This window comes from Castor canadensis, chromosome 5 (genome assembly GCF_047511655.1).
Source record: "Castor canadensis chromosome 5, mCasCan1.hap1v2, whole genome shotgun sequence".
NCBI lineage: Eukaryota > Metazoa > Chordata > Mammalia > Rodentia > Castoridae > Castor > Castor canadensis.
The window spans coordinates 108,730,914-108,803,002 of NC_133390.1; the positions used below are offsets into that span (position 1 = coordinate 108,730,914).

The 72,089-nt window shown below is 41.4% G+C and overlaps 1 protein-coding gene and 1 non-coding gene across 2 annotated transcripts; both read right to left on the reverse strand.

Annotated features, from left to right (window-relative positions):
• Positions 1-14,335: 14,335 nt before the first annotated feature.
• On the reverse strand, positions 14,336-22,655 carry Il12a (interleukin 12A). Its single transcript, XM_020172683.2, has 7 exons — positions 22,328-22,655; positions 21,431-21,576; positions 17,519-17,632; positions 17,026-17,067; positions 16,719-16,760; positions 16,474-16,617; positions 14,336-14,934 (listed from the first exon to the last, which is right to left on the reverse strand). The coding sequence occupies exons 1-7, from the start codon at positions 22,341-22,343 to the stop codon at positions 14,779-14,781; spliced, it is 660 nt and encodes a 219-aa protein (XP_020028272.2). The 5' UTR covers positions 22,344-22,655; the 3' UTR covers positions 14,336-14,778.
• On the reverse strand, positions 17,319-17,450 carry LOC141423730 (small nucleolar RNA SNORA51). Its single transcript, XR_012448549.1, has one exon. It is a non-coding gene; the product is annotated as a small nucleolar RNA SNORA51 (small nucleolar RNA).
• Positions 22,656-72,089: the final 49,434 nt, after the last annotated feature.

Below are 72,089 nucleotides of genomic sequence, written 5' to 3' on the forward strand. Positions count from 1 at the left end.
GAGACAGGAGGATACTGAGTTTGGGTAAGATGGTGAGAACTCATCTAAACAAATAAATAAATAAATGACCTAGACTCAGGTTATTTTCTTATTCCACAAACATGTAAGACAAAGGCTTAGTACCACTGTGGGACAGAAAGCTCCCATCACCTTGGTTGGGGTTGTATACACATACATCTGGGAATTTTTGCCTGGAACCTGACTCCAAGCATTGCTTTTTGGGATCTGAAAATCCTCTGAAATTCTACCCCAGGCTTTGCATCTAAATAAAAGTGCTCAGAATGAGAGACTACATCAATTCAACAGCTGTATGAGTCTCCTGACCCTCAACTCATAAGAATGATAAACCAGTGGTTCCCAACTGGCAGTAGATCAAATCACCCAGAGAGTCTTCTGGAACCCTTGATTATTCGACACACTGGGATGGGCTCCCAGGATTGATTTTTGTTTTTTTAAAGATCCACAGGTGCTTCAATTGCACAGGAAAGTCTAGGAACCACTACCATAGACAATAAAATAATGAGAAAAGGATTTTCTGGGGAAGGCAGTATTCACTGGGGGAAGGCAGCCAAACTGCTAACCTAGTTGAATCAGTTCTAGACTGGAGAATGAATCCATCAAAAGATGGTGAGGACATTGCAAAGCACTATGGGTAAGTACTTGCTCCAGTTTGAGAACATGAAGCTTTGAAACAGTGAGAAGGTGGAAAAAAAAAAAAAACAGACTTCAGAAAAACAGGGCTGAGAGGCTGGAGTCTTGATAAAGAAGAATAGCAAGCAAAGGTTAGTCACCGTTCAAGCAAGCAGCAGCTCTCTAACTTGTCATTATTCTGTACATCAACATTTCAGGTTATGAACTAATGCAAACTTTTAATTAAAAAAAATTCCTTTCCAAAAAAGAATTTCTTTTTCCAGGGGTATTGGTGTTTGAACTCAGGGTCTCATACTTGCTAGGCAGGTGCTCTACCACTTGAGCCACTCCCCCAGCCCTTTTTGTGTGATGGGTTTTTTTGAGATAGGATCATGGAATTCCACATGGATAACCAGAGGAGTTTAAGTTACTTTTGGTAGAAGTGGCTTCTGAGGAATTTGTATGGAGTGCCACACTTGGAGAATGTGTTTTGTGTCTTGAATAAAAACTGGTTAGGGGTGGGGTAGAGAGTAAATACAGCAACCTCACTGTAACAATGTGTTGAACGAACAGAAACAAATGCTAGTTCCTGAAAAAGTGTGGGCTCTGCTTCCATAGACACTTGCAGTCCAAGTCCCTGAGGTTGGCATGTGTGTGTGAGGGCGAAGCAGGGTAGGGATGCTTCATGCAGGCAAGTGGATTCAACCAACAGCAGAATGAGTTTGGTTTTGTTGTGATGTGATAGAGTTTGAGTCTTAGATATTTTAATATGAGTGAGGGGTTTTGCTTCAAGATCTCACATGAGCTGGGAGTAGCTCTGCTCTCTGGCTGGTGACCAGTCTGTCTACCTTACCTGAACTTGTCTGCTTGCTTTTCACCAGGAAAGCCCTAGTATGGAACCATAGCCCTGTTTCATACGGTGCTGGGGACAGCCCTGTGGCAAGTGCTGCTGTGACATCCTGCTCTACTGTGGAGAGGTTGGAGGGGGCTGCAGCCTGTGGACACTCCTGGGGGGAGGAAATGGGGGAAATACCAGGTGCTCCATCTCCTCCACGAGATTTGAGCTGGATCTCAGCTTCTGTTTGAAGCAGGTTTCAAAAGAGCAGACGTGAGTAGTGACTCACTATGTGAGTAATAAGATTTTGGTCCCAAAGGGGCAGAAGCTGTGGGTTGGGTTGGGGGGTGAGGTCATATGGGTTCTGGTTTCTGCCCTGGAATTAATGGGCTCCAGGTGGGAGCCTGGTCCAGTCTTTCAAAGACAGTGGGTCTGTGCTGTCCTCATCTGCAAATGGCACCAAGGTCCCTCCTGCCATCCTCACAAAGTTTGGAATAGAGATAATTTTTCCATTTTGGTTATGATACTTTAACTCTTTCCTACTCTTACACATCACCTAGTGCCGATGACAATATCAGCAACTCTGCAAGCAGCACTGCCATTAAAGGGGTGGAATCCATTCTCCTCCTTTTGCCTTCCACAATGTTTATTTTGCTGCACAGGTGTGATGACAGCTCTGTTTCTGCCTTGTTTCTCTTGCATCCATTAGGTGATTATGGACAGATGAGTCAGTAACCCTTGAGCCATGTGTATCCATGTCTGTCTGTCCCAGCTACATATCCTGCTCATTGGAGCCTGTGTTTCCCATCATGCCTTTACCTGAAAAAATGAAGCCCAATTGAGCCATGTGGGGTTCTCAGGCCTTGTATGAGCACAGGCCTTTTCTGTGGATGGATCAATTTCCATTCTCCATCTTCTACGCTTGTATGAGCCACTTTGAAACAGGCCTGTTTATCCATGCTAGCATTACCAAGTGTCCTAGCTGGGATTCTGTAACAGGAATTGTGTTGTTTTCCTCCACATTCATTGCTTTGTTTAAAAAAAAAAAAGAACTCGAAAGATGCTACTTTTTGTCACAAAAAATGCCAGAGTATTAGACGTATTTACCCAATGGCAGTCAGAATAACAGGTGTTCTTTATAAATTCTCTGATTTATTACTTATTTATTTATGTTTTTAGACAGAATCTTACTATGTGGTCCAGGCTGCCTGGAACATGGGATCCTCCTGCCTCAGCTTCTTCCCAAGTGCCAGATTACAGTTGTGGGCCACCATGCCTGACTTATGATTTAATTTTTGAGAAAATTTTTAAATTATACTGTGCGTTGCAAGATGTTGTAGCTCTCCTCCTCACCACCACCACCAAGGGGCCTATGCCAGGGGCTAATTAAGATAATTCATCATGATTAAGTTGTCTTCCCTAAAGGGACCCATGAAGCCTTGCGTTGGAAGGGAGGCTAAATTTCAAACGGAGGAAACGGTGTCAAATCACAAGCAAATGTAAAAGGTAGTCAAACTACTTTTGTTGAAAACACTGATTCCTCAAGTGAGCCCACGAATGAGCTAAACACAGGAGAAAAGCTTGGCATCCCTGCTTCCATTGTGTACCTGTTGTCCTTGGCTCTGACCTGTTCTCAGACCACTCCCTAAATGAGGACAATTACCTATATTGATGAGGTTGCATTCTGGAGCAGGAGTAATCATCTCACGGGAACCAGAGTGCCCCCTTCAAGTGATGACAGTGATAACTTCCTTAAGAACAAGGACTGAGATAATGGTCAGCCAGGCCCCATCTGACCAATCCTGAGACAAAGAGCTGCCCGACCACCTGGTGCCTGGCACCACCTCTGGACACTGGAACACACTGTGACTGGGTCTGTTTTAGCTATGCATACCTTTTGTCCCTTGCCCCAATTCTTTGTCTTTGTAAAGCTAAAGGTCATGTCTGTACCCCACGATGGCTGAAAATGGGCTGAGTGTGTCCTCTGCCTCTTCCCACAGCTGCCTGTGTCATGTAATTAAATCTTTCTCTGCCTTCTCCATTACTGTCTCTTCATTTGGATACACAGCGTGTACTCAGAACTGACGTGGAATTCCAGGATTTTGGGTCTGGGGTCTGGTTTCAGAAACATTCAGAAAGAACTCTCCAAGTATTTCTTCCAAAATGCAGAATACAGAACAATACTACAGGAGATTGTTTTAAATGTAATTTTCAAACCACATTTAAAATACAGAGTTTATTTTGATGGGTTCCTTCTCACTTGGCAAGTGATACCACTGTTTCACTGGTAGTAGTATCAAGTTTGAAGAAATGTCAAGGAAATCACATTTCAGCTGGCCATGGGTGTGGCGAAAATCATGACAGTGGCTTACATTCAGGAAACGCTTTCCTTCGGAGGCACAATGCAAGGCAAGTTCAAACTGAGGCAGGATAGACAGATGAGGAGACAGGGAAATCATATTTATTATTTTAAGAATTATTAAAAGGACTAGACTTGAAGTTAGAAATAGGAAGTGAAAACTGGAAAAACAAAAAACAAAAAACAGTGTAGTTTGCCCACTTCCATCCCCTCCTAACCTTAGATGTAAGGTTAGAAGACTAGGGAGACATTAAAGGGCTATCCTCACTCACGCCTGTAATCTTAGCTACTCAGGAAGCAGAGATCAGGAGGATCACCTGGGTTAATAGTTCATGAGACCCTGTTTCAAAAAGAGTTGGCGGAATGGCTCAAGGTGTAGGTCCCACGTTCAAAACCCAGTGTTAAATTAAAAAAAGAGCTATCTGTATCTGCTTTCCTTTTTGAGCTGTTAAGCTGCAAGTCTTCTTGAAAGGGTAGAGAAATAGAAGAATGAAGGCATGGCTTGCCTAAAACTCACCTACTGTTCCAGTGCTTTGGGTGGGCCTCCATCGCATCTGCATGTTTTAGAATAATAACAACCATCTTGGCCACCCAAAATTATTGTCTAATAATCACAGGTTGCTAGACTCAAGCTTGATGGTGTGTATTTTTCCCAGCTCAGACAACACAGAAGCCACAAAATGGCTGCCATTTCTAAGCTTGCCTCCTCAACCCTGCACTTCCAGCAGGACATGCCATTTCACCTCCTTTAAAAATTTCTCCTACTTTTATCCTGTTATACGAAAATAAATTCTGCTAAAACTCCCACTTTTTGAGACTCTCTCTCTCTCTCTCTCTCTCTTTCTTTTATTTTCAGACACCTTGAAATTCTTTTCATATGTGTAGCTTTCAAGTTCCTGGGAATCTGAGGGGACCCCCTTACCCCCTCATCTGATGACAAAGCCTCAAACTGATACTTGCACTCTAGAGAGATTTCTCAGACCTTAGAGCTTAGCACATCTACACAAACAGATTTCCCTCTCTCCCTTCCTCCCTCCCTCACTTCCTCTCTCCCTCTCATCCTTCCTGCCTAAATCTTTCAGATGCTAGGATTACAGAGTATGCCACCATGCCTGGATCTCATACTCTGACTTTTCTATTTCAGAGTTCTTATCAGTTTTTCTAATTGATGCTTATTTTGCTGAAAGTGACTGGGATCAAGATGACCAGATGGAAACTTTTCGAAAAGCAGCACCAGCAGACACTGGAGGACTTTGGCTCTGTTCCTTTGGGGAAAGGTCCAAGTACAATATAAGATGCTTGTTAATCCATCTGCTGGAGTGGTTACTCCCTCATTGTACCCCACAAACATTCATCTGACATACATTCTAAAGCCATGTCTGCCTCAGAGTATTATGGAGTTCAAGCTTTTTGGAGTTGACAATATGGTATGTAAATCAACAAATTCATAAAGAATTAATTTGGGGGGACATTTTTCATTTTTAATTTCCACTGACACTTAATATTTATGAAGTATAATGTGATGTATATCACATATATATATATATATATATATAGAGAGAGAGAGAGAGAGAGAGAGAGAGAGAATGTGTAATGACCAAATCGAGGCAAGTAACATTTCTATCTCATATCTCTCTCTTTCTCTGCCTTCTTGCAGTGCTGGGCATCGAACCCATGGTCTTGTGCATGTTAGGTGAGTGTCCTACTTTTAAGCCATGGCCCCAGTCCTCTTTATTTCTTTATATCAGGGGCCTTTGAACTCTTCTTTTCTAGTTCTTCATGAAAAATATAATAGGGTGTTGTAAATTATAGTCATCCTACTTTGCTATACTACACTAGAACTTACTCCTCCTAGTTAACTCTCTTTTGGAAGATGAGTCTAATCTCTTTGCACCTGTTCTTCCTATCCTCCCAGTCTCTGTTCAGATTGTTTGTTCAAGTATTTTAGTTTTCTTTAACATATCCAGTCACTTTTCTGGAAGTTTCATAGTCTGACTATCACTGTGGTGATTTTTAAGGTATAGTCAGGACTCTAGAGTAACAGAGCCGGTAGGTTTGAAATGGTTCTGAGAATGTGGAGCAACTTTCAGGAGGCAGGTTTTGAGAAGGAAGAATAATCGGTCATGCATCAAGAAACCACTAGGTGGCGTCGTCACTCCTTATCACTCAATTTTCAATCTAGAAAGTTTTGAAGGAGGAAACCTGTGAGTTGGGGAAGGGTCTGAGTACAATATAAGATGTTTGTTAGTTAGTCAGTTATTGGTGAAGACAAAATGAAGTGTTGGGTTCCTGGGAAAAGGGTGTAAAGTATTCTTAATTCTCACTCCCTTCTAATACCACCATCAGCATTTGCAGTGCTCTGAGGTTGCTTAATGTGAACTCTGCAGCCAGGGAGCCTTGCCGCATCACAGCACAACCAGCTGATGAAAGTGAAGGTAGAAAAATTAGCTTATTGAGAGGGTAATGTTTTCTATGCAACGGTTTGCATCGGGAGACATCTGCTCTTCCAAGTCTATGACGTTATTTCTATTGAAATCAACAAATATTACAAATTAGATATGAAACAGTTTCTGTGGAATGTGCTCTTTCCCATATTCTAGGAAAAGACACAATGAGACTAGAATCCAGATGTCTTGCTGTTCTCATTACTACCCACGAAGGTGGTGTCTGTGTGTTGTGCTAACGTTTAGGTAAAGAGGTATAGACAGGAAAGGCAAAGCTGAATACTTTTCTTTTTGAACCACATAAATTATTTTTGGCGTCTGATATTTTAACATTCCAACTTAATTTGTCTTGCAAAATAGTAGCAACCTGACTTACTACTGTGAACATTATACCCTAACAATTTAATGTCTTATGAATAAATACTTTTTAGTCTTTAAAATAGTTGCGATACAAACATACTTTAAAAGTGGTTTGACACGCAGACATATTTTAAAAGTGGTAAAGTAGCCAGGTGCTGGTGGCTCACACTTGAAATCCTAGCTATTCAGGAGGCAGAGATCAGGAGGATCATGGTTTGAAGCCAGCCTGAGCAAATAGTTCCGCGAGACCCTATCTCAAAAAAACCTATTACAAAAATAGGGCTGGTGGAGTGGCTCAAGGTGAAAGCTCAGAGTTCAAACTCTAGTACCAAAAAAAAAAAAAGTAGTTAAAATAACAATTCATAGTGTCATTTTTCAATAAAGAGAGTTTAGAGCTGGAGGTGTGACTCAAGAGGTACGGCACTTGCCTAAAAAGTGCAAGACCATGGGTTCAAACCCCAGTGCCACCAAAAATAAGTAAAAATAAAGAGTTATTTTCATTGTAAGTGGCTATAAGTGATCAAAATATTGAGAGGAACTACTGAATATCCTCATTTGCTTCAGAAAACTTATTCATTTATTGACTGTACTGGGGTTTGAATTGAGGGCCTCATACTGCTAAGCAGGTGCTCTACTTTTTAAACCATGCCCCCAGCCTCGCATCTGCTTTTAGGTGGAGCAAAGACTAAAACCCCTTAACAGATATTCAGTTGATTACCCTGGCAGTGAAGTTAGGGAGAGTGAATAAACACGGCCTCCCTCAACCTGGAGCTGAAGGTGATGACACCGATGACACCGGGGAAAGGACAGATATAATGTGGATATTTAGAACATGGAAAAAGAGGTAACGAGTAGAGTTATGTCACTGCCCAGAACTCATGGTGGAAAACCTCATCTTTGTTGAAGCCCAAGATGTGCCAGAAGGTGAGCAGGAAATTATCTTAAGTAGTCATTACTGGGAATGACACTGTTTCTTAGGGCCCAGCCAGTTTCTACTGTGGAAAGTGTTGTTGCTTATTTGTAAGCTTGGGTTCAGAAATGATGTAAATGCAGCAGTAAGCACCAGGGCTGCCACCTTAGTAAAGATGACTTGTACAGTAGTGGCAGAGGTCCAGCTTAAGGGCCAGTAGTGTGGTGACCATCAGCAAACTCTTACCTAGCTCAAGTCTCTGTTCCCATCTGCCTCATGGATGCAAAGTCCCCCTGTTCTGGGCCTGTAATGGGAATGAAAGGGCAGGATGTGTGTGACGCTCCAGGCATGCAGAAAGGCTCAGGGAGGAGTGGATAATGTCAGTCTGATAGCCTTGAGCCTTCTGGGCCTTCTCTGGCACTGAAGCAGTGCCGGGGAAGGCCACTGGGTGACTCCAGTGAACCCCAGGTTTCCCTTCCTTTGCGGAAGGGAGAAAGCAGAGCCCAGAGAGGGTAAAGGGAGTTGTTTCTGATCTCCATCCAAAAACCACAGGGTTCCTTCCTTTGTTTCTAAGCACTTCTTTTTTTGTGGCTGGACTTAGCACGTTGTTATACCCAAGTTCTAACCAATTCAGACCTTTAGTTAGCTATTGCCACTATGATTAACAAATGTGTTGCTTTTCAAAATCTGAGTCAGAGAGAAGTTTTTATTTGAAATTCTAAGTAGAATTTCTCCTCCCCTACAAAATGTACAAGTGTATAAATGCACCAGCAAGTTACACCGAAAGTCAAAGCAGGCCGGGGGTGCGGCTCAGTGATAGAGAACTTGCTTAGCTTGTGCTGTGCCCCAGGTCCCATCTTCGGCATCATCCAACAAAACCAAAAAAAGTCAAGCTTGATGCTTTAAACGCCGGGCTCGTGCACACCACCCCCCACCCCGACGTGTGCTGCTCTCTAGTGTTTGCATGCAGAAGTCTCCAGCAACGAGAGATGTCATCCTTGCGCTCCTGCAGGGTTCCCGGTGCTGGTTTCACTGGAGATATTCACTGGCTTTTTCAGAGACCTTCAAATTTCATCCATCCTTTGAAGCCACCAGGCCAAACACTGCCTATGGCCACATCCCCCTTCCCTCCTTACCAACCCCCCACTTCCCTTCCTTTCCAGTTCCAGGGCTGTGCTACTGAGCTATATCCTCAGCCAAAGCTAGATGCTTGACTTTCCTCCTGGGATCATTACTTTGGGGAGGGGAAAAGAATGCTTTCTAGAAATAGCTTTGCAGAAACAAGGGGAAAGCTGCCCTGCCACACAGCCTGGACTAAGGAGCTTTGCTGATGACTGCTAGCTGCTCATGACCAGAGGCCCGGGGTGAATTCCGGGGTGCTGACATCTGAGGCTCCTGTTGCTTGTTAGCTGGGCCCTGCAGCTGCAGCCTGGGGCACTCAGGTGGATTTCAGTCCAATTCATTCCATTCCTGATGGACTCCCCAGCTAGGACCCCTCATATTATGTCAGGCCATCTCTATCCTGTAGGGGTCCACTGGTCCTGTTTGCTCCATCTTCTGGCACAAACTTGATTTTCAGGGAAGAGGCTGCTCTTGGCATTTATAGCAGCATTTTCTTCTCAGGCAAACTTAGAAATCTGAAAGAAGGTACGGTTACTTATGAAAAGAGCTACAGTAAGAATTTCAGGGTGGTGGGGGTGGGGTGTGTGTGTTCTTCATATGTATATTATAATGTAACCCACCAAAAACTGTAAGAAAGGGGGGGAATGGATGAAGAAAACATAGTAATATAATATAGGGGGTGAACTTGTTCTTAGTATTCTGGATACATCTATGAAATCATCACAATGAAACCTCCTTATACTATTAATGTATGCCTAAAAAAAAAAAGGGACAGCTTTATCTAGTTCAGTTTTTGCCTTTTCCTCAGCCTGGACACCATTTCTGCAATGAGTCCTATGTGGAACCTGCATTGGGAAAGGACTCAGTCCTGGAGCTGCTCTGATAGGGGGCATCAGGGGAAGGGGTTTTGAGGGGTTACCAGGAGCCCTGCTGGTCAGGACCTGCTCCTGTCAGGGGCAGTGTGGAAATCAGCATATGGGAGGATTGCTTGGTACTATAATTTAGATCTGAAATGTCCCCCACAGCCATCTGGTAAAGGCTTAGTCGTCAGGTGACAGCATTACTGGGAGGTGGCAGGAAATTCAGGAAGTGGGGTCTATGAGGTAGTAGTTAGCCATGAGAGATGGGGTGAGGCAAGATAGACAGATGAGGAGACAGGGAAATTATATTACTTTAATAATACTGAAAGGGCCAGACTCAGACATTGAAATGAAAAGGTAAAAACTGAAAAGCCAGAGCAGCTAGCCACCCCCTCTCACCTCCTTTTAGATGCTAAGTTACAAGAGCAGGGAGACACATGGAGCTGTCTGCTCCCGGCTTCCTCTTTGAGTTGTTAACAAGCTGCAAGGCTCTTTGAATGGGTAGAGGGAAAGGCATGTCTGGCAAAGGAAGTCCTAAAACTGAACCTAAATGATATCTGCCTGTTTCAACACCCATCTTAGCTACCCACATCCATTATTTTAGTGATTTGGGTGCTAGATATGACCATGTGTATCCACCCATCTTGGAAAGCATAAGACCAGAGCTGAGGACTGCTATTTTGAGTCTTTACTCCCATTTCCTGAATGGGGAGCACAAATGTTTCTTCCCATTTCTCCCTACTTTTACCCTGTTATTCTAAATTTCATTCCTAATAAACTTTGCTGTCATTTTTACTTCTTATCTGAATTCTGATTCTTGCTGGATGCAAGAACCCAGGTAAACCAGCACTAAACTTTTTGGTAACAGGGCCTAGATAGATAGAGGAAGTAGGTCTCAGAGGTGCCCTTCAGTAGTCCATTGGGACCCCTGCCCCGTCTCTTATTCTCCTCCCTGCCATGAGGTGAGCTGCTTTGCTCCACTACACTCCCACATGGTGCCCTGCCTCACCATGGGCTCAGACGCACAAAACCAAGTGACAATTACTGAAACTGTAAGCCAAAACAAATCTTTCCTCCTTTAAGTTGTTTGTCTCAGGCATTTTGACACAGCAATAAAATCTGACTCACACACTTGGGTTGCTTAAAGCTGTTGTGTAGGAATCTATCTATCTATATTTATATATATATTTATATATATTTGGCAGTGGTAGGGATTGAATCCAGAGCCTCATGCACGCTAGACAAATGTTCTACCAACTGAGTTACATCCCCAACCCAGGGGTACCTCTGCAACTGCACAGGAAGGAAACCACTTTCCAGTTTCTGGGTGTGGTATGCTCTGTTAACAAAATGTTTCTTAGGGCAGTAACCACAGAACCCCAAACCACAGATATTTACATTATTTTAACTTAATCAATAGGGTTAAGCATTTGGGGTCTTCCTTGATTACAAATATGCAATTATTTTGAATCAATCAAGCATTTTTATTTTTAACCTTTTTTTGATAATTGGAAATAATTTTCTCTTCAAAGGCTAAAGACCTTGTTGCTTCTACTTTGCTTAGAAAAAGAAATGAGAAACACGTGTACTCCATGCAAACTTCCTTTCTCGCTCCCATTTTGGGGGGCCAGGTGCTGGAGACACAAATCCTTATGGAAAATGACACTGCCATACTTGAGGGTCTCACAGTGTCGTGAGGCGGAGGGGAGGGACCTCAATCACCATGATGACTGGATGGCTTTAGGCAGTGTCCCCTGACTTACCATGACTTGAATATGAGAGGCAAGAGGCTGCAGCGGGGCATGCCAGGCTGACATCAGGCCACCTGAGTTCACGGGTGCAAATTAGGCTTCTTCCACCCAGTCACTGCATGAGTTTACATGGCCTTCCACTCAGGCACCTTTGTATCATGAGTGTTCCTGGGGAACTGTATCCATCTGTGGTAACCACTTAGAAACAGGCCTGGCATTTAGCAAGCCCACAGATCATTAACTATTTTTTCTGAAAAGACTCCACGAATAAAGTCTCTGCTATTATACTGATGTTATAATTCACATTTGCATTTTGTTGTTTGTTTTGGGGAGCTGAAGGCCAAACCCAGGGCCTCATGCATGCTAGGCAGGCCTTCTACCACTAAGCCACATCTTATTTCAATTTCAATTTAATTTGATTATATATTTTTTGAGAGCTCGGCTGGCCTTGAACTCCAGTCATCCCAAGTGCTGGGATTACAGGTGTACCACACCATATGTGGTCCCTACATGCAAATTTTTAATGTCAAACTTGAAGATACATAAATATAACTGAATTTTTTGTGTTTATTGCTGTGAAATACATTTCAACCAAAAAGTTGGTACAAATCCAATTTTTTAAAAAAGGTAGTTTTCAGACAGGGTCTCATGTTGCTCAGAATGGACTCCAATTCCTGGGTTCAAGTGGTCCTCCTGCCTCTGGTCCTGAGTAGCTGATACCACCACATCTAGACTCGAAAATTTTTATTGTAAAATATAGGTACCTACAATTTGGTTTTTGGAAAATGTAGCTGGAGTATTTTAATTTAAATATTATTTGCACTTTGTCTTACATGAAGTCAAAATGTTACTAGCTAGAAACAAATGTTACTCCAACAAGGACAACAGAATGACTCTGGTGACACAGCCAAAGGGACTCCTAATAGCTGTTGGTGCTGGCTCCAGTTAAGCTTTCTGTCTTTTTTTTTAGGTTGTAATTTTTTTTTTCTTTATTCATATGTTCATAGAGAGTCTAGGGTCTTTTTGCCTCTCTTGAGTTTTCCAATACTACCTTTGCATGTGCAGCCAAGCACCTCCCCAGCATTATCTTCTGTTCCCAAACCTCTGGTCCCTGAGTTGGGGGGGGAGGGGGGGGAGGCAGGGAGGAGCAACTGCCAGCTAAATGTTTCCCATGATGAAGTCATTCTCAGGTATAGGAAACACTTTTAAGACTCGTTTCCTTTTTGATGAAGTAGATTGTTAGTAAAGTGATTCTCTAATGAGCTGTGATGGCCCGAGTATTTCTAGGAGGCCTTGGACCTACTAAGGTATTCTCCCACCCTTTTTTCTTGCAAGGTAGGGATCTTGCTTTTGCACTATATCTTGCCCCAAGCAGCCTCCTGTGTGACTCTTGTGCTCACTATGCAGGGTGCTCTGGAAGGACAGGAATGTGGTAAAGTCTTTAAGCAAAGGACCTCAGAGCTTTAACAAGTGGACCTGGAGTAGCCACTGGGCTCCAGTGCTGCACTGTGACCTTTAATTCTCACAATGACACCAGGAAGGGGGCTGTACAGTCTGCAGGGCTTCACCAATTTGGCTAGGTGATCAGCCCAAAGACTAATAATAAATTTCATATTTTGCTAACTTTTATTGTGCCCTGAGCGTCTGGCAGGCACTATGCTAGTGCTTTGCTTGGGTTTTTCCAGTTTACTCTCATACATCCTTCTGACAAGAGGATGCAGGGAGGGAGCCATTAAACCTCTTGGTCATGCTACTCAACTGGTAAGTTGCAGAGGCAGTCCTCAAAGGAAGAAGTGGAAAGCAAAGCATGCAATAAGGAATGGAATTAGTCCTGAAGACATCTCTTGGGCCAGTCATGCTTCTTTTTTAAGACAGGGTGTTGCTATGGAGCCCAGGCTGGCCTTCATCTCTGGATTCCCAGACTTCATCCTCTTTCATACTAGGTTTCCAGGAATGTACGCTCTGCTCTAGTCATGCTTCTGAGGCCTATCTCATGGTAATTTCTAGATGCTGTGTGTTCCTCTACATGGGCCCAGACCATGAATGAGACTGTCCTTTGTTTCTGGGCCCAGATAATAAGCAGATGCCATTTTCAGTGAGAAGTGGCAGCAACTGCACAGCCTGAGTGAGAATCTTCCCAGATCAAAGTGCTTGGCCAATTCCTGAAAGGAGAGGACCCTGTCCTTGAAGCTCCCAATGCCCATCGGACTTGTATGGGAAGAAGACGTATGATGACCCTGGCTTCCCATGAACATGCAGTGGGTGAATTTGCACAGTGAGAAAGTTTGTCACAAAAGTGGCTGCTCACATTCACCTTGGGTACAGGTGCTGAGGATGGGGAGCAACTGAGGAAAGGCAGTCTTTTGAAATATTTTGTGTGTGATGGCCTTCTTCCAATAAAGGAAGTAGGATCATCAAAGCACTAAAATGATGTGGATTCCGTGGCAGAATCTTTTTAAATTTTTAAAATGGAATTTAATATTTAGCTCACGAAGAAGACATCTTTTAGGACAAAGGAAGGCAATTATACATGTGGCTCCAGAAAATTCTGTACAATTTCAGGCAAATGGAGAGCTTTTCTGTTTGTAATTTAAAAAGACCTTCCCCTGGAGAGCCCAAAGGGTAACAAAAATTAGAATAATTTAACGAGAAAGTCTCTAAGTGATATTTTCCCAGTTGAAGAGTATTATGATGTATTTGTTGAGTGTTCAGTGGTTTGAAAGGACCTGTGGTTAACAGAGAGGACATTTTTATGTATGTTTTGCTTTTAGGCTCAGAGGTTGATTAAAATAATACAGCGAATTTTTACACACCAAACTCACTGTCTCCTTGGTACTGAAGCCTAGCTAGCCTTGCTAGGTTCCCTGTAAAAATGAGACTAGGGGATCTGGGAAATTAATAAGGATATTGTAGCCATCTTTGTAAGGTCATTTTGTTCAAATTTCATCAGTTTTCAGTTTTCCTGCAATGTTTATTTCAACCCTGAAATGTTCCAATTAGAAACACAGGAGAATTGTTAACATTTTATTACTTTATTATTCTAACAACATTTTATAAGGCATGCTTCAAATCCATTTTATAAGAAATATTATAATAAATATAAAATAAATAAATATAAATTAGTTCACATGCTTTCATGAATAAAAATATATCAATAAATATTGTTAAATAAATGTGACCGAGTGTTTCTAGAAGCACTCTGGTACAGAAATAGCTTATCAATTATTGCTCTTCTATTAAAAGGAAAGAGAAACATTTTCTCCCCTTAGGAATCTGCTCATGAAAACCTAAAAACAAATTATCCATAGAAAATGTGAAAGACCTGATTAAAGGGATCACACAGAGGCAAGTGGGATGCCTTCCAAGGTAGCCACACCAAGGTACCAGAAGTATGAGGGTTCCCACAGGAGCCTATGTACGACCAGGCCAAGCTTCCCCCTCCCCAGTTCTTAACCCATATCTTATTAAAACTTCTTTGGTTGGAAGATTGGGACGGACTCCAGCTTTTTAAGAAAAATTCAGATAATTCATCACTCTGTCGATGGTCACTGCACGAATTCTGAAAGCATGAAGAAGTATGCAGAGCTTGATTTTGGTTTTATAAAAATCTGGCTCTTCAAAGGAAGGTTTTTGTGGCACCATCTCACTGTTGGAATTCAGGGCCTAAAAGAATAATTATTGAGCGTATAACACATATAGCATTTCATGAAAACATTCTTTGGTAAAAATGGAGAAAGACGATACACAGCTCAGAGCCTGCAACTTAGAACCTCTTTCTATCCCTAAACCAAAACTGGATCTACTCCCTCCCAGGTGTCCAGGCAGAACTTCAGAGAAGGAATATTCACTTACTTTTGTAAAGTTAAATTTAATTTTTGAATCATCATGCATTGATAATATGAGGGAATTTATTGTGATAATTCTACATGTGCATACAGTGTATTTTGAACAAGCTGGCTCCCTCCATTATGGGAATATTCATTTTCTAAGCACACACATCTTCAGGGAGCTGCTTAGGAAATGATCAGGGTAGCTGTGTTTTAGAAGGGCACAGTTCTGTTAAGATGACACCTACCACAGTATCTAATTAATTTTTTATAGGTTACATTAAGAGAAGCCCAGTCTTTTTTAGAACAGGGAGATAATGGATGGTTATTGATCAGAACTCACAACGAGCAATGGACCTGCTTACTGTAGAAACACTATCTGTATAAGATAAATCTAGCAATGGATTTCCCAACATTGCCCCTTGATTTGATTTTAAGACAAGATCTTATGTTTGCGTGATGATCTATAATCTCACTTGCTTCTCCCAAAAAGTCCCTGAGAAAGGTAGGATGTCATGGGGTCCCATTTCTCAGAGGAGCGACCTGAAGTAGAGAGGAGTGAACAGAGAGAGCATAGTGATCTGGATAATGGTAGAATCGATCCTACTGCACAGATCACTTGATTCCTGGTCCTATGAATGAAGTATCACTTATAGTTCTCTGCATGATAACATTCTTTGATCCCTGTATGAAGTTCATTGCCTTTCAAACAAGTACCTTGGCACACACACATGAAATGAAATCAAAGAATGAAATAAAAAACCAGTTACTTCAGTGATTTCTGCCACCATATTTTCATCCCATGCCCTAGTCACCAAGGTATGTCTCCTGTCTTTCTTCTGTGCCTATTTGTATGTTTTATATTAGCCATGGTGGCCCAGTAAATTACAAGTGGGGCATGACCAACACAGCCCTGCCAGCAGTATCTGCAGATATGCATGCTGCCCCTTGCATGTCCATTTGGGATCCTTCAGAGGTGAAAGAAGGTTAAGTACAGCAGAATCCTTCTGAAGGGGACCCTGGCTGTGCCTCTTAGAGACTTTGTGACCTTGGACAAGTGCCTTCACTCTCTTGAAGTTTCCTCCTTTGCACAGACCTCATTTTTTGGTGTGAATGACATTTAAGATTGCATGAAAACATTTGCACACCATGTGGTCAGAAAATGGAGGGCTGTGCTTCTGCATGTGTCTGTTCCTGCCAATGGCACCCTCTAGGTTGTCTCCCTGCAGATGCGGCTCTGCAGGGGCTTTTGAAGGAGGGATTTCAGGTCTCATCCAATCGAGCAAGGGCTGACTTTCCACAGCCTCAGCCAGGACCCTGGCTGACCATCATCAGCATGGAAAAGGCACTCGCATAGAGAGAAAGGAGGCCTCACCTGCATCAGCTCATCAATAGTTGCCAGCATGTTTTCATCTAGAAAGATCTGCCTCTTAGGATCCATCAGCAGCTTTGCATTCATGGCCTTGAACTCCATTTGGTACATCTTCAAGTCCTCATAGATACTACTAAGACACAAGGTCTAGGTGACATGACAAAATGGGGAGGAAACCATTGAGACAGGCTCCAAACATTCCCCACCACACACACCCAGAGCATTTGAGAGGAAGAGAGGTATCTTACCATCATAAAAGAGGTCTTTCCAGGGGCCAGGCAGTTCTCATTCTAGAGGAAAGAATAATCAGTCATCAATAATACGGATTCAAGCTGCCTGTAAACTTTGACTTGGGAGATCGAGACTAGGAGGATCATGATTTGAGGCCAGCCTGGGCAAATAGTTCAAGAAATCCCATCTCCAACCTCAGCAAATGGCTTAAGCAGTAGAACACCTAATTTGCAAGCATGAAACTCTGAGTTTAAACCCCAATCCCACAAAAAAAAAAATCCCCAAATTCGTCATATAGGAGAAAACCTATAGTTTTTCACTTACAGTGATGAAAGCAGTCTCCCTGGAAGCCAGGCAACTCTCATTCTAGACAAAAGAAATATACATTGACGATATTAATTCTTAACATAAATCTGATGTTTTACCTCAAACTTTTTGTTACGGCAAAAACTGTAACATAAATTTCATCATCTTAGCTGCTTTTCAATGTAGACGTTAGAGGAGTTCACTGTATTCATACTGCTCTGACACTTTTTTCCCCCAAACTTAACTTCTGATGGGCACCAGAAACATGCAAATGTTTGGAAGGAGGCAAATGAAGTTTTTTTCTTCCCACCCCATATCTCCCTATTCACAATACAGACCAGGCACAGAGCCTGGGCTGAGGTGTATATGGGCTTGGCTTACTTTGCCTTCTCTTTCTAGACAGTCAGAGTAAGAACACAGCCTGTGATAAGTACCAGAAGGCTGAGTCAACTGAATTTTGATTCAGTACTTTTAATTGTGTGTCATGCTTGGGGAGGAAAGTCATCTATACCTTGGCTAGTTCCAGTGGTAAACAGGCCATCACTGTGCTGGTTTTGTCTTTCGTGATATCTTCATGATCGATCTCTTCAGCAGTACAAGAGTAAAATTCTAGGGTTTGTCTGGCCTGTAAAAAGCATGAAGAGAAACTCAGTTGATGCAACTAATAAGACACTGGCTCCCTGTGAGGTGGCATCCCAGTGTGTCAGCAAAACTGGAGCTGCCTGCCCTTGACCTCCATCTCTTGGGCCTGTAAGAAATTCACCCTCTTCATAACATAAAAGGAAACAGGCCACCTACATTTTCTCTGTCCCCATCCTCTCCCTTTGCTCAGGACATGTTTCTCAGGGTATCTTTTTCCATGATGTAACTAATGTCATCCCAACAGGCTGTACATCTATGCCACAATGTCACACTTGCTTCTAGTGAAACTGCTTCTCTTTTTTACCAAAGCACCTGTGTTTTGTGAATACCTTTTGCAAGTATAGCTTCTAAAGGAGAACTGGTGTGGTCACAGTTTGAAGCTATAACAGACCTGCAAAACAACCCTAAAGATGAGCTGAGACTGAATTTGCAGTACATGTGCATGCAGCATGCGTACAGGAATGTCCCCTTACAGGCACACCAGAAGAATTACACAAGGTATCTGAAGAAGTCAGTAGCTTTCTGATTGACAGCTAAGATCATTTTTCTATTCAATAAGTCTGATGAGTGCCAGGCACTAGGACATGACAAAGCAGAGGACTGTGATATGCCCAAGGTTAGCTGTGGAGGCGGGCAGGTGTCCCAAAGACCAGAGATGTGCCAGCAGGTGAGAGATGCTGAGGATGGCCTTCATGCCATCCTCAGCATCCAGAGAGGGAAGCTCTGGAGATTTAGCACCTGCTGCAAGAGGACTGGAAGGATTCCCCAGCCCTAGAACCTGGAAATGTGTTGTGTGCTATGGCAAGGGGGATGTGACATACAGACCACCCTCAGATTGTTAATTAGCTGGCCTTGCAAGAGAGCGATTACCTTGGATTATCTGAGTGGGCGCAATGTAACGACAGGGTCCTCACTGGTAGAGAGGAGGGGGCAGAAGAGTCAATCAGAGTGATACAGCATGAGGAAGACTACAGCAGCCATTGGTGGCCTTTTTATTTATTTAATTAATTTATTTCCTATGCTGGGGATTGAACTGTGGTCCTCATACATGCTAGGCAAAAGCCCTCCTGAGCTACACCCTCAACCTGGCTTTGAGAGAGGAAGTGAGGTGGAGCCCAGGAATGCAATAGCTTCTAGAAGCTGCAAAAGGCTGGGTAGCACCTTCTGCCCTCTGGCCTTCAGAAACAGAAGCAGCCCAGTGAGACTCACATTGGACTTCTGACATCCTGAGCTGAACAATAATAATTTTTTGTCATTTAAAGCCACTATGTTTGTGATGGCTGGTGACAACACCAACAGAAAGTGCATATACTACTCCTGGAAGCAGCAGGCAGCACTGGACACCCTCTGCTTGGGCTGGCTGTACAGAGACATGGAGATGCAGCCTGTGCAGTCTTCAGACTTTTTTTTAGGGTAACTGGAAGTTTAGATTCTTACATGAAAAGTCCAATATTTCAATGGTATCAAATTTAAAAATTGAAAATAAAATGAAAAAATATGGGGCACACTCTATAAATCTGCGTGCTAGGTATGGCCTGTGTGTCTTAAGCGCTTACCACCTCTGTTTTCCATAGTGGCTGCTTGGTTTGTTGTGGCAATTTTGACAAAGGCTTGGTATAAAAACCATCAAACTGAATTCTGTGATGTTTTGACCTTCAGTTCTACACCCGGGAGAAGAAGAGTTAGTGTTTTCACACAAAGCATCTATTTAAATTGGAGCTCCTAGATCTTGACCAGATCGATCCCTTCTTCAGGAAACAAAGCATTTATCTCTGCAGGTTTCCCTTGTTGGACTCACTTTTAATTAAGATTGATTGAACTGCAAGGAGCAATCAGTGGTGCAATATGAAAGATTAGATAGGAAGAAAAGAATTCTTCGAGACTACCTAGTGGCATTAAGCTTATTTTAAGACATGTAAAAGGCAACAAGCTAGAAAATTCTCAAGAAAGATTTACTAGAGAGCAGGAAGGCAAAGGGTCTATGTGTGGCACTGGGGATCAGAACCAGGCTCTCATGCATAGTTAGGCAAATGCTCTACCACTGAGCTATATGCCTACCCCCAGGATACCTTTTAACACTTCAGTCTTTCCTATAGCTTTTCAGCAAAAGCAAGAGCTACTTGGAGCAGTTTAAAAGATTTGTTTTGCATTAAAACATGAAAATTACAGCTATGCAGGAGGCAGAGATGGGAGGATTATGGTCGTTCAAGGTCAGGCAAAAGTTAACAAGATCTCCATCTCAACCAAAAGGTTGGCTGTGGTGGCTCATATCCATAATCCTAGCTAGGTGGGAGGTAGAAGTAAGAGGATTGAGGCATGAGGCTGGCCCTTTGCAAAGAAGAATGAACTTAAGCAAAAAGGACTAGAAGCATGGGTTGCTTAGTAAGTGCAAGACTTGGGGTTCAAACTCAGTACTGACAAAAAAAAAACAACAAAATTTTAAAAGTGAATGAAGCTGTAAATAAAATTAGACAAGTCTTCCTCTAGAAAATGAAAGCTGGACACTCACTGTCACAGTCCACCCTGAGACATGCAACTCTGATAGGGAATGGCATCACTCATACCACCTTGCTAGACACCTGCTGCCATCAGCAGGAGGGATACTCTAATCCAGCTTTGCAGCCTGCACAGAACAGATAACACATATACTAACTCCTTCCAGGATCAACATGTGGTGTCAGGCATGAAGAATTGCTCAGCTCCCTTTAAAACTAATACAAATCAAAAGTACACTAAGATTTCGTCTCACCCCAGTTAGAATGGCTAGCTTTAAGAATGAAAGAAACCAACAAATGTTGGTGAGGATGCAGCAAAACAGGAACCCTTATACACTGTTGGTAGGCATATAAATTAGCACAACTATTATCGAAAGCAGTATGGAGATTCCTCAAAAAACTAAAAATAGAACTGCCATATGATCCCAGTATAGCACTTCTAGGCACGTACCCAGAGAAATGTAAGTTGAGTTACAACAAAGGCACCTGCACACCCATGTTTACTGCAGCACTATTCACAATAGTCAAGCTGTGGAAACAGCCAAGATGCTCCACTACTGATGAATGGATCAAAAAAATGTGATATCTATTTATAGAGAGATATACATAGATATATACGTAACACATAATAAAGAATGAAAACTATGGGGTTTGAAGGTAAACGGACGTAATTGGAGGACATCATGTTAGTGAAGTAAGCCAGGCTCAGAAACACAAAGGCTGCATGTTTTCTCTCATACACGGAAGATAAACACACACACAGTAACAAACATGACAATAATCTATAGGTAGAATATGTTTGTGATAGTGGAACTACACTATGGATCTTGGGGGTGGGAGAGGGAAAGGAAAAGAGAATGACAGTCAACAATATGGAAATACTTCACATCTGCACAGGTTCAGGACATAACGACAGGTACTAAAAGCTGCTGGATAATGGAAGCTGCCTTCCATTATTCAGGCAAGGGAGAGTAACAGAGGGGATTGAACTGACCAAAGTAAAGCATATTAAAAACAAAGAAACGTGGTGTCAGAGAAACTGAGGGTCTGACACAGTTCCATTCATGTTGGCAAGCCATAGGTAACACAGCCTGAGTGACTGACATAATTTATTACCACCCTGGTTTTATCTGGGGACAGAATTTCATTGAGACTCTTTAGCAAAAGTCGGACCATTTGGAAATCTCCCTTTGTGTGTCCTGTCAGCTGTGGATGAACTAGCATTTCCCTGCAGTACCAGTGTGGGTTTAGAGAAGCCCCTTCTAAGCTGGAAGAAGAGCACTCACCTTCTGAAGAGCATCACTGACGGCTCTTAGCAGGTTTTGGGAATGGTTGAGGCACTGGAAGCTTCCTGCAACTGGTGTGGCCTTGGAGAGGTGCCTTGCCAAACTGATGTGGCCCAGGAAGACAAGGGTGGCCACAAGGAGGAGGCCTGGAAGGAAATGAGAGTCAGGCGGGGCCTGTCATCCTGGCTTGGCCTGCCTCTACCTTCTAGCACTCTGGTCATCTTTGCCCATCCATTCTTCTTGGTACCAAACTCCCCCACCCACTTGAAAACCTCTCTCCACACTTGAGAGATCAACTGGAGAGCACCACTTTGTTCTAGAGTAGAAGCCAGCTCCCAAGGAGGGCCAGGGATGAGCTAGGGAAAGGGTATGGGCCTCAGCCCTCCCCGAGAGGAAGCCTCCATTTTTTGAATAGGGAAACTGAGGCCAAGTAGTGAAGAGACTGGTTCAGACTCAGAATCATGTGTTGTGGAAACAGTAGGGTGACAATGTCTCCATTTGGAGCAGCTAGGAGCTGCCTTCTTAGAGTTGTAGCCTAAGAAACCTAGACAAGAAAGCTTCCAAAGACGGGCCAGGTGGTTCACCCATATAATGCCAGCTGCAAGGGATGCGTAAATAGTAGGCAAGACCCTACACATAAATGGGCTGGGCGCGAGGCCCAGAGCTCAAACCCAAGTACCGCCACAACCCGGGTCGGGCCTCAGTTTCTCATCTGTGAAGTGGGCATCATGATCACTCACCCGCTGTTAAAAAATGAGAAGAGTAAGCCTAGGGTGAGCGCGGGGTCCTCCTTTCCCGCTTGTCCCCGGTGGCCCGGAGGCCGAGCGATTGCCCCCCAGGTCGCCTTGGCCACCCTCCCCGAGGAGCCACCCCTGCCCTGGCGCCCATGTCACTCACTGCGCGCTGGACGCATGCTGGGCAGGCGCTGCGGACGCTGAGTGCGCGCTGGACGCGGGCGGTGGGCGCAGCAGGTGAGGTTGGGAGACTGACTCAGGGGGCCACATTTTTATAATTGTCTCGTGGCGCGGCAGGACTTTCCCAGGACTATGGTGTCTTGCTTTCTCTCTCTCTCTCTACATCAGCTTCTCGGTGACACGTGCGGTCCGTCCGGCCCGGGGCTTGCGGCGCTTTCGGATTAACTCTCGGAGTGCCCGGCCGCAGGGGCTCGGGGGCCGCCCCGCCGCCTACAAACTGCACAAAGCGAAAGCGAAATGAGCCCAAGGGAGCCCGGGGCCCCCGGCAGCCCGCCCCGCCCCCACTGCCATCCTCGCCGCGTCCCCATGCCCCCGCCCCCGCCACCAAGTTGGCCTCGCCCGCGGGTGAGCAGCGCCCTCTTCCGAAGGACGCAGGAGTAGTGCCACCTCCTCTATCAGGGACGCGCCTCATGGTGGCCTCCTGCCTGCTTCTGGGTAGAGTGGACAAGACATTCAGTCATCCATCCCCTGAGACGGTCCACTGTGCGCCAGGCGCAGGACACTCGCGGAGAGCAAGCCCCTTGGGAGCACCCGAACACCAAGTCTCACTCCGTGTGTCTTGTGCATGGCTCCTCTCTGAAACACCAAAACGAATGGAACCAGGATCGCTGTACAATAACTGCTCTCTTAGAGAACCATGTGTGACAGGGTCAGGACAGAACAGTTGGGATATTATGGCACAGATGCCCCCGGTTCTGGGAGGACAGGCCCAATGAGAGAGCACCTTGCTCAGCAGGAGCAGAACCTCCATCTGATGGGATGCAGGGCTTGATGGGGAAGCAGGGGTCAAGAGCACAGTCAGGGAAGTAAGGACTGGGGGTCCCACAGGGTGTGAGCCTAGGGAGCCATAAGAGGCATGCCTGAGGGCAGCACAGGTCAGATAAGTAGGAAGGGGAGCCTTTTAGAGGAGAATCCTCCAGGAGCAGGGAGATACACTTGGATGTGCATGACAGAAATATCCCTTCGGCCCTGTGGAGGGTGGATCCCAGGGGCTGCGGTAGAACAGAGGGAACAATTAGCAGGGTGTGGCTACGTCTTCATTCAGGATGGGCACAAAAATTCTCTGGCCAAAGCTTGGTGATGCTCCAGGTGGATGGTGAGAAGGTGCTGAGACCAAGGCAATTGTTCCAGTTCCTGCAGCAGGGATTTCTGTAAGGTATGAGCTTGCAGCCCACAGAGAGAAGTGTTTTGGACATACTGAGGTTCCTGCGGGACTTTTCAGATCACTCATTTTCTACCTCAAGTCTTAGACACCCTGGATATGTGTGTGTGGCCTGGTGGTCACCGACTTGGAGCTTCAGATGGGTCTGGCTGCACTCAGGTCCCAGGACCTCACATCTGCAGTTGCCAGGATACACCTCTGCACAGAAGCACCAATCTCAATAATGACAATAATAATAAGCCTTTGAGGACACAGGAAAGAAGAGTGGGTGCTTCTTTCTTGTCTCTGTGGGTCTCCACTGATGTCTGGATGGAGGAGGTCAGTGTGAGCTTTACAAATACGTTTTCTAAAAAAAAATAATAAACCTATTATACAATATATATGTAAGATTAAAGTCTACGAGTATCTAAGCCAAAATTGTAAAGGAACAATGGACGGGAAGACTCCCCTACTAGATAAGGTCGTGGTTGAAAAAGACTTATTTCAAAGCAACAGTAATAAAAATAGAGGTATTGATAAAAGCCATTGAAACACAATAGAAAAATTAGAGACAGTGCCACCTACATGGCCATTTAGTATAAGACAGAGGTGATGCCCAGGTCAACAAGGAAAGCATCGAGTGTTAGTACAAAATGCTCAGTAGCTTTTCTCTTTCATGGCCATCATTGAACCAGCAGTGGCCAAGATGGCATTCAATCTCTTTGTGATTTCTGACTGAAGCAATAACTGTAAAAGGCATTTCAACACACCTTCCCACATTTGCAGGAAGATCATGTCTCTTCTACTTGTCAAAGAGCTAAGGCGCATGTGCAGTGTTCATCGTGCTCATCTGAAGGAATGATGAAATTCAGGTTGCGCAGGGAGAAAATAAAAGTGAGCAAATTGGATAAGTAGTCCAGGTTTACTGGAAGACATTGGGTCTTGGGAAGATGGGAATGATCCAGATGTCCCCGTGGGCATTCACTCCAGCATTGGGTGGTTGTCACCAGGCTAAAACTGGTCACAGACCTCAAAAAGATTCTTGAATGGGCCAGGTCTGGTGGTACACACATGTAATCCCACCTACCACGTAGGCAGATGCGGGAGGATGGAAGGTTCAAGACAAGCAGGGACAAAGTTAGTAAGGCCATATGTCAAAAACAAAATGCAAACAAAAGGGCTGGGGGAATGGCTCAAGTGCTTACCTACTGTATATAAGACCCTGGGATTTTAAAAAAATGATTTTTTCACCCAAATGAAAGTGGACAAATTAAGGAAGGAACAATTGAGGAGATGCAGGAGGAGAGTTGAGTAATCTCATATGCAACTGTCATTAAAACTGCTAAAAGAAAATGCTCACTATATAGTGAAAAATAAAACTAGACTCTAACCTAAAATGACACACAGAGGTGAATCTGTTTGCACATGGATGAATGACTAATGTGAAAAGCAAAAGTATTATGGCAGTAGAAGAAAATGTATCTTTGATTTTTAGGAGCAGGAAGGACATTTCACCATCAAAATCCCCAAGTCCTGAGAAATTGGATTGTATAAAAATAAAGGATTCTCTTGTACAAATTCCTGTTAGCCAGGGATCGAGTTCATGGACAGCTTGGGAGAACATATTTTTCAATTTTTAAAACCAATAGGAGAATAAAAAAGGAATTTCTTCATATAACAAGAAAAACACAGAAATCTTAACAAAAATGGGCAATTTACAGAGGAAAGTCCCACAGGCTAGTGATCCAGTATAATCAGAAAGATGCAAATGAAGCCTGAGATATAACTACAACTCTTAGCGTGGCAAAAACTGAAATATGCTGTGGCAAGCGCTGAGGAGCTGTGGGCTCCAAGATTCCTTGTACAGTGAGAGTAGCCAGTGCGGCCATTGTCGAAAGGCTTTCTGGCTTTATGTGGCCAGATTAGCATGTGGCACCTTACGACCTGGTCATTCTGTTCTGGTTGTACATACCAAAGAGATTTTCCTACAAGACTGTGGAAGAGCATGTAGGAGGACGTTCATTAACTTGGTGTTTTTGGTAGAGGGGAGCTGCAGGCAGTTTAGCTGCCCACCAGTGAGAGAGTGGGTAGGTAAAATGTGGGGGACCCACTTCATGGAGGTGTTCTTCGGTTAGAAGTAATGGACTAGGGGCACCTGCCCTAACATGGATACAGCGTGAAACTATACTACTAGGTAAATAGGTAAAAACAAAAGCAGAATAAGATCTGCATATAACTCTGTACATGGACAAATTAAAATCCTTAGGGTTAGGTTTGTTTTGGAATTCAAAACAATTGGGTCACCGACAGAATAGAGGCAGTGTCTCATGATCAAGCACAATATTTTCTGTAGTAAAGTGTAGGAATAGTCACACTGAGTGGATAATGAGCTACACATAACCTGCACGTCACGTTTTTCTGTTAAGTGAGTTTAAGAAAAAACAAACTTTTGGTGTCAGAGCTTCATAGGTTGAAAGATTATGGATAAGTGATGGTGGGGCTCTGCTTAAATGAAAAGAACATGCTCACACTAGTACACATTCACAAAAGTACGAGAGGATGTGTGTTAAACACATTAGGATAGACCTCCTCGGGGAGTGAGGGAAATGAGAATTGAGGAATGGGGAGCAAGAAAATATATAAATGTATGTGTATACATGTGTGAGGGAAGAGACCAAGGGTGTCAAGGACTGAAGAATATGATCAATTCAGGTTTTCTTCATCTCACGTCCTTTGCCCAAAAGATACATAGATGAAGACGCATTTTCTAAGAAGTATGAAAGTAGTTTGTAAAGTTCAGTTGTCATTTTGCACATTCAGGTAGTGTCTCTGTTTTGGTATAAATCAGTCTTTATACATATGTACAAATAGTTTAACAGGATACAGTCCTAGAAACCATTCAGTTTGAGCCATGGGTCAGTTGAGGATCTCGTATCACCGGGAGTCAAGGATCTTTTCATGAATCTGGCAGAATAATTTAGGGATCTCTACCAGTGGTTCTTGACTGGAGATGATCTTGCCTCCCAGTGACATTTGCCAATGTATGGAGACATGTTTGGTTGTCATAACCAGAGGAAGGTGCCCCCGCATCTAGTGGGTGGAGGAATTCTGCTAAACAGCCAATGGTACACAGGACAGCCCCCTCCCAACAAGTGTTACCTGATACAAAATACCAGCAGTGGTAGGAGAGAAACACTGGCAAATATGAGCAGGTAAGCCTGCCTTTATCATTGTTTTTCTCAACAAGTAGTCACATGAATAGAAGACTCTGAACTATATCTTTGTTGCCATGATTTAAGGTTGAAGTCCAACCTTGGAAGAAGTGAGATGCTGAAGAGGCTTGTGACTGGTATAGACTATAAATCTGCACCTCTAGATCCAGCACGGTAGACCTCAGGGTCTTTCATAACACAGCAAGGACTCTGTTGTCAGTTTTCTTGCAGCTCTACTCAATAGATGTCATTGAACTTGAGCATAAATCAGCTGCTGTCTGCATGGCCTTAGACAATCAGGAGTCCAGTACAGCTGCATTCCTACAAGATAGTCTATCAGAGGTAAGAGGAGCCTCATGTTCCTCATGAATACCAAGCCCAGCATGACGTGCTGGGGAGTCCCTCTTGGTGGAGTTCTTTCTTCTATGGTGAGGAAGTATCTCAGCAGTGGGGGCAAAGTGAGTGAGTTGCTATTTGGGTATATAAAAATCAAACATATCCGTAAGGAGAAAACCAAACACACTTAACAGCAAATGATAAGCTGTATGCCGGTGGCTCACATCTGTAATCCTAGCTACTCAGGAGGCAGAGATCAGGAGGATTGAGGTTCAAAGCCAGTCCTGGGCAAATAGTTTGCAAGACCCTATCTTGAAAATATCCAACACAAAAAAATTGCTGATGAACGGGCTCCAGTGGTAGAGTGCCTGCGTAGCAAGTGGGAGGCCTGGAGTTCAAACATCAGTACCACAAAAAATAAAAAGCGAATGATAATGCAGAAAAAATAATCACACCAACAAACACCCATAAGTAAAAGGCCAGTAACCAATGCAAACATGGGCATGTGTGAATTACTTATAAACATTTGAAAGATATTCAGCTGCACTCATAAAGAAATGCATGTCTAAGTTAATAGGTATGTTTTTTAGCCTATAATCTACAAAACTGGAAAGTCCTGTGGTTTATAAGAGTGTGTGAGGATATGTGGAAAAACAGTGCCACGTTCTGTTGGAGGGAGTGTGATCTAGCATAATTAACTTGGAGGATTGGTTAGCAATAGCTATTAAAATGAAAAATGGCTGGTACTTTTGTTTCACAATTCCAATTCTAGGATTGAATCCTAGAATCCTGTTTGCACATATGCATAAAGACTGATTCATTCTAAAAGTACCATCTTTTGAAGCACTCTAAAAGGCCATTAGTAGGGTACTATTGAACTAAAACAAGATTCACCTTTTCAAGGGGTTACTACACAGCTATTTTAAAGAGTGAGTTAGACTGAGGGTTGTGAAAGGAAAAATCTTCACGATGTGAAAGAAGTCCTGGGAAAAGTTAGTGACTATTGTCTCTGGAGGAGAAGACTGGTCATTGAAGTTGAAGGAAAACCTGCTGTTTATTGAATACACACCAGACTACTTGAATTACTTAACATGAAAATGTATTACAGCTTCATTTAGTTTCATTTTGCTTTGTTTATATTTGCGCTTTAAAAGATCACCTCATGACAGATGTTTTGAGCTGTTAAGTTGGTTGCTGGACCATTTTGACAGCTATTGAACAGAGAATTTCCTCCAGGTTGCATCATTCTTGCAGGATTTACTATACAAACATGAGTCTGTCAGTGGATTAACCCTCTCCTACCAAGGTAGGAGCTTTCGTGTCTGACTTCTTCCATCTATCCATTCATTATCCATCATTCATCCACTATCCGTCCATCTTCTCACTCTGTTTTGTAAATATTCTACATGTGTGCTATGCACTTTTAGACATTTCCTTTTATCTCTATTATATGTACTGACATCATTTCACTGGCAAGAACCTTTCTGGTCTCTGGACCTGTAGAGTGGAAAGTCCAGGGGCTTTGCAGTCCTGGGTTAAAATTCAAGTCTCATCACTTTCTAACTGTGCAATCTTGGGGCAATTTACTTAATCTTTTGAATGTCTGTAAAATAGGGATAAAAATGGCTACATGTTGGTGTTTTGAGGAGCAGTTGCTGGAATAACATATACACAGGACGACAGAGGGCATAGCCCTGTAGTACAGGCACCATGGGCCCTAACAGGCTGTTGCTTTCCTTTTGCGGCATTGATCTTTCACTAGTGACTCGTGAGGCTTTCAACAGTCCCCCAAGGGCACATCATGTGCTCTATTTGTGAGTATTAGTAATGTTAAAGGAAACAAGACATTCCTAGTCAGGATCATTCTTTATTAAGAAACAAAGACTTCTTCACATGCGATTTGAGAGGCAGGCTGTTGGCATCAGATATTTTAAATGTCCAAATACTTCTTTTTATTGTTTTGCCAAGTAATCGTTCATTTGTATTTATGTTTCTAATGTTTCTCATTCATTCCACGTTTACATGCTCTTCCATCATGTATAATGTTCTTTCTGCCTTAAGAACACAAGACTTCTTTATGTTTTAAAGCACATCACTGTTGGCAACAAATTCTCTTACCTTTACCTCTGACCATATCTCTATTTTGTGCTAGTTTTTAAAAAATATTTTTGGTTGGCAGTTGTTTTCTTTCAGCATTTGACAGTACTAGGATTTGAACTCAGGGCCTTCACCTTGAGCCACTCCGCCAGCCCTTTTTTGTGATGGGTTTTTTTGAGATAGGGTCTGGCGAACTATTTGCTCAGGTTGGCTTTGAACCTTGATCCTCCTGATCTCTACCACTTGAGTAGCTAGGATTACAGGTGTGAGCCACTGGTGCGGCAGCTTCTTTCAGCATTTTAAAGATGTCATCACAATGTCTCCTGGCTTCCATTGTTTCTGTTAAGAAGTTAGCTGTCTTATTAGGAACTTGTTTGGGAGGAACATCTGATTATTTTTTTGGATTTTCTTTTTGCCTTTTTATTTTATTCTTAGCAATTTATTGCTAAATTCCTAGATGTCTTTTCCTTGTATTTATTCTGGTGAGGTTTGTAGCTTTTTCGGTGGTTTTTCTTGATGTTTTGAGACAAGGTCTTGTTAGTTATCCCAGGCTGGCTTCAAACTCATGAGCTTTGATTCATTATCTCTTCAAGTGATGCAGCTGCTGTATTCAACTCACTCTCATTTTTTTTACCCTTCTGGGGCTCTAATGACACATATACTAGGTCTTTTCTAAATGTTCTACATGCAGTTTATGGGTTTTTTTTTTTCCCTTCCTTGACGTGTGGAAGAGGTCTGGGTACTCCCATCCGAATATTTTTTAACAACCAATCTTTGAAGTCACTAGTATTTTCTTCATGTGGGTCTAAATATTGTCAAGTTCATTTACTGAAGTTTTAAGTTCAGTTACTGTATTTTAGAATTTTTCACTTGGCTTTTTTAATGCATAGATTTCAGTTCTTTGATGAAATTCTTCAACTTGTCATCTATTTTGTTGATTATGTTAATCAGTCATGTGATTATTCTGATGATTCTGATATATCTGATAATTCCAGAATCTGGATAATTTGCATGTCTATTCCTTGTTATTTATTTACCCTTTGCCCCTGTCTCTCTGTATATGTGGTATTTTTTGATTGAATGGTACATATTCCACATGAAAAGTTATTGAGACTGTCAGTGGTGTTAGCTTCTGGTAGGCAGAATAAAAACAGAACACCTTAAATTGATTAGGGACCAAGCTGATTTGAAGTTTGTTTCAATGCTTATAAGAACTAGTCTTTATTTATACTTATATCCAGGTTCTTGTACCATGAGTTCCTGCTGAAAGCAGCAGTTACTTACCAATGCTTCTCTGCTCTACTGGACTCTGAACCCCACTGTTTATTTACCCAGCACAGTGGTATTATTATTAGTTCTGTTTAATTTATCAGTCACTTTTTGTTATGCCTCTCTAATTCTTGCCCTGCTATTCTCAGTAGTTGGAAAATATGTAGAAGCAAAAGCAGCTCATTCTATTTGAACCACCTGACTGTACTTTCTTTCCTTCTAAGATCTTAACATCTGAAGTCCTGGTTGCTTTCTTAGACCTGCTTATCTTTTCTGCTTTCTAACAGCCACTTTCTGCTCAACTTCTCAGTCATTCCACTTATACCTTGATGCTAATGAATCCACAAATGACTCAGTGGAGAGTTTCAGAATGTCAGACTTACCTCCATGAGTTTTCCTTCTTTCAGGGATATTGAGTCTTTAAACTCTGCCTGTGTAGACAGCTTCTCAATGCATTCAGAACTAAATAATTGCCTTTAGTTCTCATGGGAGAATATTCCTATTACAAGCTAGCCAAGTGCCTTACACATGCTAGGCAAGCACTCTATCACTGGTCTACGAACACAGAGGTAGTTTTAAATACAAGGTCTGCTCAAAGTTCCAAACTTGAGGCTTCATCTTTAGAAGTATATGACAACTAATGGTGTCCTTTAAAAAATTTTTTTTTTCAAAAATAGTGTACTGTCCTTGGTACTAGAAGAGCCTTAACAGACATAGAATGATGGTAATAACTTAAGCCAGGGGTTACTGTTACCATCTGTATTTTTACAAAAGAGGAAATTGAGAAACAGAGAATCTAAGTCAATTACTGAAATCCATATAGCTGGTAAGTAGCATTGCTGAGACTTGAATCCATGTGGTATGGCTCTTGAAGTCACCCTCTTGATAGAAATCTTGACTTTCAAACAAGTTCTTATTGCTGAGATCATGGCAACCTCCTCTCCCACCCTAACCTATAACAAGTAATGAGAAATGTACACAAAAAGAACCATTATGCCATAGCATCCTGAAGGAACTCAGATTCCTTCTTCTTCTCCATATCCTGCAAGTCTTAGGTAGAGTAAGGTACACGAAGATTCCCAATAAGGCATTCTGATTTTCAAATGAGAACTGGAACCTGAAGTTATATTTAACTACTTGTATCGCTGCTTTTCTTGTGTTACTATAGGTATTTATGAAAATGAAATTTAAGGTTGCATAGAGCAGGCAAGGAGGTAGTTTGCTTGTCAGGCTTTAACTTTACTGCAGGGTGTAGGAAGTTGTCCCTTTTTCTTTCTTATTCAGGGTTGAGGCAACTCTAAAATAGTTTTTCCTAAGTCCATCTCACTGGAGTGGTTAACCGTCTTTTCTGGTCAAAAGCACCGGCTAGGAAGACAGTCTAAACACAGCCATTTATTATCATTTACCTGTGTTTATTTGGTGACCCACTGCATGGGGTCACTGAAGACACTGGTCTCAGAGAAACAGAAAGGAAAATAGAACAGGAAAACACTGGGTATATTGGTATTTCAGAAAGGGAAGAGGTCAAGCAGTTTTCTGTTCCTAAATGCTTCCTTTTAGTGTCAGAACAGTAGATTCCCAGAGAAGAAACTCCAGGTGAAAGAAGCAGACCAGACCTTTTCTGATATCCTACAATCTCATTTCCTTTGTTGTTTTTACAGCATGAAATGCCCCAGTGTTTCCCTCCTAAATAATCACACAAATTTACCCAATATCAAGGAACTTCAAAGAGTTTAGAACAGATTCTGTGTCTCTGTCCCCTGGTAGTAATATCCTTTGAGATAATAGGCATTGGAACAGTTTTGAGTGGTTTCTCTCTAGAAGCTGAATTACTAATGTTCCCATGTCCAATAAATATACAGCTGTATAAAAAGATTAAGCAAATGTATTCTTCTAATGCAATAGCAAATGATCAATTTTGTATTTAAATAGAGTTAAACTAATTTTATGCAATCGTTCCAGGGCATCCATCTGACAAACAGCTTTCTACAAGTGATTTTGTTTACTTGGTATCATCTCAACCAAAAATTCACTAAATTCTACCCAAAGTACCAGGAAGACTTTCAAGTTAATTGGAATGGCTTTGTTAAATTGCTTCAGATACTTTTTTTTTTTCCACAAAAAAGCTCTTAACACAGACCTCTTTTGGGGAGCTGAGGATCAAAATGTAGCAGATTGAAGCCTTAAGGCCTGTTTATGAAGATGAACTGTGAGGCTGTTTATGTTGATTTCATTTCTTTCTGGAAAAACATGTTTCCCAGATTACAGCCATTTTCCCTTTAGAAATCTTTTTCTTTTGGAATAATAATGAAGCCAATATCATTATTAAAATAACATATAGAAGGAAAAAAATACCTTTCAAAGACCGTCTTCTATTAGTAATCAAATAGGTGCTAGTTTTAGAATACTGAGGATTTGAGTGTGAATAAAATAGTGGAATGTCACCAGTCATTAGCAGTTTTGTTCACAGGGAAGCTTGGTACTTTTTCCAACTGTGTTTAGGGGATTTTGCACTCGAAAGAGTGATTTTGGGAAGAGCCGTATTATTTGTTACTGGTAAGAGTGGCTAACATCTATTGAGTACATGTTGTGTGCAGGGACTGTCCTGGACAATTTTCCATTATCATTTTACCCAGTCCTCAGAAACCCTACAAGCTGAATGTTATTACTTTTTTATAGCCAGCAAACTGAGCTTCAGTAAGTACAAATAACTTTTTCTTGGATAGTAGAGATGGGATTGGAACCCAACATATCTTTGCTGGGTGAGAGGGGTTCTTCATAACAGGATCTTTTTTGGAGAGCAGTTTTGAAGTATTTCTCAAAAGCCTGGAAAAATAGCATATATTTTCAGCAAGTAATTCCACTTCTAAGGCTCCAGTTTCAGGCATTAGTCAGACATTTGGAGTGTGAATCTATATAAGCATGTTCATAGCACCATTGCAAGACTTTAGAACATGGATAGATTCTATGATTTTCCCTCTCTACTCTCACACCCAACACAGAATACTTCTGTGACCAGTTGTAGATAGATGGAGATTTTCTGCCCTCACCACTAGTGTAGTGGACATTGGTTGACAGTATGTCTTGTTGTTTAGTTGGGTTTAGTTTTTTGTCTGTTCTGCTGTACGGACAAACTGTACACTGTATGAGGGCAAAGACTTGATACTCTTAGGATATAAAATAAAGTTTGGAATCTAGTAGTGACACAGGATAAAATTACAGCAATTTAGTTTAACAATCTTAATTGGCTTTATTTTTTATTCTAGAATTGAGCAACTTTATTCTATAAAATAGAAGAAGTGTTGCAATGAACGGAGCATAGCAGGTTGGCTTCATAGACAGAAAAGGGCATGTCCAGCACTGGTTGAAGCAGAAGAATCCCAAGTTTAAGGCCAGCCTGGGTGACTTAGGGAAACTCCTTCTCAAAACAAAACAAAACAAAGCAAAAACAACTTGCCCCCCTCCCCAAAGCATATTGGTCACTGCATGGACAGGGAGACAGACTTCAGCTTACCTTTTTGGTGAAGGTATTTAGGCACAGGAAGCTTCATTATCATGCCAATTAAAACTGGTTTGTTTGGGAAATTTGGCTGTGACTTCTCTAATCTTGATTTCTTGGAAGGTCAGGCAGGCATCTTAGTTTCAGCTTGGTGATGTGGAACTTCAGCACATGTTATTCTATTTTGATTTTTAACCCTGGTGTTGGGTTTAATTGGGAAGCTTAGCCCAAAATAATGGTCTCTTGTAATTTTTATTTAACAGTAGGCTCTCAAGAAATACTTACTGAGTAAATAAATGAATGCACAGTTTTGGAGGGTAGATTGGGAATATTTATCAAAATGTAAAATGATATGTAACTTTCACCTAAGTCAATTCCACTTAGAATTTATTCTATGGAAGTAACTACAGAAATGATATGCATAATAAGGTTAACTGTGGGGTCATTTATGGCGATAGAGAAAAACAGAGCTATTTTACTGTCCATTATTTTAACACTGTGATATAGGTAAATAAGCAGACATTGTGATATGTAGATATATATTTATTGATACCAAATATTAGGGGGTGAAGGAAATTGATTCTGGAGTAGTATATATGGAATGGTTGTATTAAATTCTATATGCATCTGTGCACATAATAATGTGTAGAGAGGTATTTACCAAAGTAATAGCAGTGTGTGGGAGTAAGACTTGGTAGATTTGGGATAACTTTTACTTGTTTCTGCATACTCTTATATAATGTTAAAAATAAATGGACTTCAATGAAGAGATGATGACGAGTCTGACTGGGGTGCTATCTCTGTCCTGTCACTGGAAAAGGAAAGGAACAAGGAGGATTCCTAATAAGAGAGAAGGGATAAATCCTTGACTCAACTTCCCAATCACAGGGATTCGAAATCCACAGCAGAAAGCATTTTGAGAGGTTTCACAAAAAAGGAAACTCACAAGATAGAAGTTTAGCAGGGATATATTTGGCAAGGTAAGATAAAGTAAGAAGAAACAGAAAGGGAAAGAGAGCGCCTCCTGCTCAACAAGCAAGAGATGGGAGCAAAGAAGCTCAATGTGTGCTGGTGGCTCATGCCTGTAAACCCGGCTACTCAGTTGGCAGAGATCAGGAGGATAGTGGTTTGAAGCCAACCTGGACAAATAGTTCATGAGACCCTATCTTGAAAATACCCATCACAAAAAGGGCTGGTGGAGTGGCTCAAGGAGTAGCCCTGAATTCAAACCGCAGTACCACTAACTAAATAACTAATTGAGGCGCACTCATCCTGGGTGTATTTACACCTTCTAGACTAAGATAGGGAATCCTAACTTTTCCTACATAAGTGGTCACATCACCTGGCAACTTTTTAATCATTTGCTAAGCTCCTTTTTTAAGGCTATTGCCCAAACATGAGGAGGGTGGGTTTTAAGGTGACTTTCTTCTTGCTCAAATGTGGAGGCAGTGGGGGGTTAGTGATGTGGACGGTTGCTTTCAGTGATCTTGAGCATTACTTCATGGTCAGAGAATTCATTTGCCAGGCAGACCTTCTGTTCTGGGAGCTAGTACTCAACTAAGGGGATTGTAACAAGCTTAACATCTAAAAATGGAGTTATGATGGATGTACTTTCTTAACAGAATTTAGTTTCTTTGGATGCTCTAGAAGAAAAATTACATAGCAGTCAACATCTGAATCATTTAGGTGTGACTTCTCTTTAGAGTTTAAATTCAGGGCAAAGGGAAGGGAACAAAAATTATTTTGCCAAGGACAACTATTAATGGGTGTCCACTGCTATTGTGTGACATGCTATTCCTATAAAAAGTATTTAAAACATTTAGTGATTTCTTTTAGTCTTAGTTCCCAACTCTGACTTGTTTTCAGATTTCTTTGTCATCTTGTCTTGTTTGTCATGCTTCAACCCTCCCCTGGGCTGTGTCTATGGCACACTGTAAAGGCTCTGCTCAAACAAAATTCCTAAAGACAGCCTAGAGGCATTTTTTAGAGGTGGATTAAAAAAATTAATTTGCACTTTTCAGGAAAAAAATTTAAACAAAGTTAATAAAAACTATTTTTTAAGGAAAAAGATGGGAGTTTTTTTTTTCTTCCTACTTTAGGATTATTCCAGTTCATCCTGTGTCCAAGCTGCCCCCAGCTGACTGACTGACCTCACTTTCTGCAGCAGACACAGCAGGTTTATCTCACAGCCCCATAGGAGAGGGTCATGGTGCTAGTTGTTGCAATTCTTTTTGTTCATGTACAGGTACCTCATTGTTCTATTTTCCAGGCGTTGCTCTTCACTGGTTTGCCTGCCTCCTCCACCTCTCACCTCTCATGGGGCAAACCATAACAGACTCCTTAGAGAGAATCCAAGCAAGGGGTGGGGGGAGTTGGGGCAGGGGGCAGTCTCAGGTCTTCTGCACACAGTTCTCAGCTTCTCCTTCTAACCTCACCCTCAGCTGCTCCTCTTTTCTCCTGCATTTCATCTGCCCAGTGTATTGTGCCTATACTTACTCACTATTGCCTGTCTAAACTTCTGGAATTCTGCCTTTTCACCTGTCCTCCTTTGAGGTCCATTTCATTTTTGACTTTTTCACTTATGCCTTAGAGAACTACCTTCCAGAAGAACTACAGTACTTATGCTGTTCTCTAATCATTTGTTTCCTAGGAAAATTGGTTTCTTTGTATTTACACATTATATATGTATGACTGGTAAACTCTTTGAGGACAAGAAATATTTCCTGTGCTTTCTAGTATTATCCACAGGACCTATTTATTTATTCATTCAACAAATATTTATGTTCTAGGAGAACACTTTGCCAACAATTCTTCTTTGCAAGGCCATAAATTGTGTTTTTATTGAGCAATGAGTGAAAGAGTCAAAACTCTGATAGACAAATACAACTTGAAAGGCATTTCCCACAAAATCTCTTTTGCTATTTACTCAAGATAACATAAAATAATAATCAGTAATGGAAATATTTTTGTCACAAAGGTCCAAATGCTAATAATCTATGAACCTCTTATTTATAACTGAGTTGACTCCCAGTAAATATCCAATCAGAATTTTTCTCATTTAGTTACTGAAAGGTCAACTTATTTTATCTTTTAATGGAAATATCACTTCTCAAGATTAAAGAAGATAAAATGTTTTTGCAAAATGTCCTGTTTGCATTTATTTCCTTGTGGTAACATACATATTATCTTTGGGAATGGACTGTCTTGCACTGATAGTCCATGCCATTCTCATCAGATAACAGGCACCAGATGAAAGAAGCATTGTAGAATGGAAAATAGACACGAGTGTAGGATTTTTTTTTAAATACCATTATCCTGATTGTTTTTCTCCTGGGAAAAATGGCTAATAGATATGGTCACTTACATTAAAGATGTAAACATTGGTGTTATTTTAGAGGAAAAAGTAGCAGTAACTTAAATAAGAGAGACACACTCTAGCTCCCTTTTGTAAAAGCGTAGCTGAAAGCAGGTAGGATGGATTTAGTGTATGCATGAGGTTAGGAATTCAGGCTTCTTTCATCTTCTTGCCCCACCCGAATATGCAGCTCCCACTTTGTGGGCCAAAATGACTGCCCCCATCAACTCTGCTGTTCAGCCAATGAGAATGGGGAAAGTGGAAGAAGAAAGCATACACCTTTCTCTCAGGAGTATGATCACAAGGTTGCAAACTTCCTTGCACTTACTCCCACTGGAAAGAAATTTAACCACATGACTATGAGCTGGAAGAGGGGCTAAGGAATAACTGCCTTGGTGGCCGTATGACAAGCAAAAAGTTCTATTTGCACATAAAAAGATGAGAATGAAAATGAAGGGATGGCTGACAGTCCCCTCCCTTTGCACAGATGGGGAAGCAAAAGAAAAGAGAATAAAAGAATTTGGGAAGTTAAGAAAAAGGGAGAATGATAGCCAGGCACAGGTGACTCATGCCTGCAATCCTAGCTACGTGGGAGGCTGAGATCAGGAGGATCACAGTTCAAGGCTGGCTTGGGCAAATAGCACTCGAAACTCCACCTCCATACTAACTAGAGGAAAATAGACTGGAAGTGTGGCTCAAGCGGTAGAGCATCTGCTTTGCAAGTGCAAAGCTCTGAGTTCAAACTCCAGTTCCACTGAAAAAGGAGGGGCAGCTGGGGGAGAAAGAGAGTGGGAAAAAGAAAAGTAAAAGATGGTCTTTCTATAGGTACGCAATATTCCAAGGTATTCTCTCATTTTCTATTGTTCAGCTGACTCTAGACTTCAGAGTTCTTTAAAAATAAACAAATAAACAAACAAACAAGGTCTTGTCATGTAACCCAGGCTGTACTCAAACTTGATTGCCTTAGCCTCCGGAGTAGCTAGGATTACAGGTACACACCACCATACCCAACAACAGTTCATTTCTTATTACTGAAATTTACAATGCTACCTAGCAAGCTTACACCTATGTTCATCTTTTCTTCCCATAGCTCTTAAAATTATTGATCTTTATTAATGGAACAAACATTTATGAGTACTTTTTGCAAACCTGAAACTGTGGTGGATTGCAGACATACAGTGGAGAAAAGACAGGTCAGTTGATGCTTTCAAATAATGATATGAAAAGGATGGTGGTAGTAAGGAAACAGATACCAAGTAATTTTTAAATGATTGATATAAAATGTGGAGTACAGAAAGCCATCGTAGCCTAGAGGTAAGTGCACTGACTATACTTGGGAGAGGAAAAAATTTCACATGCCAAATTCCTTTTTGAATAAGAAACCTACAGGCATCCATGAAGAAAAATATTTTTCTGGATTGGGTTAATCCCAAGAATGTTACAGTAAAGGCTAAAGATTAAGCCCACTTAATTGAATTTAATTAAGCACCCGTGACTGAGTATCTACCTGTATGCAGTACAAGGCAGACACCAGGGGCTACAATGGAGAAAAAGAGATGGTTTTGCATCTGAAGGAGCTAGTGCTGTAGGGAAGAAGACAGTATAGCTTAGGTAACATGTGATGAAACACTCTAGGAGGGACGTCCAGAAAAGCTAAGTGGGGGGATGAGTTCTAGCCTGGAAGGTTTCAGGGAACAGAGCATACGCATGGAGGCTTGAAGAACAACGGTGATAAGCTACAGGGGTCCCTTAGAGGGACACAGATGGGACAAAAGGCAGAAAGTGTGTAGTGTGAGAGGACTGACTTCTAGTCAAATGCAGCTGACAGGATGTCCTGTGACTTTAGGAGAATGCACATAGACAATTTCAGAAAGGTGGAGGGTAGATGCCAGGGGGCCTTGGGCATAGTGCTAAGGAGGACTTTCACTCGTTTGGTGATCTGTTGCTCTTTGCTTTTGGAAGCTGACTGTAGAGAGGGGAGAATGTGAGGATAAGGATCAGATGCAGACTTTAATGAATGGGTAAGCTGGGCGTGGTGGCACATAGCTGGAGTCCCAGCACTAGGAAACTGAGGCAGAAGGGTCACTGAACCCAGGAGTTCAAGGCCAGCTTGGGCAACATAAAAAGACCCGGTCTCAAAAAAAAAAAAAAACAAAAAACCAAAAGTGTAGACAGGCCTTGATGAGAAAGCGCCCTTAGGATCAGCATTGGACTGGATGTTTACGAGGATGTAAGTGGGGACAAAGAGAACAGAGGTCAGGAAAACTCTGAGGCATTAAAGCTGAGGATGAGGTGGAACACTGCTGCTGTTTAGTCTTAGGGAAGAAAAGGAGGAAAGAAGCAGCATGTAGACGCGTCTGGTTGTCCGTCTAACAGCCATGGCCCTGCTTTGCAGAGCCCTGATTTGGTCAAATGGTCACCCCTGAGGAGCATCCTGCGTGGTGTTAAGCCAATCAGCCCAAGGCATACCCTGCTGGTTGTTGTTGGTCCCGGGTTGGACACAGCCCTAGTGCACTGAATACACAGGCCTGGTGGGCAATGCATGCTCCATGCTGTGGGAAATGCACAGAAAAGTGGGGTGACTAAACACCCAGAAACAGGAAACAGGAAATAGGAAGATCATGTTGATGATGGAGAAGGGCTCAGGAAGTCCAACCCAGAGAGTTATTCACGAACCTGTGGGCTCACTCTTGGCCTGCACATGTGTGGATAAATTCCACACATATGAGAACTAAATTCCGCATATGAGAATTGAGCTATGGGACTGGCTGGCATGCAGATTGGACTGATCTCAATCGCCTTGCAAATGCTTTGAAAACCGCACTATGCTGAAGAAGTGCAGAAGTCAGCTGGAAATTTTGGCCTGAATCCAATTAGGTCATTTGCCTGCTAAAGCAAAAAACAACAGAATTCTCCATAGCATTTAAACAAGGCCCCAAGTTTCATAATGTAAAAATCAGAACACAATCCAAAATTGCCAGTGAACAAAAAACAGTATATAAAGAAAAGATAAGCAACAGGTGCCAATGCTGAGATGACACCAATTTTGGAATCATGACTTTAAAAAAGGTATTATAGGAATCCTCCAAGACAGCCTTGAAACTCACAGGAAATCAAAGTACAGATCAAAAGAATCAAATAGAAAGTTTGGAATTGGAAAATGCAATTACCAAAGCATGAACTTCTCCAGATGCACCAAATAGCAGAATAGAGACAACAGAAGAATCAGTGCATTTGAAAATGGATCAGTAGAAATGACCCAATCTGAATGACACAGAGAGAAAAGATTTGGCGACTGAGAAGAACAGTCCTCTCCTTTCCGTGGGAGGACAACAAAAGGAGTGGATTCACATGATCAGAAAAGAGAAGTCCCAGAAAAAGAGTAGAAGGAATAGACTTTAGAAAAAAATTTTTGAAAGAACAATGACTGAAATTTTACCAAAATTTGAAAATAAGCAACAGAGAGACAGGATAAGAACAAGGAACTGGGAGAAAAAAAAAATGATAGAAGACAACCAAGGATTGCAAAAGTTTTGAGAAATGTAAGCGCCCAATACTCCTCCTTACTTATTGTGTGATCTTTAAGAATTTTGTCTTTCTGAGTCTTCATTTCTTTATCTATAGGAGAGTCTAAAAATAAGATCTTCAGGAGGATTGTATGAGATAATCAAAATAAAGTACTTAGTACAATCCCTGGCTCACAGCAAGTGTTGAATAAGTTTTGAAAAAGGAGAAGAGAGTGGAAGCAAAGATATCAAAGAGGATAGGACTCTAAAGGGGTTTGCAAGGAGTTGAGGATCTTTTGAGGTTGTTTGGTAGCATAGTCAGAGCAGAGCCAGACTGTTGAACTGACAAGTGACTTAAGACCAGCAGAAAAGGAGAAGCCAGCATAAACCTTTTTGACAAAGTTTGGTGGTGAAAGGAAAGTGTGAGATGAAAGACTTGCTTGAAAATGCAAAACTGATGGGATCTCTTTTTTAAGATGGAGAATTTGACCCTGAGCTGAGGGAAAGGAGCAATAGAGAGGAAGAGACTGATGGCTCAGGAGAGACGTGGGTTGGCTAATGAATGGCACACGGCCTTGCAGAGGGCAGGCGATAGATTCTCACCCATAGGATTTTTGTTTGTTTTTTTGGGGTGTGTGTGTGTGTGTGTGTGTAAGTTCATGCTGATTCAAAGGCTTACTGCAAAAGTTAAAAGTATAATTATTATCAAAGAGATGTAAGACTATCATGGTTTTCGTATGATTGCTGTTCTCTTTGAATGCCAGCTTTCTGTTCATTGTGAAAGGTACATTGTGAAATGTAGAACGGGAAGAATGTAATAATCTCTGTAAAGGGTATTGAAGTAAACTATGTGGATTTGGAGACAATTTTAGATGACATGGTTAGAAAAATCATTATTTTTGGACTGTGTAATAATAATAATATACAAATATGAGGAATGTATTGAATATCAAATTTATATAGTAAAATATTCTCAAGCTGGTTGTCTAGAAACCTAGGCTTCCTCCTATGACATTAACATAAGCTTAGATGCTCAAATTAGCTCACTGTCAGCTTCTTTAATGATCATCTATTGCTATGCAATGTGAATGAGAAACTCTGTTCATGTAAGTGACTGCTTTAAAGTACTTACTTTTGTAATGTTTACAATTTATAATAATTGACAGGGGGATGTAATGATGCTTTCATTCCTTATATACAAATGTAATACTGAAATTTGTTGATAATTCAGAACAGATTTTTTTTAAACATGAAAGCTTGTTCATATCATGTTCTTCAAAGCAGTGATGAAGTGCTAATGGAGAAAGGGTATGTGTTATTGGAGCAGTCACCTTGCAGCTAGCCTGGATGTCACTAAAAAAGTCTATCAGTCATAAAATACTTGGCAAGTATCTGCTTAGTGTCAGGACAAAGATTCCAAACTGACAGCTGGTAAAGTGTCCCCAGGCTCCAACCTAACTGTACTTTGGGTACCTCTGGGTGCCATGGCTCCTAGAAAACCTGGAGGAGAAAGGGTTATATGAGAAATTATTAAAAGACTGAAAAGAATGGATTAAAACACACATACATATGTAAAGATAAATACTGGTCTTTTTAGATACTACCTATAAGCAGTGAGGAAACACAACAACAAAAAATTATTCCCTCCTCAATAGCAACAACGGACATGAAATGCCTAGGACTATCTTAACGAGAAATATGATAAAGGGCTGGGGTGTGACTCAATGATAGAGCACTTGCTCAGCATGCACAGGCCCTTGATTTGATCCGCAGCGCCACATGTAAGAAGTATGAAGGATTTATATGTATGCATGACAAGATTTTACTACAAAATATGAAAGAAGGCTTTAATAAGAGTCATACCATGTTCTTGGATGGGAGAATTGCATGATATAAACATGCCATATCTTACCTAACTTATTTACAATTGTAATATAACTCCAATCAAAATCCCAATAGGGTGATTTTTGGACTATAACAAAATTATTCTGAAGTATATGTGGAGGACAAACAGGCAATAGTAACTGATACATGATGAGGGAAAAAATCCTAGGGCCCAAAAGCAATCACCTTACCCAGGAAGTAAAATGCAACAGAAAATAACACTATGTTTATCAATTTTTTTTCTTCTGCTACAATAGCTTAGCAAAACAGGGTAGGCCAGAAACTTCCCATAGAACAAGATGATAAATGATAGCAATATGTCACAGAACTGGAAGAAAGGGAAGCACGCTCCAATGATTGGAAGAGGAGCAGACAGAAACCGTATTCCTGAGTGTGTGTTTCTATGCCAGTGCCTTCCAGTTTCTCTCCCACTTCCTCCTTTGGTCCTCCTTAAGAGAAGAGGAGGGAAATACCTGGTGATAAGTTTAGGAGAAACAGAGTGCCTGGTGAAGGTCCCTCTTCTCTTTCTTGGATCTGCTCCATGCTTGTTAGCCCCCTGCTCTGGGGCAATTAAGGGGCCGTTTGTGCCTCTGCCCTTAGGAGAGTCATCAGGGCCTATTGTGGCCTGGGATTGGTAGGGTCAACAGTCTAACTCAGAGGAAAGATATGTTAGCAGAGTATTTTGGTTACTTATCTAAAATTACAAGTTCTAATCAGAAATAAGGAAGACAAGACCTACCTATATTGTATTTTTATGTTTTTGTAATGAAATAAATGCAAAAGGTTAAGTATATTATTGTACAATAGAATAATATGTAGCCATTAAAAGTAAGCTTACAATGAGCTTTTAAAATCTATAAGAAGATTAAAAGAATAAAAATTTATAACCCCTCTGTTTAAAAAATGACTTAAAGCATTTTGTGAGTTGACTTAAAATTCAATACGATGATGTAAATTAGAAGTAGATGAGGAAAAGAGTAGGGATAGAATAAGAACTGCAAAGAACCCATTGCAAAAATTGAAAATAATTGTTGGACTCTGAACTTTGGTAATAGATGAGTAAAAAAATCTGACTTAGGGAAGTCTATAAAGGAAAGATGTTTTAGGACATCACAATATGGAATTTTCTAGAGATAAACACAAGGATTGTAAGGCATGACTGGGTAGGTATGAGGTTTGGCAATATGACTTTGTGGTGGATCCGCTAGGTGAATGTGCACAATTTTTTTTTTTTTCAACAACTCCCAGCAGCCTAGAAATAGTAGAAGCAGCAGCATCAGAGTTGAGAAAATGCATGGTGGGTGAATTCATTGTGTAAATGGACACAGGAAATGGGACAAAGCCAGATGAAGACATCTGGTGTGCTTGTTTGAACAATCTTAGTCAGTGAAAGATCTAAACCTGGTGGTATAGTAGGAAGGTGTTGTGGGTTGTATATGAAGTGTTCGTCCCCAAAGGCAGATGTATTGAGGCTTGGTCACCAGCTGGTGGTGCTATTTTGGAATGTTCTGGAAACCTTAAGATGTGGGACCTAGTTAGAGGAATTAGGTCACTGGGGATATGTCCTCAGGAGTATCTTACCCATGGCCCCTTCCTGTCTTGCCCTCAACTTCCTGTCCACCATGATTAAAGAAGTTCCTTTGCCACACACTCCAACTATTGTGATGTTCTACCCAAGCTCATGTTGCCAAACTACCATGGACTGGACTCTCCTAAACCATGAACCAAAATAAACCTTTCCTTCCTTAGGTTGTTCTGTCAGGTATTTTGGTCATAGCTATGTAGAAGTGGCTAATATAGGAGACACAGAATTCATTGTGATAAAACACAATGAATTTGTATACTTAGGAACAAATGAAACTGTGGAGCAGGGTATAGGTATGAAGTGTATGTGTGTGTGTGTGTGAGAGAGAGAGAGAGAGAGAGAAAGAGAGAGAGAGAGAAGTAAAAATTTACAGATAGGGAGTGAGTCGTGACTATGTCTTGGGGAAGAAGGACAGGGGTGAGAATATCTGTACCACCAAGATCTAGAAAGTACAATGAGGAAAGAAAGGTGAGGCAAGAACCTGAGTCCTAGACAAAGGAAATAGACAGTTCATCAAGGAAAGAAAGACATCTGGAAGTTGTCACCAAGGTGGAGAGTTTTGAGCTTGGAATGCAAGAGATGCATGACTCATCTTGGACTCACTCCCTTTCCTCACTGAACTATTTTTAAAATTTCTAGGAAGCATGTCTACAGAGATCCAGCCCTCTCCTTGCTTTGATTTCAGAACAAGTGCTGAGAGGCATAGTAAAAATTTCAATTTTCCTTAATAAAAAAAATTATAAGAATTGGGTGACTTATATTCAGATGTGCCTTCTTTAGATATTTAAAAATAAAGATAGAACTGTGGGGGTGCATGATTGTACAAATAGAATGATTAAAACTTTGTCAGATAACACCACCATCAAAAATGACATGCATAGAAAAAAAAGTGGAAGAAAACACCAAATTACCTACTGTGCCTGAATACCTATCATTACATTAGTGGGACACTGAAGCTCTTTCCTTAATTGAATCTTATTTGTTTCACTTTTATAAATGGTTGATGAACTATTTGCTTAAAAGTAAGCTAAGTATTTTGTCAATGTTGACTTAAGTATAGTCCTACTAGAGAGGGAACACAGTGCACAAAGGATATAAAAGATAACTAACATGGGAATAAAACAGTAAAGGCATGAAAATACATTCAGCACCACTAGTGACCAAAGAAATGAAGAATGGATCTTTTTTACTTACTAGATTGGCAATTTTTTGAAAAAGACACAATGTAGAACTTTTAAAAATAGTAAAGAAACCATCAATGAAATCATTCGACAAAATTTCCTAGAACTAAAGGAAATTAAGAGGCCATGAATGGAGAGGAAAACTCACAATCCTGGTGTATTCTCATGAAATCTTACAACATGGGGCATAGATAAGATCCTACACATGTCTAGGAAGAAAAGAAAACAACTTAGTTTAAAAAGGAACTTGAGTCAGAACAACTCTGTATTATTCAATAGCAAACTAAAAACTAAAAGGAAATGGATAAATGTTTTAAAAAATATCAGAAGCAAATTTATGGCCACCAAATCAGCAATCAAATGAGGGTAGAATAAATATCACTTTAAAGATTTCATAAGTTTACCTGTGATTCATTTCTTGTTGTTCTGGGTTTTGAATTCAGAGCCTCATTATGCTAAGCACATAATTCTTGTACCACAGAACTAAGCCTCATCCTGATTAAGTTTTTCTTTTTTTTTTTCCAGTACTGGTGTTTGAACTTAGGGCCTACACCTTGAGCCACTCCACCAGCCCTTTTTTGTGATTTTTTTTTTTTTTTCTGAGAGAGGGTCTTGTAAACTATTTGCCTGCACTGTCTTCAGACTGTGATCCTCTTGATCGCTGCCTCCTGAGTAGCTAGGATTACAGGTGTGAGCCACTAGTACCTGGCTCTGATTCAGTTTTTCTAGGGAAGACTATTAAAGGGTGCATGCCCAGAAAACTAGGGAATGAACCAAGAAAGAGAACAGCTAAAAGAAGAGGAATGAAAAGAGAATATCTGGAGCAATGATAAAGACTCCAAAATGGCAACCAGTCCTGATCAGAACAGGTCAGCAGCCACAAGAGAAAACTCTACAGGAAGGTGATTTGATAGATACCTGGTGCTCCCAAAGATCAACATCTTGGGAAGAATTTAGATCATTCACAGAGACTTTGCTATTGTATCAGTAGAGTGTTGAAAAATAAGTATTAACTTCAGGGAAAACACAAAGATGTACAGAAAATTATATGTTTGGGATTTTAGTATTCTGTAGGAAGGTCTTTCACACATTCCCCTTGTCATGATCTCTGGTTTTTGGTTGTTTTCTTTTTTGGTGGTACTGGGGTTTGAACTCAGGGCTTCATGCTTGCAAGGCAGGTGCTCTGCCACTTGTGCCACACCTACAGTCCATGATGTCTACTTTTGATGCCTGTGTCTGGAGACCAACACGTGCACCTGTCTCCCGGCTTGTTACAGCCTTCCATCACAGTCCTGAGATTGGCCAGTCACTCACACAGTCTGTGAGTAAGGAAACTGAGTGAACCAGAAGACATTACAGGGAAGACATTACACCCCACTGAGGAACAGGGCCTGGGAACACTTTGAACCAAGTGTACAGAGAAGCAAATGCCTTCCATGCAATCAGAGAGACAGAGTCTGAATTCAGCTGATATGGCCACACTGACCTGCCACTTTCCAGAGATACTTTATTCACTTGTCAAAGAATCAGAAAAAAATGACTTGTGAATAATGTCCCAGCAAGTTTCTGTTGAACCCCTAAAAGGGATTGGAAAGCATTAAACAGAATTGGATTGCCCATAAATGATATGTAAGAACACTAATATAAAAAGCTTTTATGTCCATCTCAATTACTTAATCTCTGCCAGTTCAGATGTGCATCCTTCCTGCCCTCATGTTAATAAACACTGACATCTGAAGTGAAGCCAGCTATTTCCGTATCATTTGGAAATGGAAATGGAGGTGTCAAAGGAGCACAGAGAACAGAAATAGAGAAACGCTATTATCATAATAGCAGCTGATTAAAAATGCACCATAATACCACCAGGGTCATGAATTTATACAATGGGTCTTCTGGATGATAAAGTGTTGGTCACATTGAGCCTTTTGCTCTGGTGCTACAAACAACTCAGTTGCAGAGGTCACGTCTGCAGATGTCTTTTGAGGTTGGTTTTTTTCTTAAATTTCTCTTTTATGGTGGTTATAGGTAAATGGACATCCCATAATGGAAGGGACCTTGGAGACTATCCAGTCCAACCTTGTTGTTCAACAGAGGAGGGAAAATAGCACAGAAAGAAAGGAGGCAAGTTGCTAAAGCCAAGGTGATGGTTAATGTCAGGGTCAGGAGCAGAATTCAGGCCTTCTGAGCTCCCACTAAAGTTCCTCTGCTCTATAAGAACTTCTCAGTAAAATATTCTGATGTAATAGCTACAGCAAGGTAGCAGGATACAAAATCAACATAGAAAAATCATTAGCATTTCTATACACTAACAATGAGCAAACTGAAAAAGAATGTATGAAAACAATTCCATTTACAATAGCCTCAAAAAAAATCAAATACCTAGGTGTAAACCTAACAAAAGATATGAATGACCTCTACAAGGAAAACTATACACTTCTGAAGAAAGAGATTGAGAAAGACTATAGAAAGTGGAGAGATCTCCCATGCTCATGGATTGGTAGAATCAACATAGTAAAAATGTCTATACTCCCAAAAGTAATCTACATGTTTAATGCAATTCCCATCAAAATTCAATGACATTCATTAAAGAGATTGAAAAATCTACCGTGAAATTTATATGGAAACACAAGAGGCCACGAATAGCCAAGGCAATACTCAGTCAAAAGAACAATGCAGGAGGTATCACAATACCTGACTTCAAACTATATTACAAAGCAATAATGATAAAAACAGCATTGTACTGGCACAAAAACAGACATGAAGACCAGTGGAACAGAATAGAGGACCCAGATATGAAGCCACACAACTATCACCAACTTGTTTTTGACAAAGGCGCTAAAAATATATGATGGAGAAATAGCAGCCTCTTCAACAAAAACTGCTGGGAAAACTGGTTAGCAGTCTGCAAAAAACTGAAACTAGATCCATGTACATCAACCTATACCAATATTAACTCAAAATGGATCAAGGATCTTAATATCAGACCCCAAACTCTAAAGTTGATACAGGAAAGAGTAGGAAATACTCTGGAGTTAGTAGGTGCAGGTAAGAACTTTCTCAACAAAACCCCAGCAGCACAGCAACTAAGAGATAGCATAGATAAATGGGACCTCATAAAGCTAAAAAACTTCTGTTCACCAAAAGAAATGGTCTCTAAACTGAAAAGAACACCCACAGAGTGGAGAAAATATTTGTCAGCTACACATCAGACAAAGGACTGATAACCAGAATATATAGGGAACTTAAAAAACTAAATTCTCCCAAAACTAATGAACCAAAAAAGAAATGGGCAAGTGAACTAAACAGAACTTTCTCAAAAGAAGAAATTCAAATGGCCAAAAAACACATGAAAAAATGCTCTCCATCTCTAGCAATAAAGGAAATGCAAATTAAAACCACACTAAGATTCCACCTCACCCCTGTTAGAATAGCCATCATCAGCAACACCATGAACAACAGGTGTTGGCGAGGATGCGGGGAAAAAGGAACCCTCTTACACTGTTGGTGGGAATGTAAACTAATACAACCACTCTGGAAAAAAATTTGGAGGCTACTTAAAAAGCTAAACATTGATCTACCATTTGATCCAGCAATACCACTCTTGGGGATATACTCAAAAGACTGTGACACAGGTTACTCCAGAGGCACCTGCACACCCATGTTTATTGCGGCACTATTCACAATAGCCAAGTTATGGAAACAGCCAAGATGCCCCACCACTGACGAATGGATTAAAAAAATGTGGTATCTATACACAATGGAATTTTATGCAGCCATGAAGAAGAATGAAATGTTATCATTTGCTGGTAAATGGATGAAACTGGAGAACATCATTCTGAGTGAGGTTAGCCTAGCCTAAAAGACCAAAAATCGTATGTTCTCCCTCATATGTGTACATTAGATCAAGGGCAAACACAACAAGGGGTTGGACTTTGAGCACATGATAAAATCGAGAGCACACAAGGGAGGGGTGAGGATAGGTAAGACACCTAAAAAATTAGCTAGTATTTGTTGCCCTTAACTCAGAGAAACTAAAACAGATACCTTAAAAGCAACTGAGGCCAATAGGAAAAGGGGACCAGGAACTAGAGAAAAGGTTAGATCAAAAAGAATTAACCTAGAAGGTAACACACATGCATAGGAAATTAATGTGAGTCAACTCCCTGTTTGGTTATCCTTATCTCAACCAGCAAAAACCCTTGTTCCTTCCTATTATTGCTTATACTCTCTCTTCAACAAAATTAGAGATAAGGGCAAAATAGTTTCTGCTGGGTATTGGGGGGGGAGCGGGAGGGGGCGGAGTGGGTGGTAAGGGAGGGGGTGGGGGCAGAGGGGAGAAATGACCCAAGCCTTGTATGCACATATGAATAATAAAACAATAAAAAAAAAGTTTGAAAAAAAAATACTCTGATGTCTGTACACTCATCTCACACAGTTTTGAGGACGGGTCAGTCCCTTGAAAGGCATGTCGGATCTTTCTGTCAAGCTCCCAGACTCCTGGCGTCATACATACATAGCCATGTTCAGATATTTCTGTAGGGCTGTGATGCTGGGTGATTTTGATTTTCTTTTCTTGTCTCTTTCTTTTAAAAAGTTACTAGTGTTTTCATTCTTCTGTAATAAGTTTGTTACTGCTTTTGTGCTTTAAAATAAACTGAAATGTTTAAACAACTATTTCGGGTTCCAGGCTATGATCATAGAGTGGGTTGTTGGATCACACCAAAGAGCGTTGAAGTTGGTGGGGAGGGAGTGCCAAAAATTTAATTCCAGGCTGTCAGCTGACTTGGCCATGTAGATGACTGAAGTCACTCATGGTGATGGTGTGAGATTGGTCTGGAAAGAGAGAGAGAAAAAAAAAACAGGGAATTAGGTAGCAAATATCTTTAGAAATAGGCAGGGGATGAGAGTCTAGAAATCCAGAAAATGGGGGTGATGAGAGGCAGGCTCAATTGAAGAATGAAAGAGTTATGTTCTTTTTGGGAGATGGTTCTGAGGTTGAGCTCTTACTTGTTAGGCAGGTGCTGTACCATTTGAGCCTTGCCCCCAGTCTATGAGTTCTGCAAGGAGGCACTGGAAGGGTGGAAGGAATGTGGATGAGAGCCAGAGTTTTAGCAAGACAAGGAGGTAGAGTATTTTGTTTGGAGATTGAATTATATGAAGGTTTATTTTTTATTTTATTCTGTTCAAAGTGAAATATAACATAGAAAAAAGTATAGAAGTCCAGTGTTATTCTCCTCAAGGACAAGAGAGAAATTTAGGATGTGTGTGTGCCTCCACACTCAGCCTTTTTTTTCCTTTTTCTGTTTAGATGGGATCTTGTGAATGGTTTTGCAAGGGCTGGCCTGGAATGGTGATCCTCCCAATGAGTCTCCCACATAGCTTGGGATGAGGCATACACCATCCAGCCTAGCTTCATTTTCTTTCTTGTAGGATATATTTGTTTGGTATAAAATTCAAGGTAGCAGTAATCCTTTAGACCATTGAAGATATTATTCCATTGTCTCCTGATTTCCATTATGGCAGGTGGAAAATTATTGATCAGTTTAACAGATGCTCCCTTGTTGCTGATCTATCTTTTTCTTCTCTGGATGCTTTTAATGGTGCTAATTTTGTCTCCAATTCTCTGTAATCTCACTATGCCTTGTGAAACATTTTTAGCTATGTTGTTTGGCTGTTGTAGTGATTTTTGACTATATGGTTATCATCCATCAATTCTGGAATATTCTAAGCAATTATCTCTTCAAATATTATCTCTGCCCCATTATATCTAGGTTCTTCTGACGCCAATTAAATGTGTAGCAGACCATCAAAATCTGTCTTATATTTCTTAACTTTTTAAAAATTAAGCAGTACTGGGGTTTGAACTTAAGAGTTCACACTTGCTAGGCAGGTGCTCTACCACTTGAGTCATGCCACCAGTCCTTTTTGCTCAGATTATTTTGGAGATAGGGTCTTATTTTTGGCTGAGCTGTCCTGAATTGTGATTTTCCTATTTTATATTTCCTGCTGTAGCTGGATAACAGGTGTATGCCACCATATCTAGTGGGGGCTTATGAACTATTTTGCCCATGCTGACTAGGACCTGCAATTCTCCCGATCTCAGCCTCCCAAGTAGCCACAGGTGTGAGCCAATGGTGTCTGGCATTTCTTACCTTCTTTTCTGGGGTTTCCATTTGTACGTGTTACACTGTGTACTTTTTCTGATGTATATTCCACCTTACTAATTTTCTCTTCAGCTGTGTCTGAACAGCTGAAGGGAAAGCTAAATGCCACCTGGACACAACATGCGTTTATGCTCATCCACTGAGTTTTTCATTGCTGTTGCCTTTTTTCTTTCACAAAAGTTCTTTCTCAAATGTTATGTTGATTTTTATGGTTTTCTGTTCCCTGAAGATATCTTTAAAGTTGTATTCTGTAATGTTAAAATCATAGACACAATTATTTCATAGTCTTTATATGATAATTTTATGATCTGAGTCTACCATGTGATTTTTTTGTTGTTGTTGTTTATTCTGGTTAGCTTTGGCTGTATGCTTGCCATTATATTTGAAAGAATTGTAAAAATAATTCAAGGTCTAGGGAAAATCTCCAGAGAGAATTTTCTTTGCTTCTGCTTGGGATCTTTGTCTACTAATTATCCTGTAATGTGGTCATTACCATATAATATCAAATTTAAAGATCGATTTTCCCAGATTGAGCCAGGTCAGCTTCACTCTGAAGGTGTCATTCTTTCATGTCTTTGCTTACTACAGGGCATGATTATGTGTCTTTTGTTAGGTCCTCTACCGTATGCAAGACTTAGGATTTCTAAATGTTCCCATTACCCCACAAAACAAAAAAACAAAGTTTATACTTTTCAGAATGGATAAATACCCTCTTTAGGCATTTGCTTTTTTAATCTTACTGAGTTCTCATTTTCTGTGCAGTTTTCTAATTCCTTGCTGAACTAACTCTCTTCTTTTTTGAGGCTTTAAAGACTTGAGAGTGAATTCAGCTCTTTGTTAGTAGTTTTCAGTAGGAAGTTGTTCCAAATAGCCTATGGTGTTACCAGAAATAGGGGTTGGAAGTTTCTTTCCATAGAGAGTGAGGCTTCAGAGGGATGGTAGGAAGGTTTTTGTTTTAGAAAATAGGATCATGGTAGAAGGAGGTGACTTAAGGATATTCGAGACACTAGAAATGTGGAGAAACTTGTGAAGCATTTAAATGGTGCTCTGAAGATATGAGAATTGTGAGAGTAGTTAGCCTCTAGCTTCCAGAGAACAAAGATAAAGATTCCAGAGATATCAATCTGATAACTGGTCAGACTTGGAGACTGGGACTATGGGCACCAACTTTCCTGGGAATATAATAAAGCACTGCAAAGACTTTGTTCTAGCAATCCTGAAGAGTCCTATCCTGGTAGGTGGGGAAGGAAACTCTTCAGTTCAAGAGTGCTCACCTCTTGAAAAAACTAGCATGGCATTCAGAGGTCTGGATGCCTCTGTGTTCTCATGGCAATACTCTGGATGCTGTCCATTGTAGGCGTTACGAACATCACTCACTGTAAAGGACTAAGTGTCCATTTTGCAATTTTAAAAGGCCATGGAAGTTTACAGTGGTAACAGCGTTTCTGGCATGTCATTTGTGGCCTCAGTGAGGTAAAAAAATATGCTGAAATCCACATCAGAGGTGAGCCCCAACTATAACACTATTTCTATGGGAAGATAGCTCATACTTCATGTTATAATTCTAGATATATTCATAGAGGTATCAAAAATCCCAAAGAAAATACATCAAATTTTGAAAGGGAATTTGTCTCTAAAAACTTATACAATAAGTATATATTATTTGTATAATGAAAAATCATAGAGGTTACTTTGGAACAGAAGCAAGGGTCTGCCTACTCCACATCTGGATCAGAGGAATCCACAGATCTTCTGTATTGTGGAATTAGAATGTGGAGCACTTTCATTTAGAAAATAGAACACTCTAAGGACTAAGTGTTAGGAATACAACAGGAAGCATCTTAGGTTCTCAGGTGCAGGAAATAAGGTCAAGATCCTTATGGGAAATGTGGTTTTGTTTATGTAGGAATAATCATCCACTAGCCCTATGTATGTCTTTCTGGATGGCTTCACTTTCTCCTTTCAGAAGATTCACCTGGAAAAGAACTTTGTATTGATCAGCAATGAATGTGTGTGTGTGTGTGTGTGTGTGTGTGTGTGTGTGTGTGTGAAAGAGAAAGAGACAGACAGACAGACAGGTGATTATCTTCTTCTCTACTGAGTCTTGTCTTCTAGTCCCACTTGATGGAAATATGTTTTTGAGGCAAAAGGTAAATATTTTAATTGCCCTAATCACTCATGGGTCTGCCCCATCACTGGTTTTGGTCCAGCTTTTGGAAATGAAACTTTCTAACTCTCATTTGGCAAGTGAGGGGCCTCACCTTGATTCCCTTCAGCAATACAGGAAATAGCAGTTGTATTAGGAACTTTGTTGTGGAAAGGTTTCCCTAGATCTTTGCTCCAGCTGGACCCTATACTTCCTCCAATGACTCTAGGAAAGTCATTTTTCTAGATTTGTGCTTCTGATGTCTGCTCAAAGAGCTCTCTGCTGTTTCATCCCGCAATACTTTGTTGCTTCCCTATTCTATTTTTCAGCAGATGAATGGTTAAGGCATCTGGTCAATTGTAAGCCTTTTTCTGGTGACCACAAGGGATACAAAGTAGAAGTTGAATCAAAGATGAATACCTTTGATCAGTTGATTTAACTTAGAAACAAGAAGCTAGTATGCAAAGAGAAGACCTGATTTGGTTCCTGCTGTGAAATCAGCCAAAGAAAATCTTAAGAATTTGCATTTTCATTCTGTTCCAACCACAGATCATATACAGTCCATCATCACTGTTTCTTACCATTGCATGGATCTTTGTTGAGTGACTAGAAGTTAATTTTTTAAATAGCAAATAACTAAAATTACTGTTTGTAATCCTGCCTAGAATAATCATGCAGTTGATTGTTGTCCTTGCAAGGGGTCACCCAGGTGACTGAACATTTATCCTCAAGTTCTCTCAATTGCATAAATCATGTCATGAAGATGTTTTTTCTGAGATGTTTTTTAACTCATACAAAATAAATCAATCTCTGTTTCACAGTCATATGTACTTTGAGCTCTGGGCTTAGGGAAAAAAAAAAACCTTGGTTATCCATCTAATTTACCAAACTTGAGTCCTTATAATTTTTAGCTGCTCTAGAGTCTCCACTGGTTTTTGGTTGCATCCAGTGTAACAAGTTGAAACTTCTTGGAATGGTACAGTTTTTTAAAATTTGGCCTCAGCCTGCTATTCTCCGATATCTCTTGCTACTTTCCAACCCCACCCTATCTCCACATCTGCTACTGGTCCCTTCTGCACCAGCTATAAAACCTTTACTCAGTGGTCAGCAGAGGCTGGGAAAGGGGAAGAGTCAAAGAGGGTGTAATGGTCAATCTTGATCAACTTGATTGGATTGAAAGATTCTTAGGAGATTAGTAATGGATACCTCTGGGTCTGTGAGGTGTTTCCAGAGATGATTAGATCAAGAGGGCTCTGATCTGATCAGTGGTTGAATTCATTGATGGAAGCAAAATTTGGGTAGACTGTTGGGAGGTGGTGGACTGTGGAAGGTGGGGCCCAGTTGGAGGAAGTGTGTTGCTGAGGGCATGCCTTTGAAGGGTTTATCTTGGCCCTCACCCCTTCTATGACTCTCTCTCTCTCTCTCTCTCTGCTTCCTAGCTATCATGAGATGCACTATGCACCATGATGTTATACCTCACTCCAAGCCCAGAAACACTGGAGCCAACCAATCATGGACTGAAACCTCTAAAACTATGAGTCAAGATACAGCCTCCCTTCCTTGAGTTGTTCTGGTAAGATATTCTTTCACGGCAATAAAAAATCTAACATGGTGGGATGGAGAAAAGAAGGCAGTGGTTACAGGAGCACAGTTGGACAGGAAAAAGACCTTCTAATGTTCTTGGCACTTCAGGGTAACTACACTAGATAATAATTGTGTTTTTCAAAATAGCTGGTGTTCCCAACACACAGAAATTATAGAGGTGAAGGATATGTCAATTACTCTGCTCTGCTCATTATACATTATAAACATATGTGCACAAGCCTCCCAAACACGATATCCTTTTGTGTCCTTACTTCTCTGCTCACAACAACTTTTCAGTTATTTGCCTCCTCATTCTTCAAAGTTTGAACCAAATTTCACTGGATCCCCAGTTGTTGCTTTCTCTAAATTCTTTCATCGCCCTGAAAGTAGTTCTGCATTTACCTTTTGCTGGGGGTGAAGGCGTGGGAGGGTGATTTTTTTTCAGCCAGTCTGGCTTTCCTGTGAGAACACAAGCTCCTTGAGGACAGTTCTAGGGTTGTTTTGGTATCCCCAGTGTTCAGTGCTAACTCAGCTCATGATAGGTGACAAAACTACATCACATGTTAACATGTGCTACTCACTCTGAAGACATTTGTTTGTGTTTATCAGAAGCATCCTATGCTCAGTGCTGGGCTTCCTGTGGTGACTCAGAGATGAAAAGCACCTAGTTCTTTCCTCTAAAGAAGTAGAGTACCTCTTTAGACAAAATCAGGAGCCAGGTGACCATGGGGAATGTCGTGGAAGAGCCAAGGGGGAGAGGATCCAGTGTCAGCATGGTACCTCATGAGGTGCAATTTCACTTAGCACAGACTTGAGGGATAAAGGCTGGCCCTGTTGTCAAAACTTCAGTCTAATGCAGTGGGTTTGCAGGGGTCACCGGTTTAGCTGGTCTCAGACAAACTCCCTCACTCCTCACTCCTCCATCTCCTGGCATTCCTATTATGGGTTTCTCCTGTAGAGGGTATCATTATTTGTCAGAAAGATAGGCATGTGTGTTACTAAAATGAACTAACAGTAGCCTGGATCCTCCCAACACCTAACCCCAGGACAGCCATTGCTCAAGTCATGAGGGTTCTTCTTCCTCAGTGTCTCTCACATCTGGTCCTTCTTCCAATTCTCATGGCAACTATTTTAGTTCAGGCAGTGGTCCCCAGAACTGTCATTTTGACTTCAGTCTCCTTACTGTGATTCCCACCACCGGATTAATCTACTGAAAACAGTTATTTCCCTAATTCAAAATTCTTCAGTGGTTTGCTCAAATTTTAATCTAGTATTCAGGATCCTTTGTGAGTTGATTCCAGCTGGCTTTTCTAATTTTCTGTGGCAATGATTTAGTTAGGAGATAGATTAAGCAACTGTAAGAAAAAGACCTCAAGCGTGGTAACATATAAAAGATAGCAGTTCATTTCTTTCTCCTGCAAAACTCTAAATAGATGGTTCAGGACTGATATATAGTGGCTTAGCAGTGACAAGGACTGTGGCCTCTAATAATTCCTCTAGTTCCTCTAATAATTCTTGCTTCATTCTGTTCATGCCCTGATGTAGTCCTCCATCCCATACTGTACGATTATAAATAGAGACAAGTATTTTTATTTAAATTATGTGATGATTATTTTATTTTTCAACCTGACTGGGATGAAGGTCCTCTAGATAACTGGTAAAATGCTATTTCTGGGTGTGTCTGCAAGGGTATTTTTTTAGAAGAGATTAGCTCTTGATCAGCAGACCAAGCAAAGAAGGTCCACCCTCACCAATAAGTCCAGGTCTCTATCACCCAGTCCATTGAAGGCCCACCAGAATAGAGCAAAAAAGTGAAGGAAGGGTGAATTTTTTCTCAGTTACTCAGCTGTGACCTTTGTCTCTTCCCTCAGACATGAAAGAAGCTCCTGGCTCGCAGGCCTTCATACTTGGGAACTTAAGCCAGGGCCTCACTCCACCCTCTCATCCCACCCTCAAGTTCTCAGGCCTAAATCTGGACTCAGACTAAGTCACACTCCCAGCCATCCTGGGTGCAGATGACATTTAACACGGGACTTCTTGGCATCCATAATGATGTGAGACAAGGTTCAGTATAAATCTCTCCTATTATCTGCATATAGGGTATTGGCTTTATTTCTGTGATTCCAAGAAGTTAAGTGATTTGGTTAATCAAATGAGAATTAAGGGACAAGAATTTGATGTCACCTGATTTCAAATCCGAGACTTTGTTCATTTTGTCACAATGCTATTCTGTAGGAAGAGAGGAAATGAAACATATGAAATCACATCTTTTTTATTCATTCAAATGGCTGTTTGCAGGGTTAAGCAGTGCTCTCACACCCAGAAGTAATGTGCAAACACAATTACCCTTTAAATTCTTCTTAGTTAACTACATTCACAAATGATGAGTGACGTCAAGAGAGATTTGTAGTTTCCTCTTCCTTTACTCTTTTTAACTAATCAACCCACACCTTTTCTGTTGGCTCAGAGGTAGAAAGATTTGCATAATATTCTGGTTGTCATGACTAATAACACCCTTCCTCTTTGTTAGTTAACTCCTAATAGAGAATCATGCAAACGCCTGTAAATGACCATATGAATTATGCATAAAAGACTCAACTCAAGCCATGCATATAAAATGGGCATTTAAAAACACAGCCTTGACTCAAGCCCACACAGGGCTTGTCGCCTAGTCTGTAGCCTCGCTGGCACAAAAACAAGAGTTTGAATGATTTTCTTAATCTAATTTACAAAATGGAGACCACTAACTAAAAAAAACCAAAGTTTTATAAATGCAGTTGGCATCTGGCTAATAATTATAATATGCCTTTTAAAATTTCTGTGTACCCTGCATAATATTCTGTGCATGCAGCAAGAGATGAAAGCTGAGCCCTTCTTTTTCCTTCCAGCCAAGAATCAGTTTGACTTGGGAGACTTGCTAAAGAGCTCAGAGGAATTCAGAGAGATCCATTTCTGTATCAGTTAGCAGGTTCCAGAAAAACTAAACCAATAGGAGATAGTGGGCAGTGTGGAACAAACCCCAGTTTGAGGACCAGGCCTGCTGATATACAAGGGCAAAAGAGAGATGCTCCAGGTCAAACAGAATCAAATTCACCCTTCCTTTCCTTGGTCTTTTGCTCTGTTCAGGCCTCAAGGGATTGAATAATGATAACCTACTTTGGTGAGGGTGAATCTTTTTAACTCAGTCTATATATTCAAATTTTAACTTCTTCCACAAACCACCTCATAGACAGACCCAGAAATGTTTTATCAACTCTCTGACCTTCCTGTAGCCTAGTTAAGTTGATGCACAGAATCAGCCATCACAATACTAAAGTCCCACTTCTTCCAATCTTACTTTCCATGATACCTTTCAGGACAGAATTGAGTCTCCAAGGCCTTCCATGACATGGTGCTGTCACTCAGTGCCACCCTTCCCCTTTCCCATCATTTTGTAGCCCTTGACTTATTTTCATTTATTGAAAACATTTGCTTGTATCCACCTTAGGCCCTTTTTACTTTTGTTCTTTTGCCTGGAATGACCTTACCTCCCCATCTTTACCTTTTAAGTCCCTCTTCACTTTTACAGAACATAGTATACCAGTGCTCCTAACAGAGGTGGTTGTTGGATGGTCTCTGTGCTGTGGGCTCTATTTGCAGGCAGGTTGTTAACTCTTTGAGGACAGGGTGAGGATCTGTGTCCTTTATTTCTTCCGGGTTCTTGCTTTTCACACAGCATTTGTTCTCTGGGTATTCTGTGGACCTGCAGAACCAATTCCAGTTTTTTTGTTTTGTTTGATTTTGTTTTAAAATGACCCCTTGTAGGGGTCAGTCCCCAGGAAAGCCTGGGTCTAGTTTTGGCCACAATTAGCAGTAGTGGGCTAGGTAGAATTCAAGTCTCTTTCCAGGATACCCGAAATACTTAGTATTCTTTCCCTTTTCTTTGTGGTTGAGATCTCCAGTGAAGTCACACTTAACCAGAAATAGGTTGTAAAAAGGCAAGAACTGGACCCCTTTCCCTCTCATAATAGCCTTCCACAAATGAGGGAGATCCTGCCAGCTGAGATAATACTTCATTTTAACTGATGCTACTGGCAGACCTGTGAAAATCCCCCCTTCATAGCTGATCTAAGAATCCAACTTGGCATCTCTTTACCAAATAAATGGTAATATCTTGGCAACATACTCCTGATGCCTCTTCCCCTGTAAAGGGGTTTGGACCTTGGAAGAAATGGTGTCCTAAGTACAAAGATATGGTAAAAGGCTGAGTGCCAGTGGCTCACGCCTGTAATCCTAGCTACTCAGGAGACAGAGATCAGGAGGATCAGAGTTCAAAGCCAGCCTGGGCAAATAGGCTGCAACACCCTATCTCGAAAAAACCCAGCACAAAAAAGGGCTGGTGGAGTGAACCAAGCTATAAGAGCATCTGCATTGCAAGGGTGAAGATCTGAGTTCAAACCCAAGTATTCCCTCCCCCCCCACACACAAAGCTATGGTAAAATATCTCACTTTTCTGAATAGCAGACAAACTTTCTCCTTCTCATGGAGAAATGTGTCATTGTTGGGTGATTCTTTGGATAAGACACTTGAGTCTTGGGACTGCCTTCTACAAAGAGGCGATTCAGATGACTGCAGAATACAAGGAAAAACTCGGTCCCCAAATTTCTCTTGTTGGTAAAGAGCTTGGAATCAAGAGATCAATTCCTTTTCTTTTCAAAAAGTTGTGCTTTTTGATAAAGCGCAACTCTCCCAAGACAGAGGTAAACTCTGAGACATTCATCAGGTGGTGGTTATGGGTTACAGACCCCCATGTCCACTCCATGGTGTCCTTTAATATAACTCTTACAGTAGCAGAATTTACCACATGGCTTTTTTTTTTTTTTTTTTTGAGACAGGATCTTACTCTATAGCCCAGACAGGTCTTGAACTTATGATCTCCCTGCCTTAGCTTCCCAAGTGCTGAGATTAAAGGCATGCACCACCATGCCCAGCTTTACATTGCTCTTTTTCATGTCTGTGCCCCTGCCAAGTGGACAGGTACCCTAGAGAAAAGATAAACTATCTTCTCCAGGGTCCAGCACAGCACGTAGCACATGGAAGCCCCTTAATAAATATTTTAGAATGAGTGACTATTTATATCATTGCTAATGCTTCCAAGTCCAGAAGTGAGCTGAGCACAAATACTGTCACAAGACAGTTTCCCTAAAAAAAGGGAAAAGAGACCCAAGACTTCCAAATCTTTCAGCCCTGGCTACACAAGGCACTATGGTAAGGAGAATTCCTTCAGTGGGGAGGAAGTGAGAGCTCCAGTTGTCAGGGTCCATATGTTCTAAACATTTTCTCTGTTCTCCTGAGAAGCCAATGCTCGTCCTGTTGTGGCTGCAGTGAATTGAGCAAAGCAGCTTGTCTCATTGTTGATCAGTAAAATCTCCCCCTGCTTCAGCATTTGGGGTGTGAATTCTAAAGATAAGCCTAGAAACTGGTCCTCCAACAAACCGAGGGAATTGTGGGCTTCAAGGTGGCTGTGCCTGAAATCATGGCAACTTGATTTTCTCAGGTCACATCTCGCCTTGCAAGAAGAAAGTGACCTGTGGTTGCCCTCCTTCTGAGGGCAAGGGTCTTGGCTGTCACATGCATGTTGTGACAGAACAGGAGGACCTAATCCTGGGCAGCCACTCATGGCTTTCACAACATGGGGTGAGGCAGGACTGTAGCTGGCAAGGTTCTGGGGGATTGGCCAGAGAGCACCATCCCTAAAGCAAACGTTCTGCTTAGCTGGTTGCCTTTTGCTTTAGCTCGTATTTGTCACTGAGGTGTCCACACCTCTGGCCACATCTTGCCTGAAGATACTGCTTCTGTTCAGGTTTAAACACAATAGCAGCAATAGCTAGACCTTTTTCAGCATTTACTATGAGACAAGAACTGATGGCATCCCCATCTTAAAAACAGGAACTATATGAACAGAGGAGTTGTGGGCTTTTTTTTTTTGTGCTACTAGAGTTTTGCACTCAGGGCCTTGTAATTGCTAGGCAGGTGCTCTACAACTTGAACCATGCTCTTTGCTTTAGCTATTTTTGGAGCTTTTGGCTCTGAGCCTGCCTTGGACTGTGATCCTCCTACCTCCATCTCTTGCCTAACTGGGATTACAGTTTGCACCACCACACCTGGCTTATTTTCTAAACAGGCCATATGATCTTACTTTTTGACCAAAGGTACAAAGTTTGCCCAAAGGTCAAAGGTGACTTCAAACTGATTTCCTCCTATCTCTGCTTCCCAAGTAGCTGGGATTACAGTTATCAGCCACTGTGCCTGGTTAAGAGATGCACAGTTTAATTCAGAGCTGCACCTTAGCAGTCTTCTCCCTGTTGGAGAGCAATGTTTTTTATAAATGCTTCTTAGCTTTTGGGTTTCCCATCTCTGAGGGTCTCGTGTTCTTCTGCTGCCTCCTGATTTGCCTCCCTCTTCATTGCCCCTCTTCCTGACTCTTCATTTCTATTGTAGGACTGGCTGTTGACCTGACCATTATCTGTTGAGTGCCCCAAGCTCTGAAGTCATGGCCTCCCTTCAATACTAAGCTGGCCTCTGAAACCCTTCTTCCTGGAATCAGATGAGTGGTTCCACAGGCTGTCAGGGTTTGGAAGTAGAGAATACCGTTGGGTGGCAATGCCAGATCCTCTTGCTAAAGCAGGTACTTAGCACCAGAAGAATGGCCATAAGTAGGCATATGTAGGCATGAATGTCCCATTTTCATCATCTGAAGGTTCTCTCCACTTTCGGAGTCTTAGAGTAAGGTGGATTGCATGTGTAATACAGTTACTTCTTTGAAAATCTGTGTTCAGCACCACCTACAAAATACCACTCAGAATTCAACTCCTCAGAGACACTGTCACTTGAATCTCTGCCTCTAGCCTTATTTTGACTTCTGTATCTTGTATCTTTTCTCCAGTTCAGCCTCTTATCTTCTCACACTGCTGCTTTGCTGGCCCATTCATGATTACACTCAGTCCTCCTCGCATTTCAGGGCTTCATACCATCCTGCATTGCATTGGGTGTTCTTGCTCCTTCTCCTTCTTTGTGTTATACTCCTCCCTTATGTAAAGCTGACATTCCCAGCATCTAGTCCAAGGCTAAGCAGAAAACAAACAGCTCAGAACCAGGCTCTGCTCTGGACAAGACTCTTCTGCGGCTCTTACATGTGGGCATCAAGACGTGACGCTGGATTTAGGCTTTCCTTAAATTTGTGGCTTCTCCCATTGCTTTTTGTCTCCCATCAACATCATCTATAAATGGAAACTAACCTTTTTTTACTTTAGATTTTTATAATTAAGAGAGTTGTAGGTTTTTATAGACTTTTTTTTAGTGCAGTGTAGGTTAATAGAGTGAAAACTACAGAAATTTCCCATTTGTTCCCTGCCCCCAGATATAACAGTCTTCCACACTTCAACATTCCACAGCAGAGTAGTACACTTCTAGGATTGTTGAGCTTGTGCTGACGCATCTCTGCCATCCAAAGTTCAGAGTTTACATTAGGGTTCTCTCTTCGTGTTAGGAGTTCTATGTGTATGACGTACAATGACATGTATCCACCGTTACTGCACCATACAGAAGAGTAGCTTTGTCACAAATGGCTGGCTGGGGAATCCTTTTGCTCTATTTGAATTGAAATCATAAACAGATGAGGGGCACTTTCCTCAGTGTTGGGAGCCTGAGCTCCTAAGTGCCAGAGCTTACTGGCCAGGCTTTCAAACCTCAGAGGCTTATTACTTGTGGCTCCAACCTTTCAAATCTAGAGTCTTATTACTCTTATTTCAAATCTAGAGTCTAATTACTCTTATTTCAAATCTAGAGTCTTATTACTCTTATTTCAAATCTAGAGTCTTATTACTCTTATTTCAAATCTAGAGTCTTATTACTGTAGATGCTCAGCTAAGAGCAAACTCTGGGCCTTCAAGACCAGTGTCTCTGCACCCAGCAGTGAGTGTTCTCTCAAGCTTTGGATGGCAGGAGCCTTGGCTCTTAACAGCAGCTAGTGCTACTTCCCCAAAACTGTCAGTGTCGGGACCTTGGGCTCTTTACTCTTGGTAGCTCTCTGGAATGCTTCTAGCAGCTGGTACTCCCTGTCTCTGTCTTCATAGCCTCTTGCCTTCTTAGTATTTCTGCAGTCCTTCTAGTCTCCTGGCCATTGTCTGGAGCTCTTCAGCCACATCCTGGTTGCTGAGTGAGCCAAGGGCTTACAGAGAGGCTTAGAGCCTCTGGAAGTCACTCTCCAGTCACCTTGTAGCTGCTGCTGCTAGGTTCCTCGGGCTAGAGGCCCAGGATTTCCTCTGCCCTCAGCGCTATTGGCTCAGGCTGCTGTACCAGTGCCTATTGTTAAGATCACAAGTAGGCAGTAAAAGACCATTGGGGAGAAGCTTTTATTGGGCCAAATGTTGTAAATGGGGGTGGAGAGGTGGGAGTGGAAAGTGTGTAGGAGAAGCCTCTGGGAGTATCTGATGAGACTGGAAGTATTCTGCTTAGAAAGCTAGAAGGGTATGGTATACTTGTGCTTAGATTGTAACTGTACAAATCACAGCCTTGCATCTACATGGATTCCAGTTCCACAAATCACAAGCCTTAAATAGGCATCCATCAGAAGCTTCACTTCTGAACCAATCAGACTTTTTGCCGAGTCACTGGGGAGGTGCTCCTCTCCCGTCCTAAGTGAGACTAGATGAGGGATGAGTAAGGCTAGATCATCTAGAGTTCACTAAGGCTCCTTTTGTCTGCAATGGAGTCTTTCAAAGCCAGTGCAAGTTGCCTGGAACAGTCATGACTGGAACAAGGCCTCCTAAAGCAGAAGACTTGACTTCAGCAGAAGCCATGCTTGCAGTGGCTCTTGTAGCTGGAGTGGAGTTTCTTCCCAGTGACCAAAGAGTGTCCAGAACATCTGAACTGTTGCCAAAGAAGGGGCTGCTTGGTGGACAGCTCTGTTCTCAAAGAAATTGAGTACAAGGAAGGGATCTGTCAGTTGCCAATAAAGGGGCTTGCTCTAACAGCTTGGCTTATTTAAAGAAAAAAACCCACTAACATGTGTTTACAATAAAGACATATCATGGAATTAACGTTCTCAACAGTGCTTAACAGTGCTTAACCTCTACCAAATACCTTTAGGTGGAGTTGGGTCCCTCTGCTCTATCTCAGTTTCACTGCCCTAAAAATCCTTTGTGATGTTTCTATTCATGTCTCACCTAACCCTGGACAATCACTGATCTTTTTATTAGCTCTACACTTTTGCCTTTTCCAGAGTGTCATAGATTTGGGAACATAAAGTATTGCAGCCTTTTCAGCCTCCTGCTTTTCCTCTTTCAATTTCCTCCTTTTACTGGACTTTTTCTAATCCAGTAAGTTTGGGTCCCTGGGTATCTTGGATAATCACATGATGAGCATGGCATGTAAGGTGCCATATAATAAAGACCAGTGAACACTATGAGTGAAGTTCTAGTGACCTCCAAGGGCTCCAAATCTCCCTTATATTCAGCCTTGTGGTAAGGATTTCCTTAACACAAGGTAGTGCTCCCTGCTAAAATAAAAATGTATCTAGAATGAAATGGACTGAATGCTAACACAAATCAGATGAGCGAAAGGAATAATAAAAGAAAAATGAAAAAAAAAAAAAAAAAAAGAAAGGAGTAGTAGAAAGAAAACACTTTTGGGAGTCAGGGAGCAGAATGCGGAGTATTAGTTATTTATTGTTGGTATATTAGTTACCTATTGCTTTGTAGAAAATTACCCCCAAACTTAGTGATTTTAAAGCAATACATATTTGTTATTAGTTTCTTCGTGTCAGGAATTTGGGAATAGCTTAGCCTGGCGGTTCTGACTCAGAGTCTCTCATGAAGTTGCTGTGAAGATGTTAGCCAAGGCTGCAGTCATCTGAACACATGAGAGGGCTGGATTCGCTTCTCAGATATCTCACTTAGAAATCAGTTGGCAACAGCTCCTTCCACCTGTTGGAAGGAGGCCTAGTTCTCTCTGTTGGGCTGCTTGAGCCCCTCACAGTATGGCCATTGGTTTTCCCAAGTGAGTGAATCAAGGGAAAGCAGGAAGGGGTTCATGACTTAATCATTTCTACTATATTTGTTAGAAGTGAGCCACTAAGCCTAGCTCCATGTTTTTAAAGGAGGTGTATTAAAGAATTTGTGGACATATTTTAAAAACTATCATATTATACTTAGCAGTCTGGACTTCTGGGAAAGTAGAAGGAATGAAGAGAAGATTATGGTGTGGAAAGAAGACCTGGCTTGATCACCCCTCACCAGCTGGTGACCCCTAGCAAATCAAAACTGCTCTGAACCTTAGTTTTCTTTACCTATATACTATAGATATCAGTGTCTTCCCTACAAGCTGTAAAGAACCTTACTGAGGGCTAAAGTTTGTGTTTGTGAAAATCTATTTGTATATCACAAAATTCTGTACACGTTTAAGCTATTTTTATTTTACTTAAGCAGGCTGTGTGTGATCAAGGGAAAATTTCTCCACCCACAAGTCCCTGTGGGCAGAACCCAAGTCCCATCTTTCTCATCATCAAGTGAAGGTCAGAGCTCCTGTCCAGAGTTTTGTTTTGTTTTTATTTTTCAGTATTGATTCCAGGGAGGAATATGTAGTGTCAGGTCTTGTTTAGCACCCTTTTTTGAACTTCTCCGGAAGTCCTGGCTAGAATACTCTATACAGGCTTCAACCTCTTTTCTTATAGAAACAAGTTGAAGACATTTCTGTCTTCTTATTGTTAAGCCATACTTGATTTTCTGTTTCATTCATTTACATGGTGGCAAATTTTCAGCTTGAACATTGAGATAATATAGAAACAGATTTGTATATTGGGGCTGCTAGAATTTTTCTTTCTCTAAACTCACTTGCACTGGTTACTGCATTTTAGGTCTCTTAAATTCTCTGTGACTGAACAAACCATCCAGCACTGTTGAGTGGACAACTTATAGGCTTGTGCTGAGAAGTTCAAATGATGTGTTCCAAGGGTCTTTGTGAGTCCCACCCCTGCCCATTCTCATGTTTTCCATGGTGGGAATGTTCTTGGAAGCAGGTATTCAGATTTCAGGAATAATCAGTGAAATCAGTCCACCGGTACAGCCATCTTCATAGCAGTCATCTCTGGATGTACACTTGGGTGCTTTCTGTGATATGATGCCTAAACATGACATCATTTTTGTTTTTAGCTTTTTGGTCTGCTTGGCATTTCTTGCCTTCTGGGATGTAATGGGTCATGATATTATTATTTTCATGGTAAATCTCCCCTCGCAACAAAGCCAGGGAATTCCTGCTTCAGAATATCCAGAAAACCCTTGAAGGTAAATCAATATAAATCCTCTAAATATATTTGATAATGGATGATAAGTTTTAAGGTTTTGAGAAAAGTAGAGGAAGTGAGGGATTACCATGGCTCCAAATTGAAAATCACTAATTTTCTATGACTGAGTCATTTTTTATGACTGAGATTGCCAGTTCTCCCCAAATCAGATCTCCTCTTCTTTTAGACTCTAGAAGGTAGGGAAACAAGCCTGTAGTTTTCATTTGGATACATGGTCGCCCAACATCACTTGTAGCTAAGATGTACAATATTACTAAATTGTGCACAGTGGGAAAATGCTAGAATTATCCTTTGTTTAGGTTTACCTTCACATAAGCAGAAATAGCATATGTAGCTTTCAGGGAGTTTTCTTGAAAGGAGGAGTGTCTGTCTGTGCTCCTTTCCATTTTTCTAATAACTGGAATGCAGATGTGGTGGATAGAATTAGAGCTGCCATCTTGGATCAGGATATGATACTGAATGGAAATCATACACAGAAGAACCACAAGACAAAAGGATCTTGGGTTAACACCACATCAGCCCTGGCATATCCTTCAACCCATATAGCTAACTAAAAGATGATCCAGCTGGTATCTGCACTCTACCATGTTGTCTCTTGGTGTTGTAGCCACAGGAACAATGTCACCTGGCAGTGAAGAATGCTAGCTTTCAAAGTCAGGTGATTTTAGGTTGAAATCCTGACTCCTCCACTAGCTAGCTGACCTTGGGAAAGCTGTTTAGCTTTTCTGTTAGGATTATATGTTTCTATGTAACAAATTGCTTTATATTGTATACTCCTAAGTTTTGCGGGTCATTAATTTAGACACAACAGAGCAGGGGAGTTTCTCTTTGTTGTGTCATGTCCAGGGTCCTAGTTGGAAGACTGTAAGGCTGGGTCAGAACTCAACAGCTGGAGGCTGAGGTCATCTGAGGGCATCACATGATGGCTGCTGCTGTTGGCCGTTGGCTAGGACCTCCGTGAAGGGTGTCAGCCAGAGCATTTACCTATGTCCTCTTTGTGTGCTTTGGGCTTCTTTTACATGGTGCTGAATTCCAAGAGGGAGTGTCCATCCAAGAGTGACATCCAGCTGGAAATTTCATTATCCTCTTCAGCTTAGCCCCAGAAGTCACACAACATCACTTCTACCACCTTCTGCTAATCAAGACAGCCACACAGGCCCACCCAGTTTCTAGAGGAAGGGAGATAGACTCCAGCTCTTGAAGGGGAAGTGACAAGGTTCTTGAAGGGCATGTATAACTGGGAGTATTATTGTAGGCAATTTTGGAAAATAGGGTCTACCGTATTCCTCAAAGCTGCTGGTTCCCCATCCGCATATGAGGATAACTGTATCTGCCCAGTAGGCATGGGTGACATTAGAGATACTTAACCATGGGTTCAGCAGGACTGACCAGTCCTCATAATCACTGCCATTAGCACTTTGTCTTAGATCATGGGTCAATCTTAGAAAAGAAAGGGTGAAGGTAGGACGGTGTGTGCCTGGGTGGGAGGGGGGTCTATCACTCATTGAATATAATCAATGAGTAAAGAAATGTTTTAATACTTTAATAAGTCTGTCTTGCATCCTGGCTAAGTGTCAGCTTTATTCATAGGGCCATTTTGAGGATTAAATAAGATCTTGCATATGAAGTTTTTGGCATATGGTAAAAATAGAACAAATCGTAGTAAGTCTTGTTATAGCTCTTTTTGGTAAATTTCCATTCTGACATGAAGTATAGAAATTAAAATGTTAAAAACATGAGGCCTTAATGTTTCAACACTTGGGAGGGAAGACCTTTTCTATCCCCAAGAACATAGACACTATTTGAAGGTCTTTAATACAACAAATGTTAGCTGCAGATGTAGAATGTGATGACATTTCAGTGGAATGGCTGCTGTTAAGAAATAAGTGGTCTGAGAAGCATAAAGCTTGTCCATATAGTATTACTTTGTAGAAATCACTTCCCAGGGTTATACAAAGCTTAAAAATTCCTAGACATTTTGGTACAAGCTGTAAGTGAATTAATATGATAACAAAATAGAAACAAAAGAGTATTGTATTGCCCAGCTGTAATTTCAGAAGGGACTTCTGTGGCTTCATAGAGAAGTGTGCTTGTTACCTTAGAGCCTCATATCCTAAAATTAGAAGAGGCCGAGAGGACAGAGTCTGGCTCTGTAGTTCCTCATAAGATGGGAACATTATTTAATAATGAAATTATACTCACAGGATCTGACTCACTAGCACATTTCCTGGCTATGAATGAACTCCCCAGGGCTGGCCTGGCAGATATCGAGTTCTCTGGAAAAAGGCTGATTGATGCTGCAGGATTTTCCACAATACTGGGTAGTCCTATTTTCTGCCAAGACACATCAGCTGGGAAACTTCACACAAAGCATTGGCCAATACTACAGTGGTGACAGGAACCAAAGCTATCTTTAGCTTTGAGCAGCTAACAATAGTCTGGACCAGAACCCCTTTCTCTTAGGATTCTTCATTCTTTGTTCTCTGAGAACCTCCATAGCTCTTGGTGTTTTTTAGAGCGTTTGTTTGGCTAATGTGGCTCCATGTCTGTCTCCTGCTGATGTAGAACACAGCTGCTGCTACCCAGTTCTCCTTCCCCTAAGGCTGCCTTTATGGCAACATTATTTTGGGAAAGCTCATGCTGTGTGGACTGGAGGGAGTGGGTTCCTTCACTTTAGTGTCACAGCTCCTGAACTGAATTAGCACAGACAGGAAGCCGAAGCGTTGAAATTCTTCATAGCCACCCTCCCCCATCAAAGACTGTTACTAAATTCCCTTAGAGCAAGGTTGGAGGACTCCTAAGAGGCATCAGGTAGATGTCCCCAGAAATGTCTCCCCTCTAATGCAGATTCGACTACCAGGGCAGCACCCCAGCATCTTCTTAAGCCTCTGGGGGTACTCCTGACCCCCCTGGGGTTCTCTGTGAGAAGCTGGCCTTGGCTTTGCCCCCTAACTCCTTTGTTCCAGAGTTGCTATCACAAACAGAGTCCTTTTTCCTTACTCACATATCCTTTGCCTTCGTATGCAAATAACTGGCCTCTGGGCAACTTTCTCTGGAGTCTGTCATTTATGATATGGAGACACACATCTCCTAGGTCCTTCACTTTTTCACTCAGAGAACTTTATCCTGGTAATTGGTGGAAGAGCTATTCTAATTGGAGTCAAAGCCAGACATTTACTATGCAACAAATCTTACTAGCCCCTTGGTTACTGAAAGGCCTTAATACACCTAAGTGTGGTAATTCACCCAGTTAATCTTTAATGGTGGCACATTTATTCATTTTGTATTCCTCAAACATTTAGGAAGTGCCTACTGGATACAAAGCACTGGGGTGCAGGAATAGAAGCACAGTTCTAAGCACAAGAATCTCACAATTTGCTGAAAGGCAGATGAAAGTGTCATGGCCATTCTGTGTGGTCAGGCTGTGATGGGAGCAGAGTAAGGCCACTCATCTGCCTGGGCTCTGAGACCAATGATCAGAAACTTAAGGTTGTAGCCTTCTTAGTGGTTAAGAAAAAGCATTCAGAAATTGGTCCCTGTGTTTTCTCTACCTCCTCAGACTGAGGTCAAGGATCAGAAGGGAACATTTGAGACACAGTAAGCAAATTTGAAAGGTTCTCAGTTCTACAGTGAGCGAAGATAGGCTAGTAGGAAGGAAAACGTTGGAAGTGCTTCCCATCTAGCCCAACAATTGTGGAAATTGAATCAGCTCTATTTTAAAGAAACTTCAAAGATCAAGGCTAGTGATTCTCAACTGTTTTTGAACTGTGATCACAGGAAAAAATGTTCACATCATGGTTCTAGGAAACATGTACATTAAAAAAACTACTTCAGCTCAGGTGTGATGGTATTTACCTGTAATCCCAGTACTCAAAAGACTGATGTGGGGAATGAAGAGTTTGAGGCTAGCCCTAGTTTAGTTTTGAAATCCTGTCTCAAAAAAATGATCAAACAGCAAGGACAAAAAGTAAATTCCCTTAGGTGAAAACTGTTTTACAAAACTATACTCACCTGTTTGTGATTTATGGATTTACTCTATTTTCTCTCCCTTCGTTCTTTCTTTCCCTCTTTTCTCTCTTCCTCTTCTTCCTTCTTTCCTTCCTTCCTTTCTTCCTCTCTCCTTCCCTTCCTCCCTCCCTCCCTCCGTTCCTTCCTTCCTTCCTTCCTTCCTTCCTTCCTTCCTTCCTTCCTTCCTTCCTTCTTTCCTCCTTCTTTCATGTTGGTTACTATTCACTAAATTGATGTAACAGATAATTTAAAAAAGTTTTAAAACAGCTATAGAATACTGAGCCAAAAATCTTCTTCAATCACCAGTCACCCCTCTGCAGCTGAATGACTCCTAGTCAGATGCTAACGTCATATTTTCAGCCCTGCCTATGTTGTTGCCAGTAGAGGCAATCAGAGCCCAGAAGTCAAGGTTGGGACATAGCTCAGCTTGGCTCACCTGTAGCACCTCTCTGCTCTTTCCAATTAGGTGGATTAATTTTTCTGTCTATGGTTGATGAGGTTTGTGGGGTTGGCCAAAGCAAGTGTTGTCTTGCTGAGTTATACACTATATCACATATTTATTTATTTTATAATATTACATATAATTCATATAATAATTTTATTCTAAAATTCTCAGAGCTTTTTTTTTTTGGCAGTACCAGGATTTGAACTCAGGGCTTTGTGCTTGCTAGGTAAGTGTTCTACTGCTTGAGCCTTGCCTCCAGCTCTTTTTGCTCTGGTTATTTAGAGGTAGGGTCTCGCTTTTGCTCAGGCCAGCCTGGACCCCAATCTTATTTTACACTTCCTGGCATAGCTGAGATGACAGGCATGCCCCTCCATGCCCAGCTATTTTCCTATTGTCCTGGGATCTGGCAAACGTTTTTGCTCAGGCTGACCTGAAACCATGATCCTCCCAGCCTCAGTGTCCCATGTGGCTTGAGGTGACAGGTGTGTGCCACCACGCAGTTTTTGGTTAAGATGAAGTCTTACAGACTTTTTTCCCAGACTGGCCTTGAACCATGATTCTCCTCATCTCAGCTTCCCAAGTAGCTAGGATTACAGGTGTCAGCCATCAGCTCCCAGCTTTCTTGAACATACTCAGAAAAAAACACATCTTTAGTATGAATTTGGAGCCATTTTAGGAAATCAGCATCAGTAGCAATTCATGATTTAAAGAATACTCAGGTTGTCAGGTGCTGGTGGCTTACGACTTAAGAGGCTGAGATTGGGAGGATCTTGGTTTGAGGCCAGCCCTGGCAAATAGTTTAGGAGACCTCTTCTCCAAAGATAACCAGAGCAAAAATGGACTGGAGGTTGGCTCAGGCGGTAGAGCTCCTGCTTTGCAAGCATGAAGCCCTGAGTTCAAACCTCAGTCCCACCAAAAAAAAAAAAAACAAA

Bases quoted from the DNA above. Each gene is read 5' to 3' on its own strand.
- Il12a (XM_020172683.2), bottom strand. The intron at 16,618-16,718 runs GTAAGATACCTC...CATGTCACCTAG, and splicing joins GAAAGACCTCTTTTATGATG to ACCTTGTGTCTTAGTAGTAT. The intron at 14,935-16,473 runs GTGAGGCCTCCT...TTATTCTTTTAG, and splicing joins CTATTGATGAGCTGATGCAG to GCCCTGAATTCCAACAGTGA.